This window comes from Cupressus sempervirens, chromosome 4 (assembly GCF_028749045.1).
Source record: "Cupressus sempervirens isolate cs-2001-9-10 chromosome 4, ASM2874904v1, whole genome shotgun sequence".
Classification (NCBI taxonomy): Eukaryota; Viridiplantae; Streptophyta; class Pinopsida; order Cupressales; family Cupressaceae; genus Cupressus; species Cupressus sempervirens.
The window spans coordinates 687,611,751-687,683,839 of record NC_143121.1 but is presented as its reverse complement, the minus strand read 5'-3'; the positions used below and the strand labels follow the sequence as shown (position 1 = coordinate 687,683,839).

Below are 72,089 nucleotides of genomic sequence, written 5' to 3'. Positions count from 1 at the left end.
GTGGGGGCCAAGGATGTATGAGTTCTTTTTGGAGAGGTTAATGAAAAGGCACCTCCTTGGACTTTGAGCTTCTCACAGATGCGTAAGCAACCACTTAGGGCTAAAAAGGTGCTTAAGAGGGAGATTAGATTAATAAATGGGTTTAGCAAGTTGGTCTTAGAAGGATGAGAGTGATCGGTGGTAGGTTAGATTTTAGGTGGGATTAGGATTAAATCAAATAGGTTTTAATTTAATCATAGGATTAGAGAGAAGTATCTAAATTAAATTTAAATACATTAGGAGATTCAACCTATTTCGTTAAATAAATTTAAATAAAATAAGTAGAAGAATATGAAAACTATAATCAATTAATAAATAATCAATTATAGTATCAAGAGAAATATTAATAAATTAATATAGTATTTTGGGATGATTTTAAGAATCTACATTTTTCCCCTCTTTGATGTAGTGTAGGGATGACATTACATCAAAGCAAAAGAAAAAAGGTTTCCCTAGACAAGAGAGGAGTCTTAGGATAAGTGTTGTAATGAAGAAAAGGGAGAAGGATATAGCCTCACAAAAATAGAGCATAAAGACAATTTTTGTTCAATTTTTATGAAAATGACCCAAGAAGAAAAGAACTAGAGGAAAAAAGAATAGATGGATAGTTTGCATGGCTTAGGGATAGAAAAGGTGAGGTAGGGAAAAGGAATGGGCATGGGTGCTCTTGGAAGAGTCATTTGTACACCTAGAGAGAAAAGAACCAGAGCAAAGGATGGACCCAATTGATAGATTACAACTTGGAGAGTACATTTGAGTGCACCGGAGACTGATTGACATGGGACCACCAATAAGTCGACTATCTTGACTTGTTGATTTTTTCTTTCTACAATAGTCATTTTTTGAGTGGGAAATGAGGAAAATAGGGGGTCAAGGAGGAGATTACAATATTCACTCCTTCATCTCTGAAGATGAAAAAGTAGAGAATCTATCTCTATAGAGATGATATGACTCATCTTATCATCTTTGTAGATGACAAGTCTCATCCTATCATCTTCGTAGATGATAGGTCTCATGTGTGTCTCTATTGTTTGTCATCTTCACAAATCCATATTGATGCGGATTAGTGTCTTTACCAATGTGGACTCATCATCGAACCCAAGAAATCAAAAATTTTAGGGTTGACAGGGCAAGATACCCCATGCTTAGGTAAAAGAACACTATTACTTATATAATGGTGAGCTAACTACTACATGTCTATGTTGTAGGAGCTGACGGTGATGTGTTGGTCACAAGAGGATTATCCAGTGACAATGGCCTTAGGTGATAGACTTCCATGGGCAGAGTGGGGACATGTGTAACTCTATGGGCTCGAGTATGCCCATGAGTGGCTAGACTTGAGGACACACTCAACACATCTATTAGCATTGGTGAAGCGATGACACATACCAACTTCAAGCTTCTATTTTCTAATAGGAGAGGTGAAGGTGACATTTCTAGATGTGTGGTTGATATTATGAGTTTTGATCCATAGGAGGTACCTAGATTACATTCTAGAGAGTGCAAATCCTTAACTATAGGAGTGCTTTAGGAAATGGAGGAATTGACTGCCCATTTAGCAGTCTTGTCTTGCATAGAGGGAGGCATTGGACTAGGGACTATCATGGCTAGCTCTTTACTTCACATGATTTATATGAAGAATGGTACTGAACCATGTTGGGCATGGATTTCCAATTGGATAGGCATGAGTGCTTAACACTCTGCTATGGAATGTTGGAGTAGTTTTTTGGTAGGGGAATACTATCCTAGCCCATCTCTACTATGACCTACATTTGTGCACCTTTAAGACACAGAAGACCATAGGCCCTAGATTAACACTACTAATGGTATGGCCATAGGAGCACATAGGCATGACACAACCTATTAATTGACATGAGAACACAACTTCTAGGAGAGCCATTATTATGTCGATATAGGCCACCCATCTAGTATACATCCACCAAGTCCATATGATTTTGGCAGAATTGTTTGGATGAAATTATCGTGTTTGACTAAACACCATATGCAGGGTATGATTATTAGGGGGCTATACTTCCTGTAAGCAAAGAGGATGATTTAGAGGATCTTCTCTACCTATAGTATGTACAGTCAAACTATTGGTTGATCGACTAGACACTACACATCGCGATGCAATACGTGTCCTCTAGGGTGTGGAGATAGTTTGCATAGATCTAAGATGTCATACCAGGTTGATTTTTATATCCATTGGTTTCCTGGGGGGTGGGTAGAGTGTCAGGATCGAGGACCACCATAAAATTAGTGAGATATTCATTGTGGGGCATGTTGCTAGTACCATGGGTCTATGGGCAAGATCATGGAGATGTAGGGATGACTCCTACATATACACAATGGCAGGAAACTAGTGTTGGAGGGGGAGATGGGGGAGATAAAGGGTACACACCATATTTAAAGGGGCCATAGGGATTATGAGTTTGTCAATGGGGTAGGTAGATACCAATAGTACCACCATTGGTGCAAGGACCATAGTAGGGTCGATAAGTAGCACCCATGCCCTAGAAACCATAGGGGCCATTACAAGTGCAATAGGACAATATGGATATAGTTAGAGTAGAATGGGATAGCCTCTAGAAAAAGGTTTCCCAATTACAAGGGGAGACAATGATAGAGAGGGCCAGGGCTGCTAGTACATAGATAGAGATTGCTAGACTGCACATAGAGCTACGAGATGAGTGGGTGAGGGCTTACAATACTTAGGAGGCCCTTGCGAGATTAAAGTTGAGTATAGACACTGACAATTTTGGTGATTTTTTTGTGTATGCATATTTAGAAGAGCTAGTAGAGCTAGATGCTCTTTGACAGGATGTAGCTACCTTCCATTCTGATAGAGAGTCACTATAGTAGTGAGTAGATGACTATCATAGATAGGGAGACATTACCATGTAGATGGTGTAGAGTAGGGATATGGTGATAGTGATGTAGGAGGCCATGTTTGCACATCGCTATGGGGCACAAGATCTGCAAGAGGGAGACTACTATCGAGCATTGTATTATGATGTCATGCTAGTAGACCATCGACATTCTAACTTTCAGGAGGCATCCAACTCTTGGTCCATAGGTGGCCGTTAGAGAGTAGAGAAATCAATTGGGCAGGTGATGCCTCCACAAAAAGGGGGTATAGGATGAGTAGGGGCCTCATAGTCAGGTAGATGATCCCTAGAGTGATAAGTTTTGACATGCAGTGATAGAAATGTATGTGCAAGTGCATCGAGTTTTTGATGATGTATCTTACATGGTGGACTATATGATTTTTGTATATGGATTTTTGATGGACACTTATTTATTGATATATATGATGACATGATTTGATGATCCTAAATGTGTATGTATGATGGTGTTTTATTAATGCTTATGTATGTGATGCATGATACTATGATATTGCTACTAACATTGATGTAGGATGTGTGTGATGTGATGTAGTTCTTTCTATGATGCATATATGATGTCTAACATGTGGATGATGCAAGTCATATATGATGGTAATGTATGAGATGTATGCATATTTTTTGTATTGTATATATTTGATCACTATATGGCTTGTGTGGATGAAATGGATGTATCATGATATGTATATTACTAATGTAGTGAATGTAATGATGATACCTAATGGATTAATGTAATGAATGAATAAGGTAACCTAAGGAATCTTAATAATGAATAAGATGCATAATATAGGTGTTATGAATGAAATATATAAAATGAATGTAGCCTAAAATTATTAATAAGAGAAAGAATGCAAATGAAATGATGCCAACACAATATAGAAATGTGACACATAAAAATGTGACATGAATGAGACCTAACAGATGGACTTGTGTCAAACTCTATCTCATAGGAATTAAGTAGCCATGCATAGGAGGGGTGTGGGATAAACATAACCCTTGTCCCAAATAGAGCGTAGTGAAGCCCTATACTACATGAAGTCTAACTATATGATATCGAGGGATTCAGTTGTGTTTATATGGGAGAACACACCCTAGTTTGATTTTACAAAAGGAGTTATGCATCAAACGATATAGTAGCATAGATGAAAAAGTTTCATTGCATGGACTAGAATCTCTACACAATAGAGACTTTTAGACAATGAATGTAGTTTTCATATTCATGATGGAACAAATGACATATATGCACTGGACAGGTCTAGGCACACCCAAATTCTTTTTAAGGATCTTGGTGGAAAGTGTGCTAACTGGGTACCCCTAGCGAGTAGTGCATAGTCATAACCCAAAATTTTACATAGATGTAATAAAGCATAAAAATAGATCATACTACAAATGACACGTGTATTTAGTTGGATTTGTTCAAGTGATACTAAGATATAGAAGATTGAGGTACCATTGAGAAGGCTTACTACTAACACAAAAAGATATTGCATGACCAAGTAGTCATTCAACCCATAATTTCTTCAATGAACATTATTTTGAGAGTGAAGTTTGTTGTGCTATTGTAGGAAGAAGTCATCCTATGAGGTTTTGTTTGTCAAAGTTTTTGTCTTGAGGGTTCGTTGGCAATAACTGTGGAAAGAACAAGTTTCTCAAATTGTTTAGTCTTAATGGAGATTTTTTGTAGGTTCTATTGTAGTCATTGTTGTGGGAAAAACCTTAGGATAATGGGAGCAGGGTGAACACTTGAAGGGAAAGTGCCTCATAGACTAGATGTCTTGTTAAAATGAGAGTGCACAAAGGGCTCACAGATAAGAGGTCTTTTATTAGATGTATAAAACGTGTGAACCAAATAAGACTCCTACACAAATATGAGATGAAATGGAGGAAACATGGAAAAGTAGGAGGAGTCTTATAGATAATGGATCTTATTTTTTACATATGGTGCTTGAGATAGGTTTTCACCACAACAATTTTTTTAGGAACTCTTTTCTATTTTTTAGTCTTTTCTTTAGGAAATTTTTTGCAAATATTTTTGGATTTTCTATTTTTTTTGGATTTTAGCAAAACTTAGAAACACTCTATAGGAATGGAAAAACTCAACAATAGAAAGGCTTCATGTGCTGAATATTTACAAAGTCAAGGAGCAAATATCCATCTGAAGTGACCAACTGATATGCCCCAAAACCATACTTGGTTGTGATGATAAATGGACCAATCCATTTGACTTGAAAATTTCTTTTCTTTTCTCAGTTTTGTAGATTTTTCATGTTATGCTGCAACACTAGGTCAGCAACCTCGAATTCCTTAGCTTAGAACTTTTTGTAAAACTTGAGTTGAGGGTGATGTTGATATACACAAAGGTGGTTTAAAGTAGTGAGGCCTCTGTTATCAAGGAGTTATAGCTCTTGCAAGTGAGCAACTTGGTATTCTTCTTTGGACATTAGATTCTTGAGAAAGATTCTAAGGGAAGGGAGCTCAATTTCAATGGATAATAAATCCTTAGAGCCATAAACAATGGAAAATAGAGTGGCTCATGTGGGAATATAGATGAAGGTGTGATAGGCCCAAAGGTTGGGAGCAATCTCGAGGTGTTAGTCATAGCTAGCTACATGAACAATTTTCTTAAGGATTTTCAAAATGGCTTTATTAGTGGCTTTAGCTTGACTAGTGTCTTGGGGTAAGTATTTCGTGGAGAAATGTTGGGTGATTTTGAATTTCCTACAAAATGTGGCTGCCTCCTAATTTTTGAAAGGAGTCCCATTATTAGTCATGATATCTTGGGGGATGCTAAAATGATAGATGATGTAGTTCAAGATCAACTTCAAAACATATTTTCCAATATTGTAGGTTAAAGGGATAGCCTTGACCCACTTTGTGAAGTACTCGATGGCAGAAAATAATAGACTTGTGGCCATTTGTAGAATTTGGATGTATTCAACTACCAAGATGGAAACCCTAATAGGAAAAGGGCCATGGTGTGATGGTAGCTTGAAGGTTTTGGGTGGAAGTGTGTATCAAATATCAATGTTGCTAACAAGAAACACATCATTTCACAAAATGATAGGCATCAACTTCCATAGTAGACATTTAATAACCCATTATGTGTAACTTTTTGGCTAATGCAAGTCCACTAGAATGGGCCCCACAAATTCCTTGGTGAATGTCTTCTAACATCACTCTAGCTTCATCTAAACTAAGACATTCGAGGAGGGTTCTGTCAAAGTATTTTTGGAAAACTGTGTCACCTACGATAGTATAGTAGGCAATGCGATGGATGAAGGTTTTACTTTGGTTTGTGGAAGAGTCTATGGGGATTGTTTTATGCTAAAGGCATGTGAAAATATCAATGTACCATGGAGACTCAAAACTAACAATCTCACACACTAGCTCTAATTTAGATTTCTCATAAGTAGGAAGAAAAAGATTCTCAACAAGAAATTCACACTTGGGAAGTTGTATTTAGGCATGACAATCATGGAGGCTATGGTAGCCATGGCATATGTTAGTTTGTTATTTTTCCTCAGTATCTACTAGAAGACTATCTTAGTGAAATTTTGTTTAAGTTATTTTACTATTTGGTGATAGGGTAACAACTTTTCATCCATTGTCTGATATTCATCTGCAACTTGTCTAATGAGTAATTGGGAGTCCCCAAAGACAAATTTGCTCTTGATATTCCATTGGATAGCTTGATGTAGCCCTATTACTAGTCCTTCATATTCAACTATGTTGTTTGTGCAAGGGAATTAAATTTTCTAAGACTTAGGAATAAGGTCTCCTTGTGGTGTAACAAACAAGATACATGCCCCTGATCCTTTCTGTGTGAAAGATCCATAAAAATAGAGCTTCCATTGTATACTAGGGGTAATAGTAATAATTGTTTCATCTAGAGAATTTTCTATGATAGGATGGTCTCCTTGAAGAGGAGCTTCTGCAAGTTGGTTGGCAATGGCTTGTCCTTTTATTGCCTTGTTGTCTACATAGACAATGTTAAATTCACTTAAAATCAAATCCCATTTTGTAGCACGACAAGTGAGAGAAGCTTTTGATTGAAAATATTTGAGAGGATCTATCTTGGCAATGTTTTGTGTAGTATGGTTAAGCATGTAATGACATAGTTTCTATGTGCAAAAAAATACAACCAAGTAAGCTCTCTCAATAGTGCTATTGTTGAAATCATAGCCAACTAGTGTTCAACTGAGATAGTAAATATCTTTCTCATTGCCATTATCATCTAACTATGCTAAAAGAGCACCTAGTGAAACTATAGTACCCGAAATATAAAGAAATAATGGTTGACTTGCAATTGGAAGAACTAGCATTAGTAGATTAGCCAAGTATACCTTGACTTGTTCAAATTCTTTCTTACATAGGAAATCCCATTGAAACTTGGTGTCTTTTCAAAGAAAGTGTTGGAGTGGATGGACTTTATCTGCTAACTATGACACAAATCATGTGATGGACTGTAACCACCCATGAAAGCTACGAAGTTGTTTCAATGTAGTAGGGGGAGGCATTTCCATGATGAATTTTACTTTTTTGGGTCTACCTCACTGCCTCTTCTTAATGCTATGTAACCTAACAACTTTCCAAATTGTACTCCGAAAAAAAATTTGTTCATAGTCATGATTGTACTTGTTATTAGTATTTTTATTGTTGCAAGGGAAGAACTATGCTTGATTGTGAGGTTTTTGGTATTTTTGATTTTCCTTTTTTATTCTGATTTGAGTGTCATGATTTGAATTGTTTTTGTTTTGATGACAATAGTTATTGTTGTTATTAAATCCACCTTGAATATTTTGCACACTCTTGATATCAGTGACAGCATCATGAGTTATGCCTTTGTTTTTGGACTAGAATTTTTGGCTTCTTAATGTTGTTCATTTCACTAGTTGATGATGGAGAGCTACAATGTTTAATGGAACCCTTTTCTAAGAGTGCATTTGTGATGTTCTTTCCTTTCTTGATTAATGTTGCAAAGTCCTTAGGACTAGCCATCTTCATTTGGAAGGACTTCTCTAGAATCAATTTTTTTATGAATATGTCTACAAGGTGTGAGTCTTCAATTTTGTAAGGCATGTGATTTGCAAGGTGTCACCATCTTTGTAGAAAATGAGCAAATGTTTCACCATTTCTTTGTTTTTTGTTGCAAAAATCACTCAAGGAGGCATGATGTTCAATATTGTATGAATATTTTGGTGAAAATTTTCTTGCCAAGTCATTGAAGGAGGTGATGGATCCTCTGGGTAAGTTCGTTAGCCATTCAAGTGCAGGGCCTCTAGGAATTCCTGTGAAAAGCGTCTTAAGGTAATCCTCACTACAGGAAACTTTGTGACATAAGATAGAAAAATCTTTGAGATGTCTGACATGACATGTTTCTTCCATGTATTTGTCAAATTTGGGAATCTCAAAGTTTGGTAGACCATAAGACAACCTATGTGTGAACAAAGGACCTTGCTAATTTTGCAAACCAAGTGTGATATAGGATAATGGTATCTTTCTCCTACCAAAGATGGAATAATAATCTTTAGGCAAGATAGGACACCAAATAGGACTCAATATTTGGAGATGGAGTTGTGATCCCAAATGAGTGAGTGCAAATATGATAAATGTTTTATTGTGGTTAAAGGTCTAGTGTTGTAATCTTGAAAGTCTTGCTACCTAGGATTCAATTTGAAAACTGTTAGCTCTTGATGTTTGATTTTTGGAATATATGATCATGCCTAAGATGTGCTTTGACTTAAGGATTAATTTTCAAATGATCATGTTGTCATAGAGAAAATTTTTGCAAATGGAAGACTAGAAACTTCAAAAAAGATTAGACAAGAATAGATTGATGTGCGGGGTAATATAGTCAATATGTGGATATCTAACCTTCTCTCTCTAGAAAAATAAATTTGGGGTTTACTTCTAGGAAGGTAGACCATTCTCAAAGTTTGGCATCGTACAAAATTATGTCATAATGATCTTTTCTATCCTCTTCCTTTTTGATGTCTTTAATGATGTATCAGAATTTTTTATAACTATTGTCAAACATGGTAGGAATAAAATAAACTCCAACTGTAAGATTGAGGACAAGAATTTTACAAAAATGTTATGAAGATAAAAAAGGAAAAACCCAATGAACCTCAAATGCTAGACCAAGTCCAATGACCTATGAAAATAAATTATATGTCAAGGGGACCTACTTACAATTACTTTTCTCATTGAAGGTTTAGCTCACCATTTCACTCATTTGGACCTATTTGATGTTTGTATTGGTTTTGGATTTTGGAACACTTAAGCATGTCGAACACATCAAAAATCTTATTAAGTCTTCAACTAGGATGTATAAAATCAACTAGAGGGTGTCCTTGATATACACAAGGCATGTGAGACCCAAATGTATAAATGAAAGAAAATAATGCAGCACAACTGGGACGAGATGGTAACCAAAATCTCCACCTTCACTTCCCAAATGTATAAAGTTCTTTGGGCCTTAACTAAGAGTGATAAGATTCTACTTCTAAAAGAGGTAACTTTGGATTCAACACCTGCTATTTATACTCTACCAAAATACGGGAGTTGAGGTCATCCCAAGGGGTGATAAAATCCCCAAGTATACCTCCTAAATAAAAAACAAGATAACTTATTTCTTGTGCACTCAACATCACTCAAAGGCATGAGAGGAGAGAATATGTAAGTTCCCTTGGGGTTTAAAAGACACTTTTTCTTTCCCAATTGAATCTTTAGGTTTTCTATCTACTCTTGAAGACACTTGTATTTAAGCATGCAATGTTATTTCCAACTTGATAGTGTCATCAACATAATAAATTGAGAGTTTGTTAACAAAAAATAAATTGATTGGCATCAACATAAGAAATTCTATGGGGATAGAGAAAGTTCCTTTAAGTCATTCAAGATTGAGTGTATTAATTTTAAGAACCATGTCAAAGTGTTTCATAGAAATATTCTTTGTCCCTTAGGCATTCAAGATTTTATGAGAATGTTTTAAACATAAATCAAAATATTTCATCACATTCTTCTTTAATCTTTAGGAATTCAAGAATACATTTTGTTATCTAACCATTCATTCCCACAAAAAACATATCAATTCCTTTAAGGCATTCAAGATTGTGTTTTAGTATTCATTCCAATGAAAAACTTTTCAATTCCTTTAAGGCATTCAAGATTGTATTTCAACATTTATTCCAATTAAAGATGTGTAAATTCTCTTAAGGAATTCAAGATTGTGTGAGTAATGTTACTTTTAAATGCATTAAAGAGATTTTTTGGATTTTACAAGGTTATTTGCAACACTCATTCACTGGACAAATGGTTAAGCAATACAAGTTCATTCTATTCCCTAATTCTAAACTCCTCCAAGGTTTTTCTCTATAATTAAATCTAATCACTAATCACTATATATCATGTATAGCAAGGTGAGTATCAAGACTCCTTCAAATAATAGTAAATCTACCAAATATTAGAGATGACATAATACAGTCACCAATGACAAAACATAAAAGAAAACAAAATGTTAGAGATGATGAAATGGAAATGGCAAAAGAAAACTGATAAAGTTATACTGGATACTTCCACTTGTAGAGCATAGACAAAAGGTGAGGCTCGAAGAGGACAAATCTCATAGATGCTAGAGACCAAATTGGTAAAGACATCTGTATGTAGGGACAACAAAACTTACAATTGTCAAAACATAGACTACAGAGTATAAACCTGTGGAAATCACAATGAACAGAGGTAGTAAAACTTATAACCACAAAAAATGTAGATGAAAAAACTCAAATCCATAGACATGTCAAAAAAATTAGACAATAAAACAATTTTTTTTTTTGTTTGCATAAGAGTTATTAAGTTTTTCAATGACACATGCACAAAACTACAAAGATGATGTTCCACAAAGATGATGATACATTTACACAAATGACATTGCATCTGAAAAAAGATGATAGCATGTGGTTTTTTTCATAACCACTGAGTTTTTTAATCAAATTTAACTTGGAAAAGGGACATGGGTCCCATTGAACACACCAAAATGTATACATGAAAATTCTTCTTGTTGGAAATGATTGAAAAGATCATGAATGAAGAATAATGGAACTCGTAAAGAATGTTTTCAATCATTGTTTTGTCATTTATGTCAAACTTGCCACTTGCAGGGATGAAAATTGCTTAAGTGATCCAAATACTATCAATTGGTTGATTGACAAGGAGGAGGCAATCAATAAGATGTAACTAAAGCACCTAGAGAATGGTTGAAGTTATAATGTTGTATTGAAGAATAAGGATCAGCTAAGCCATTGATAAAATGGTGTATTGATGACATACTCTAAGACATAGAGAATGGACACACTTAGACACATCAAAGATGTAAGGTTTAACTATGTCATTTGTAAAGCCTAACTAAGTTCATTTGAGAGAGCTGAGCTAGCTAGTTAGTGCTGAGAAGATTCTTAGTTGAAGTCAAGCAAGTTATACTTCAGTGTGTCCCGAGCAATCGTTCAGGTGTCGAGTAACACACAATCCTTTAGGTGCCGAGTAACACAAAATTTTTCAGGTGTTGAGCATCAGAAAAAGGTAATGGATGCTGAGTAAGTCTTCAAGTGCCAAGCAAAGTAGAAATGCTATAGGTGCCAAGCACCAGTAAAATAACAATAGAAGCCAAGTAACACAGAAGGAGTTGAGCATTAGTAAACCAATGATGTTGAGTTGCTGCATTATTTGTTAAGACAAAGATTCACCAGATCAATGATGATAAGTTTGTTACATCAAATTTTGGGAATTACTTGGATGATAAGGATGATGACTAGATGTCACAGAATTCTATGTAAACCATGCAAACCAATTCAAGGATAATGCTAATGGATTTGTCATGAAGTTTGTAGAAGAAACAATTTGGAGAAAAACCAATACCATTTTCTCAAGATCAAATTAAGATTTGAGCAGGAAATGAAGAACATAACTTTTTTCTAAGGAGTTACAGGTTAGAGATCAAGTGCGCATGTGTGAGAGGGAGTTGATCAAAAGTGTGGTCATATGAAGAAGCCAACAGAAGGCTAGTGTGAAGTGTCAAGAAGAGGACACAGTGAGGAGTAAGCATAGAGCATCAGGAACTCTGAGTTGATCAAGTGACCATGGAGTGCATTGGCATAACAAATGGAAGAACTCAAGGAGACAGTTCTTGAAGGTTGAATAAGCTGTTAGCACTGCAAGGGATAAAAGCCAAGCAAAGAAAAGAACTGAAGAGTGACCTAAAATTTGCATAGTTAGGGTTGCAATCTTTATCAAGTCAAAACCCTTCTAATACTTTCTTACCATTGTATTAGATATTGAAATCCTACATTTCTAGGTTAGCTTAATAGCTAGGTGGATAAGTCTCAGGAAAAGGATAGAAGATCCCCAGGAGAAGGATAGGAGATCCTCAAGAGAAGGATAGGAGATCCTCAAGAGAGGGATAAAAGATTCTTTTGAGAAGGTGAGTGTAAATCCCATGGACTTGGGTGGGCCTAACAGCTCTATGTAAATCCCTTATTCTAAGTTGAATGTTCTTAAGTCCTCTAACAAGACACACTCCTAATAGGGTGTAGAAATCCTTTAATAGGGTCACATCTTATAGTGTGTAAACCCTTTAACAGGGAAAACCATCAGAAGTTGTTGAAATCAATTGTACAATTATTTTGTGGGTATCATCCCCACCCCATTTTTACCTTCTTATTCCTAGAGGGTTTTTGGGTCATCAAAATCCTTTGTGTTATGTTGTGATGCATGTTTACTTTTCATGATTGTGTAATGTTTAATTGCATGCATGATAAGAAAGTAAAAATGATAGTATTTCTGATTCACTCCTGTATTATTAGAAAGTTTGAATTGGACATTATTGGACCTCGAATAACTAATTCACCCCCCTCTTAGTTATTCTAAAGAATTCTAACAATTGGTATCAGAGAAAACTACTGATTTGTTTCAAGGTACTAGCAGTAGGAAGATCAAGATGTCCAAGAGAGAAGTTCCCAAGCTAAACAAAGACAACTTTGTTGCATGGAAAAGTTTGATGAAGCTACACCTTGGATCAATAGGGGACTATGCATAGACCTCAATTATAGTTGATCATGTAGATCCTACAAGACCCCTCACTGCAGATGACATGAGCAAGAAGAAGGAGCACAATCAAGCGATGTTAAATATTGCTTCAACACTAAGCTATGCCGAGTATGATGACATCAAAGAATGCGGTACTACACATCAAATGTGGGAAACATTATCAAGAATCTATGGAGAATATGAAAATTTAAAGAGAGCCAAAAGAGAGAGCCTAAGAGGAAAGTTTGATGAAATGAAAATGGAAGAAGGAGAGAATGCTGCTCAATATGGCGCAAGGATGAAGGAAGTAGTAAGTGTCATAAGAAGCCTAGGAGGACAGTTAGCAGAAGAAATAGTATGTAGAAAATATTTGAGAACTTTACTTCATATCTATGTTATAAGGGTATCAGCCATCCAAGAGCTAAGGTGTATACCAAGCAATGCATTTTCATTTGAAGGAATAATTGGAAGACTCACTGCCTTTGAGCTATCCAACTTTGACAACTACAAGCTAGAAAACTTTGAATCTGCATTCAAAGCCAAAATGATAATAAAAGACAACAATGAAGTGCAAACAAAGAAAAAGAGTGGAAAAGGAAAATATGTATCTAGTGACAACAACACTGATGAAAATGATGTAGACCAATTTGAGGCATTACTAGCAAGAACATTTCATAGAGGAAGAGGAAAATTCAAAGGTAAGTTGCCAATCATTTGTTTCAATTGTAATGAACTTGGTTACATTTTAGCCAGATGCACACAAAATAAAAATTACAAGGATGGAGGCAACTTAAAGAACAAGAAAGAGGACAAGAAGGACTACAAAGGTAAAGGCAAAAGATGCAACAATGTTGAAGAAGACTCTGACAAGAATGATGATGAAGTAGTCTATGTAGCTATGAAAGATGAATGAGATGAAGATGAAGCAACTACCCTGGTAACCTGCATGAACAAGAATACCAAATGGATTATAGACAACAGATGCTCTCATCACATGACTAGAGATAAAAGTTCATTTCCTTTACTCAATATGAAGGAAATAGCATTATATTTGGTAATAATGCACCAGGTTAGATCAAAGGGAAAGGTAGTATCAAGCTTACTAAAAAGATATCATGTGTTAATGCATACTATGTTGAAGGCCTGAATTATAACTTTTTAAGTGTCTCACAGTTAGGCAACATAGGTTGTAAGGTTGAATTTGAAAATATAGTTGCAAAGATCTATGATTCTCAAGGAAGTCTAATAGGAAAAGGTGACTAGACTAGGAGTAATCTATTTTGCCTTGAAATGGAAGATGCTTCTTGTCTCATTGTTCAAACTGATGATGTATGGTTATGGCACAACAGGCTATGTCATGTAAATTTTGACAATATGATAAGCATCAGCAAAATGAAGAAAGTCAGAGGTCTACCAAAGTTGAAGAAGCCTGATAACACCATGTGCAAACAATGCCAACTAGGGAAGATGACCAAGTCAACTTTCAAAAGAAAGACTTATACTTCTAATGAAGTATTAGAGGTAGTTCATACTAACTTGTGTGGTCCTATTGAAATACAAAGCTACAAAGGTGATAGATACATAATGCTATTTGTAGATGACTATTCAAGGATGATGACAATCATGTTCTTGAAACAAAAATTAGATACATTCCAAATGTTCAAATGGTACTTGGCTAGAGTTGAGAAAGAGACTAGAAAAAGCCTAAAATGTCTTAGATCTAATAGAGGAGGTGAATTCACATCAAGAGAATTTAAAGAATTCTACAATGAAAGAGGAATCAAAAGGCAGACATCAACACCTAGGACTCCACCTTAGAATGGTATAGCAGAAAGAAGGAATAGATCAGTTATTGATTGTGCCAAGACCTTAATGATGGAGAAAAATGTTGTACTCAAGTACTGGAGAGAAGCTGCGAGTACTACAATCTACACACTCAATAGAGTTCAAGTCAAGAAAGGTACAAATGCTATGGGCATTCTCCTAATGTAAAAAATTTCAAAATATTTTGATGCAAATGCTATATATATAAAGAGTCTAGAAATGGAAAGTTTGATGCAAAAAGTGAGGAAGGCACATTTCTTGGTTATTCTACTAGAAGCAAAGCTTATAAGTGCTTGAATGTTAACACTAACAAAGTAGTAGAAAGCACAAATGTGAAATTCGATGAGCTTGTAGAAGTTCAAAGTATTGAGAACACCAAGAAAGCAGAAGAATACAAGACTTTTGTAAACTTTTATGAAGGTATACCTAATAATGGTGAAGTTGCAACTCAGAATAATAATCAGCAACAAAATCTAGTATTTGGCGAGTCACAGACAGTGAATGTCGAGCAGTAGACATATTCAGAAGCCAAGCTATAGAATACAGAGAATGTTCATTCAAATTTTTAAAATAACCAACATGAAGGAAATGAACAAATACCTGATGAAAATATGCATGAGGGTTCAGATTCTGAAAGAGACAACATGCAAAAAAGGAAAGAACCAGTATTGGCAAAGTATGTAAGAAGAAATTATACTGTAGATCAAATTATTGGAAACAAAGAGCCAGGACCAATGAAAAGGAATAGACTTAGAAGTGAAACATGTCTTCTTAGCAAAATGGAACAAAAAATAGTAAGTGAAGCCATAAGAGATGATGACTGGTACGGTGCTATGAAAGAAGAAATAGAACAAATTGAGAAGAACAAGACATGGACCTTAGTCTCAAGACCAACTGATAAGAATGTAATTGGAACCAAGTGGGTTTTTTGAAATAAGTTAGATGAGAATGGTGAAATCACAAGGAATATGGCAAGACTAGTTGGTAAAGGGTATGCATAAGAAGAAGGACTAGACTATGGAGAAACTTTTGCTCCAGTTGCCATAATGGAAGGAGTAAGGACCTTACTGGCATATGCAGCCTTCAAAGGATTTAAATTCTATCAAATGGATGTTAAGTCTACATTTCTAAATGATATACTTGAAGAGGAAGTCTACATAGAGAAACCAGAAGGATTTGTTGATGAAAATAACAAAAACAAGGTATGTAAATTGCATAAGGCTCTATATGGATTAAAGCAAGCCCCTAAAGCATGGTATGAGAGACTTCACAAGTATCTAGTGCAAATAGGATTTGAAAGAATAGATGATAACATCAATATGTACATCAAATCAGAAGAAGGTAAGGATATCCTTGTATCTAAAATCTTTGTGGATGATATAGTTTTTGGAGGAAAGGAAGCACTTTGCAAAAGTTTTGCTGACAAAATGAAACATGAGTTTGAGATGTCTATGTTTTGAGAAATCAAATTCTTTGTAGGATTACAAGTACATCAACTAAAATATGACATATTTGTAACACAATCAAAATACATCAAGGAGATACTCAAGAAGTTTGGATTAGAAGACTCCAAACCTGTCAACACACCAATGGCAATAGGACATAAGCTATCCAAAAATGATGAATTAGCTGAAGTCAATCAAACAATGTATAGATCCATGATTGGAAAACTACAATATGTTGTACATAGAAAACCAGACATAGCATTAGCAATTGGAATAGTGTCTAGATTCTTTGCTAATCCTAGAGAAAATCATCTCATGGCAGTAAAAAGGATAATGAGATATCTCAAAGGAAATGATGATTTTGGCCTATATTACAAAAAGAATGAGAAGTTTGAGCTTAATGCATACACAGATGCAGATTGGGGAGGCAATATTGATGATAGGAAAAGCACAAGCGGAGGAGCATTATTCTTAGGTAAAAGGCTAGTTACTTGGACTAGCAAGAAACAAACATGCACATCTCAGTCCACTGTAGAAGTAGAAAATGTGGCAGTAGCAGTCAATTGCACAAACATTGTGTGGCTCAAACATCTATTGAAAGGAATGAAAGAAGAGGTAACCAAATCTGTGATATTGTATTGTGATAATACAAGTGCTATAAACATATACAAGAATCTAGTAATGCATGAAAAAACTAAGCATATTGCAATCAAGTATCACTATGTCAGAGAATTGGTGGAAGACAAACAAGTGAAGATGGAGTACATTCACACAAAGGAACAAATTGTAGATATCTTCACCAAACCATTTCCCAAGGATGCTTATGAATATCTTAGAGGTAAGTTGGGGGTAATGCCTCTAACTCAAGCAGTCTAAAGCAACAAAGAAGCTACCTTGCATCAACAGGAACAAATCATTGAAATATCAGAATAATGATGTAGAGGATGACAATGAGAATAGAAACTCTAGATCAGTCACAAGTATGTTGATAGAAGGAGAAAACATTAGATGCAAATCTTATATTAAGCATGTTGAAGATGCTACGTATTTGGCATTTTTGTCAAAGAGGGAAATTTATGAGAAATTAATCAATAAATGGTAAAGATATGGAGATATATGAGATCAGTAGTAAGGATGCAGCTATCAAGAGGGAGAAACAAAAATATATATATATAATTTTGGTGGTAACTAAGTTGATCAGCTCAATCATTTGATCGGTTTGGTTTGCCATCAATACCAAAGAGGGAGATTATTGGAAATGATTGAAAAGATCATGAATGATGAATAATGGAACTAGTAAATAATGTTTTCAATCATTGTTTTGTCATTGATATCAAAATTTCAACTTACAGGGATGACAATTGCTTAAGTGATCCAAATACTATCAATTGGTTGATTGACAAGGAGGAGGCAATCAATAAGATGTAACGAGAGCACCTAGAGAAAGGTTGAAGTTATGATGTTGTATTGAAGTATAAGGATCAGCTAAGCCATTGGTAAAATAGTGTATTGATGACATACTCTAAGATATAGAGAATGGACACACTAAGACACATCAAAGATGTAAGGTTTAACTAAGCCATTTGTAAAGCATAACTAAGTTCATTTGAGAGAGCGGAGCTAGCTAGTTAGTGCTGAAAGTTCAACTTTAGCGTGTGCTAAGAAATCCTTTAGGTGCCGAGTAACACAGAATCCTTCGGGTATTGAGTAACACAAAATTGTTCAGATGCCAAGCATCAGAAAAAGGTAACGGATTTCGAGTAAGTCTTCAATTGCCGAGCAAAGAAAAAATGCTATAGGTACCGAGCGCCAGTAAAATAACAATAGAAGCCGAGTAACACAGAATGAGCTGAGCATCACTAAACTAATGATGCTAAGTTGCTACATTATTTGTTAAGTCAAAGATTCGCTAGATTAGTGATGATAAGTTTGTTACATCAAATTTTGTGAATTAGTTGGATGATAAGGATGATGAGTAGATGTCACAAAATTCTATGTAAACCATGCAAACCAATTCAAGGAAAATGCTAATGGATTTGTCATGAAGTTTCTAGAAGAAAAAATTTGGAGGGAAAACAATACCATTTTCTCAAGATCAAATTAAGATTTGAGCGAGAAATGAAGAACAAAACTTCTTTATAAGGAACTATAGGTCAGAGATCAAGTGCGCATGTGTGAGAGGGAGTTGATCAGAAGAGTGGTTGTATGAAGAAGCCAAGAGAAGGCTAGTGTGAAGTGTCAAGAAGAGGACACAGTGAGGAGTAACCATAGAGAATCAAGACTCTGAGTTGATCAAGTGACCATGGAGTGCATTGTCATAACGAGTGGAAGAACTCAAGGAGACAAATCTTGAAGGGTGAACAAGCTAGCATCACTGCAAGGGATAAAAGCCAAGCAAAGAAAAGAACTAAAGAGTGACCTAAAATTTGCACAGTTATAGTTGCAATCTTTATTAGGTAAAAACCCTTCTAATACTATCTTACCATTGTATTAGATATTGAAATCCTACATTTCTAGGTTAGCTTAATAGCTAGGTGGATAAGCCTCAAGAAAAGGATAGAAGATCCCTAGGAGAAGGATAAGAGATCCATAGGAGAAGGATAGGAGATCCTCAGGAGAAAGATAGGAGATCCTTAGAGAGGGATAAAAGATTCTCTTGAGAAGGTGACTATAAATCCCATGGAATTGGGTGGGCCTAATAGCTCTATGTAAATCCCTTAATAGGGTGACATTCTAAGTTGAATGTTCTTGAGTCCTCTAACAAGAAACACTCCTAACAGGGTGTAGAAATCCTTTAATAGGGTCATATCTTACAATGTGTAAAGCCTTTAACAGGGCAGGCCTTTAATAGGGGAAACCATCATAAGTGGTTGAAATTAATTGCATAGTTATTTTGTGGGTATCATCCCCACCCTAGTTTTACCTTCTTATTCCTGGAGGGTTTCTGGGTCATCAAAATCCTTTGTGTTATGTTGTGATGCATGTTTACTTTTTATGATTGTTTAATGTTTAATTGCATGCATGATAAGAAAGTAAAAAGGATAGTATTTCTGATTCACTCCTATATTATTAGAAAGTTTGAATTGGACATTATTGGACCTTGAATAACTGATTCACCCCCCTCTTAGTTATTCTAAATAATTCTAACACTTCTCTATTTGGAGCACACATAAACAAGAAAATGTTAGTTGCGCATGTATATCTAGATTCAAATAAATCAAAATACAACTAATCTACTTGGGTTTTAAAAATAATGAAATCAATGAAAGGATCTCATGCAATCTTGAAGTAGCTCAACAAGGGCTCCCAAATGAGACCTTTTTGGTATGCTCAAGATTAATGGATGCAGATGTGCTCTCCTCAAACACAACTATGATGAATCCCAAGATGATTGAAAGTGATAATGAGCATGAACCTATACTAAATGAGTGGAGAACATCTCAAGCAATGGCTATGCAAGAAACCATTCTTGAAAGGATTCAAGGATGTGAAGGTGGATGCAAAAAAAGTAGTTCTATTAATGCAATGCTAAATAAAAATGCAAAAAAATGCAAGAAATCAAACAACTACCAAAGGGTTAGTACTAAGATCTCTAAAATCACTAGAAAGCTCTAAGCATAAGCTAGCATGATAACAATGCAATGGACGAGATGATAAAATGCTTGAGACAAGGGATCTATTTATAGGATTGAGGTGGACATTGAAGAGGATTTGACATTTATGTGGCATCCACATAGGTGCCACAAGGGAGATAGATGGGCAAAAAGACAAGCCATGGAAAAGTCAAAAGGAGCCTTTATGATTTGGGTGGCTTAAGATTTTCTCAAACGTGTTTGCAATGTTGGGTAAAGGAGTGGGGGAAAATGATGTAAGAGTCCTTTTTGGAGAAGTTAATGAAAGGGGAGCTCCTTGGACTTTGAGTTTCTCACACATGTACGAGAAACCACTTAGGGCTAAAAAGGCACTTAAGAGGGAGCTTAGGATTAATAAAGTGGGTTTAGTAAGTGGGTAGGCTTATAAGGATGAGAGTGATGGGTGGTAGGCTAGGTTTTAGGTGAGATTAAGATTAAATCAAATATGATTTAATTTAATCACATTATTAGAGAATTTGATAAAGTGGAGGGAATTAAATAAATATAAATTTATTTAAAAGGAGATTTATGGAGTACTTTGTATTAGGGGGAAGTATCTAAATTAAATTTAAATAAATTGGGGGAGTGAACCTATTTAATTAAAATAAGTAGAATAATATGAAAAATATAATTAATTAATTAATAATCAATTATAGTGTCAAGGGAAATATTAATAAATTAATATAGTGTTTTGGGATGATTTTAAGCATCTATAGCTAGTAAAGCGGATATCGTGAATGGAAAACAACTAACCATCCAAGAGAGTTACTCAAAAGCTTCTAAATGAAGATCTTGTCTTGGAACATAATATGATTGGATGCTCCTCATAAGAAAGACATTCTGAGAAATCTAGTTCAAAACCATAAACCAAATATTACTATAGTCCAAGAAATTAAAATGACAAGAGAAAAGGTTGAAATAATCTTGTTGTTAAAAAATAGTAAAGTGTTGGGGTGTAGTTCCTAAGGAGTGTTTGGAGGAGTCACAATCTTTTTGAATGAGGCCATCGTTCAAGATGAGTTGATCTTGTCTGAAAATGACCTTCTATGGATTCATTTTTTGCATATTAGAAATAAATTCTCTTGGTTATTATCCAATGTCTATACCCTTGACTCCAATGTGGGAGGGCTAGTTTATGGGATACACTGTCTTCTCTCAAAACTTCTTTCATTCAAGATTTGTGCCTTATCATGGGTGATTTTAATACTACTCTATGTGATAGTGAAAATATTGGTCAGATTTCTTCCCAAATTCCCTCTAATGGAAGGTTGGATTTGATGATATTTTTTGACTCTTAGACCTTAGTGTATGTGCATCTTTAAGAATTGAGTTTTACTTGGTCCAATCATAGATCTAGGAATGATTTGATTCAAGTTTTACTGAATAGGGCCCTTATATTAGTTGATTGACATTATCTTTTATGCTTCTCTTTGGTTTCCCTTCCTAAAGTTGGTTCTAGCCACTTTTTGATTTCCATGGTTGTTGAACCCTCAACCATTAAGATAAATCCTCCCTTCATATTTGAAAAGAATGTGGTTGAATCATATGGATCTTAGTGTTAGAACTAAGGAACGGTGGAACATCAAGATTCAAGGGTCTGTAATGTTCAAGATTCCTAAGAAATTAAGTTTTATTAAAGGAAAGGTAAAATTTTGGAACAAAGAGGTCTTTAGGGACATTTTTCCAACAAAATGATATCAAATCTGAGATTGCAAGGATCCAAAAATCTATCCAAGATTCACAAGATTTCCTTAGAGTAAGGGACAAGAAAAAAATTACTTTAACTAAATACAATGATATCATAACTCAAGAGGAACAGCTCTAGAGGTAGAGATATAGTGACCATTGGCTTAAATCAAGAGATAGGAACTCAAGATTTTTCCACATCACTACTTCAAAAAAAAAAGCATCTAACCAAACATCAAAAATTAGTTGGCCTCTAGAGTTAAGTCTTCTGATAAAGAAATCTCTCAAGAATTCATTCATTTTTTTTCTTCTCTTCTTTCGAAAGATAATTCTTTGGTCTTGGAAAACCAATAAAATTATCAGAGAATATTGCTTCCATTCTAAATGAGGAGCAAAACAAGTCTCTTGTGGCTATTTTATCAGTTGGTGAAATCAAGGATGTTGTTTTCTTCCTACAAGGGGACAAATCTCTTGGTCTTGATGGGTTCTTGTTGTTCCTTTTCTAGGTTTTTTTTTTCAAAATTATTGTGAAGGACCTCTGTAATGGGGTCAAGGAATTCTTTGGTTCTAGAATCCCACTAGTACAAAAACAATAATATATTACTAAATAAAGTACTAAAATTTGTAGATATATGACTAATTTTGATCACATGACCAATGGTGGTTTATTTTTTGTCATTAACCTCAAAACCAAATTTATGACTAAAATATTTAATCATTGATTTGGTCATTTGTTGATGTGTCCTAGTAGTTTATTTGGTAGTTTATTTGGTAGTGTTGTTAGTATATTTGGTAGTTGATCTAGTAGTAGATCTGGTAGTATACTTGGTAGTATATTTAGCAGTTTATTTGATGGTACATTTGATAATTTATTTGGTAGTACATTTGGTAGTTTATTTGGTATTGTTAGTAATATATCTAGTAGTTCATTTGGTAGTTAATTTGGTAGTTGATTTTATAATATATTTAGTAGTCTATTTAGTATTTGATTTGGTAGTTTATTTGGTAATTTATTTGATAGTATATTTGGCAGTATATTTGGTAGTAATTTAATAATCAATATAATCATATTAGGGCATGATGGAATCAAACCTCCATCCTCCTACTTGTAACTTAGGTGCTCTTCCATTGAGCTAGTGCCCTTTAATTAATAAACATATCATGTATCATATGTCACCCCTCCAATTTTCCAATGGAGACAAATAATATGCAAGTGAAAAACATAAGAGACATTGTAGCTTAAAGATAAAGTACAAACATAATTTATTTGAGAGAAAACTATTAACCTAAAAAAACCAAAGTAGTTTTCTTCAAAGAATACTATCTCAACAAGAGAAGCAATGTACCAAAGTTCAAGTCACTAGTGTAAGGCTTTTAGAGTTGAAGTAAAATATTGAAGAACATGGAAGAATAACATAGAGGTAAAAACACATTCTTAATGCAATTAAAAAATAAAATTTAATAATTATGAAACACATAAGAGATGATTAGAAAAGGACAAATAAATGTTGCTATTATAATCAACATGTACATCCATGAGAAGGAATACCAATAATTAAGCAACCATAATGTGTGATCTTTATTGGAAATTACTTATTACAAGACACAACTCCTTGAATGAATATCTCCCTCCATAAGGTCACCATTTTCCAATTATAATGAGGCATAAGAAGATATTAAGAGGGGTGTGTGAAGGGAATTAGATCATACATGAAGATATTGTAGACTTCAAATTGTAAACACTACTAGTTTTATTTAAGATTTAAAGCTTGGGTGAAGTTGCTACTTTGGATCAATTTACATTATTTTTTTACTATTTTATCATTATTTCCTTCATTTGAATTTTGAATCAGAATCAAACATATCACCATCCATTTCTATAAAAAATGAGCAAAATAAGTTGTAGTTAAATTTTTCTTAATTGTTATTAATTAGACAGTTAAGGTTTATGCGAATTATTTGGTAATTTTCTCATGGTCTAATCTTCTTGTGTGTGCGCTAGTAATGCATGTGTCATTAATTATGTTTCTTTCTTTTAATCCTGATTTATTCACAACAATACACTTCTAGAATAATAAAAATGCATTAAAGCAACTAACTCATTAAAATGTATTCTTTAAATTTGAAATTTTTTACAATATATACAAATTAAAGAAAAACAATGTTATCAAATCATGACTATTAGTTCCTATCTTGTGGAGTACAAAGTAATGAAACCAAATATAGGGGAGATATTGACTGAAATTATTGCCTCAACCATACATACCATATCACATTCTTTGAGTTTAGAAAAAGATAGCCAGCCCTTCATCCTTTAACATACCCCAAATAGTTTTCAAAAGAAAACTACTATGATGTGGTGCAGATCCATCTTGTGAGGCCTCGCCTTGACCCATCATAGCATAGTGATACATTACTATTATTTTGATATTCGCGACTTGAGATGTCGAGACATTATCTGATGCTATAAACATACTATACTATTTCATGTTGTGTAATGTTACTTTCAAATATATTTGATGTTTGTCATTTAATGTTTCATTTATATGTATGTTGATGAAATCAGTAAATGTAGGATTGAGACTTTGATTTAAGAGATTTTAAATGGTTAAGAATTAAGCAAGATAAAGAAACCCTTATTGATCTATGTTTCATTTTTTGTGGATTTTTGATACGTATACATATATGTACATGTGATTTTACAAGACTACTAATGTGTGCAATGAGTGTACAAATATTATAGCTGATCAACCCTATGGAGGAACAAAACTGATCTTTGTGTGCTAATTTTGGAAACCTTGTTGTTCGTAATTGACGTATTGTATTGTGAGATGTATGTATGAATATTTTTATGTTCAATGAATGTTAGTGTTCATAATTATGTTCTGTTAGTGTCGCTTGACACTCGTAAATTTTTTATGTTCTTCAGTGTGCTGTTTAGGGTTAGTTGTTTAAACTTTGGACCCAAGTTGGTTTAGTTGGTGTTAGTTTACTATTGGGTTCTTAATCAAGGTTAGTCTTCCCTTAATTTGGATTAGTGCTTAATCTACAATGATAGAGTAGTTAGATGGTCCTATTTTATTCCTAAATTTTGTTTAGCTCTAAACCTTTTTCCTAAGGCTTAAAACATGAAATAATTATACCCTAAGGGTATGGGTATGGGTTAGGGGTCTTTTCCAACACATAAGCCCCTTTTATTGACTTTTGAGGTCACTCAAAAGGTCTCCTTTTGCCTTTGTGCGAAAATTGACCATGGTTATCTTGAGTTACCTCACCTCATCTCCAGTTAGTGTTTAACCATAGTGTGGGTAGAGTTAGGAGTTTCTAGAATTGCAAGTGGGTGGGAGAAGTTATTGATCCCTTTGGTGGTTTAGTTTGAAGCTTATTTAGAGGCCCATCTTGGACTAGTGGAGGTTGTTACCCAATCTCTACATTTAGAGAGGAGTTTTGAAGATTCAAGGAAGAAAAGGGAAACTCTACTCAAACTTTTTCATTGCCATTACCTCTTTGTGAAGGTAAGAATTTCTCATCTCTCTTGTACAGATTTTCTTGTTTGTTTCATGCTTATGCTACCTTGTTGTTTTATGAATTTTTTAATGTTTGTGGGTATGTTGGGAAGATTTGAAAACCATGTTATTTTGGATGATTTCCTTTCTTGTTTATGTTTGCAATTTTGAGATTTTTCTTGCATGGGTGTTTTGGTATTACTCACCCTTGGAGAGGGCAGAAGTGACAAATTTTGGGAAAGGTCTGTTTAGCTGGACTCCAACCAGTGTAGAGTCTCTTCTTAGGATGAGAAGAGGGAGAGAGGGTAGGGTGTTATGGGCCCCTACCCGTCAACACAAACCTCTTATGAGTATGGCATGTTTAAAAAGGAAGAACGAAAGTTCTTGGTTAATAGCCTTGATTGGGCATCTAATTTGGTGTTGTGATTAACTTCTCCTATTAGAAGAATCTACCTTTTGCTAGTGTTGATTCATTGTGAGTTATATTGTGAGAACCTTGTATGAATATTCATGTTTGAATTGTTCTTGGTCATGCATTTGGTCACCTGATCAAATTCTGTTTCCTCCTTGGCTCTAGAAATGTGTTGCAGAAAACATTATAAATCTCTTGGTGAGGGTCATGAAGAAAATCCAATTAAATTTTTGAAATTTGGGATTGATATCCTATTGTAAATTGTATTTTAAACTTGTTGTAAATGGCAACGAAGCCGGGTTTTCTTCCTGGTTCTTTCCCAGTTGAGCCTTTGAATTAGGTTTGCCAATAAAATTTGTGTTTGGAGTATAATTGGTTATCATGTGATTTTTTTTGTGATTTAAATTTTGATGGATGAATCTCAAAAATAGGATGGAATTGATGATGTTCAATTTAGTAAAATTTCAAGTTTTCCTTTATGTTGAAAATGAAAATTGTGATCATTGATGTAGATTCAGGTTGCATGATTATTTGAATCAAACAATGCTTGCATTATTGATTTAAAATGGATAATCCATACTCTTGGTATATTAAGTTGTAATAAGTCCTTATAGATTTTCTTTGAAAAGGAAAATTTAATTTCCCCTTGATTATTAAGCAACTAAAAAAAAACTTTATACTTAGAAAAAAAAATTAGACCAAAAACATATATATATTTTGCATTGCCTTGTAATTCTATACTTAAGAAAATTTTCAAAAAATACACACTCAGGAGCAAAATTGCTAACTGGAAATTGTATGGGAGACCTTTTTAATTTGAAAGGGAACAATAGAGAATATTCCTTTAATTATCCTTTTCATTTAAATTTTGTAATAAAACAAAATAGAGTTAAGACATAATATACATTATAAAATTTCAAAGGAAATTCAAAAAATATATATATATTATAACATCTCATCCTAATTATCTCCTCACCAATAAAAATTTATGAGTTTATTGCTTACCCATTGGCCTTGGACGTCAATTTAGATTTGATTTAGAAAGGTAGTTATGTCCTATCTTAAATCAAGGTTGTCTTGATGGGAGGGTGACATCACCCTGCCACCCTGTCCCATCCCCATCTTCCTCCTTATCTAGCACTCAGTTTGGATGGTAAAACATTTATGTTGGGGGGAAAGTTTTCTTGTTGTCATAAGTTTGAAATTGGTTGTCATCTCCTTTCTTATTTCTTTTCCCTTGTCTCTGCTCACGTGCCCACTGGCTGGGATGCATTTTCCTCCATCTTGGGCTACGTGGGAAGGAGTGTGAATGCTGCCATGTCAGTGACATGACATAAGTTGAGGTCTTTGGTACAAGTTTTGGGTTATGTAGTAAATTTTGCAAAAATAAATCTATTTTAAAACTTCATCTCCTCCATAATAGCAGCGTACCTTTTTTGATGTAAAGGCTTGGAATTGCGTGGGGCCTAGGGAGATGTGTTGGGGGTCAAATCAACTTGACTAGTGGCCAAGTGGGATGGTTAGGATTAGGGTAGAGTAGAGTGTAGGTTAGTAATAGTTAGGTTAGATTATGATGTTAGTTTGTTTGTTTGATAGATTTATTATTAATAGTTTTATTTATTTAGTTGTTTTAGTAGTTAGTTTTATTTAGTTTAAATTGTAAATTATTAAGTTATTTGTTTAAATTTTATATATATTTCTTTAGTAATATTAGTTTAATTTCATGTTTTAATTAGATAGTTTTAATTTTATTTAAATTGTAAAGTCAAGTTCTATTTAAAGATTAGACACTCATTTTGTATATGGTTAGATCAATTTTAGATTTAGTTAGTTAGTTTAAGTTAAATTAGTTAGTTATTAGTAAATTAAATTTATGACTAGTGTATATTTCACATTAATAACCTTTAATTTAAGTTTGGGATTAATGTTTTGTTTTTAATTGTTATAATTGTTTTAGTTCATTCTAAGTAGATAAAGTATGAAAGGTTAATTGGCTATTTGATATAGGTTTAAACTTAGGTTTATTTGATTGGATTTTACAATTAATCTACACCCAATTTCATTTAGATTTTTATTAAAATAATTTTCACATGATTGTTTAAGCAATGTAATAACGAATCAGATAAACATTGATATCAATCTAATAATGAAGAAGTTCAAAATCCTGACGATGTATTCCTCCACAAGAGCTTTAAACTTGAGATGATGTAGAGAACCTTTACTTAAACTATAATCAATCATTTCAAAACTTAGAACAATTTAATTATTATATTTTAAAAAAAAAAATTGTGTGTTTTTTCCCTCGTAGTTTGGGCATGACATTTTGGTATTAGAGCTCATGTTTCAACACTAGGAACCTTAAACCATTGTGCTTCCTAAACTTAACTCAAACTTTTAATTATGTAGATGCCTCATGTTAATCGTAGCCAGTGAGGCAGAGGTCATAGGGCTAGGGGTGGTAGAGCGGGACAGGAGGATGGACCACCACCACCACCTCCACCTCCACCACCACCGAACTTGAACCAGGACATTATAGATGCACTTCAAACTTTGATCGGTGTAGTTCAGCAAATTCCAGTAGTGGAAGCAGAGGGACCTGGAGGAGGCGGGTCTAGAGTCAGAGAGAGGACTAGGAGTCCCCCACCGAGGCAGTTAAAGGGTCAGGGGGAACATGAGGAAGAGTCCATACACCAGAGAGGAACCCCATTTGATAGACCTCTTAGACATGTAGGAGATGATATCAGGGAATTGATTTGACTTGGGCCACCACTATTTATTGGTTCCACTGAGGGAACAATAGCAGAGGCATGGTTATAGAGCCTATAGTGGTGCTTTGGGTTATGCCCTTATGAGAGTAATCTAAAAGCACACCTAGCAGTTCATCTGTTGAGAGGGGATGTCTCCAACTGGTGGCATCAAGAGGAGATCATAGGTGGAGTGAGGATGGACACCCTCACATGGGAATCTTTCCTAGAAAGATTTTGAGAGAGGTACTTGTCAGAGCATTTCTGATGGAAACAGATAGAGGAGTTCCATTCTCTTTATCAGAGAGGCCTTACAATGGCTCAATGTGAGAGCAGGTTTCTCGAGCTCTTTCCTTATGTGGAATACATGAAGGACAAGAAAATATGGGTGCATTGCTTTATTATGGGTCTAAATTTCTCACTACAGGGCCTAGTTTAGATGGCCTTCCCTACCACCTTTAGATAGGCAGTGGAGATAGCACTAGTTGTTGAGGATACTCGAGGTAGGCAGGAGTCATAGGATCGGTCTTAGAACTGAAACTCTTCCCAGGAGAAACCCCCTTGGAAAGGGAATCAAAACTATACAAAAGGGTCCTCTAAGGGCCAACAGTCTCAGCAGCCAAAACCCCAGCAGTAGCAGCAGAAACCTTATCAGGGTTATCAGGGCTCCAAGCCCAAGTAGTGGCAGTCATAGGGTCCTAGGTAGGATCTGTAAGTACAAGCCCCACAGTCACAGTTAGTGAAGACTCAACAGTCTTCTAGGGGTGGATACAATGGATCTAGTAGGTCAGGAGGCCCACAGCAGTTTGGGTCATAGGGTGCATGATCTTATACTCGTGGATCATGCTACACTTGTGGGGGCATGGGTCATATAGCTAGGGAGTGTCTGCAGGGATAGGCATCCAGTGGTTAGAGCAGGGCTTTTTTAGAGCCGATAGTTGGTGACATTGATAGATCCCATAGAGTTTTTGCAGTGGTTGACAACCGCTAGGCTAATTATCAGGCCACAGTTATCGAGGCTACAAGTATTATACAAGGTCGTATGGTTGCAATTTTATTTGATTCTGGGGCTACTAACTCTTTTATATCTCCATTTGTGGTGGAGTGTTGCAGGCTAGTGGTAGTTAGATAGGATGTTAGTTGGGAAGTAGAGTTAGCCTCAAGAGCTAGAGTGTCAGTTAGTTTCATGGTGCGGAGTTGTCAGATGTAGATTGGGGACATCTCCACTAGGACTGATCTGCGCATTACCCCTCTAGGTTCTTATGATGTTGTTCTTGGCATGGATTGGCTTTATGCCCATAGCGCTAAGATGGATTATCGACAGAAGAGGGAGGAATGTGTGGATGATGATGGTATCTCTAGGGAGATCTTTGGAGTGAAGAGGTTGGTGTCCCTTTGTATGATTTCTGCTATGCAGCTTAGACGGTACATGCGAAAGGGTTTTCAGTTGTTTGCTATCACTATTAGTGACAGAGAGGAAGATTTAGAGAGGGAGCCATCCCTTGATGATTTTCCAATCCTTCAGGAGTTTGCAGATGTGTTTCCTTCAGAGCTTCCTAGTATGCCTCCACCTCGAGTAGTGGATTTTCACATAGACCTAGTGCTAGGAGCCGAGCTAGTTTCGAGAGCACCATACAAGATGAATACTCATGAGCTTAGTGAGCTAAAGGCTTAGTTGGAGGAACTCTTAGAGAAGGGGCATATTTTACCTAGTGTGTCACCTTGGGGTGCACCGGTGATCTTCATCAAGAAGAAGGATGGATCGCTTAGGTTGTGTATTGATTATCGACAGTTGAACAAAGTGACCATCAAGAACTGTTATCCTCTTCCCAGAATCGATGATCTCTTTGATTAGTTGCAGGGTGCCCGAGTATTTTTAAAGATTGATATGAAGTCAGATTATCATCAGTTGAGGATTGTGGATAGTGATATCCCCAAAATAGCTTTTCATACTAGGTATGGTCACTATGAGTTTACCATGGTACCATTTGGCCTCATGAATGCTCTAGTTGTATTCATGAGCCTCATGAATGGAGTATTCCATACCTTTTTGGATAAGTTTGTGGTTTTCTTTCTTGATGATATTCTGATGTGGTTGTCTTTCTTGATGACATTCTGATTTATTCTCATGATGAGAGAGAACATGAAGAGCACTTGAGACAGGTATTGCAAAAGCTGAGAGAGAATCAGTTGTTTGGAAGCTTATCAAAGTGTGCATTCTTCAGACTCGAGATACATTATTTGGGTCACGTCATATCAGGTGATGGAGTCTTAGTAGACCCATCAAAGATTAGGGCCATCATGGATTGGGTAGCACCCACCAGTGTTACTGAAGTGAGGAGCTTTATGGGGCTAGCAAAATATTATCGATGTTTCATTTCAAGATTCTCTAGATTGGCACACCCCATCACATCTCTTCAGAAAAAGGGGAAGAAGTACAAGTGGATAGAGAAGTGTAATAGAGGTTTTCAAGAGCTCAAGAGAGCCCTCACGAGTGCACCGATTCTTGCAGTACCTGATCATGTTGCAGATTTTGTGGTGTGCACCAATTCATCTTTAGATGGTTTAGGGGCAGTCCTTATGTTGGAAGGACAACCTATTTCCTTTGAGTCTAGGAAGTTGAAGACTCATGAACTCAATTATCCTACTCACGACCTAGAACTAGCGACAGTGGTTCATGCCTTGGTGAGATGGTGACATTTCCTTCTGGGTCATAGATTTGAGCTTCATTCTGATCACTAGAGCTTGTAGTACATATTTTCCTAGCCAAACCTTAATGCTAGGCAAAGAAGGTGGATGGAGTTTCTGTGTGAGTATAATTTTGATGTACATTACATCAAGAGAAAGGAGAATTTGGTTGCAAATTTCTTAAGTAGAAGGCATCATGAGCTTTCATCTATGACTACTTGCACTGACTTGAGAGAGCGGATCTTACAACACTTACCAACTGATGAGCTTTATGCAGAAGTTAGTTAGTTAGTACATTCTCAAAGACCCTTGGAAGGGAAGTTCGTAGAGTATTCCTTGGAGTCCGATGGACTTTTGCATCATAGGGGACGTATGTATGTACCTTCAATTGGGGGTTTGCGCAAGCTCATTGTACTTGAGGCTCACAGAGCACCTTATGTAGTGCACCCCGGTGTTAAGAAGTTACATGCAGATTTCAGGCAGTTGTATAATTGGCCAGGCATGAGAGTGTAGATTGCTAGCATAGTTGCGAGATGCCTTGAGTGGCAGAGGGTGAAGGCGGAGCATCGTCATCCTAGTGGGCTTCTCCAGCCACATGAGATTGTAGTGTGGAAATGGGACACTATATCTATGGATTTTATTGTTGGTCTTCCTATGTCATCTCGTCGCCATGATGCCATTTTGGTGATAGTTGACACATTGACCAAGGTTTCCCATTTCTCACCCATGCGTACTACATTCACAGCACAAGACATAGCTCAAGTGTTCTTGTGGGACATTGTTAGACTTCATGGTGCTCCCCATAAGATCATCTATGATAGAGACTCATTGTTCACTTCTTCATTTTGGAGAGAGTTATAGTCAGCTTTGAGCACTAGGCTCAATTTTAGTACAGCATACCATCCTCAGACCGATGGCCAGACTGAGTGAGTAAATCAAGTTTTGGAGGACATGTTACATATGTATGTGATGGACCATCAGGTCAAATGGGAGGAATACCTACATCTTGTTGAGTTTTCCTATAACAATGGGCACCATTCTTCCATAGGTATGCCGCCTTATTAGTTTTTGTACGGGAGACCGTGCAGGACACCCTTGAGTTGGGATAGGATTGAGGATCGAGTATCTATTGGTCCCCAGTTAGTAAAGGAGATGGAGCAGTAGGTGACCCTAATTAGATAGCACCTAAGAGAGGCACAAGATAGGTAGAAGAAGTATGCTGATGTGAAGAGGACGGATTGAGAGTATCAGGTTGGTGATAGAGTGTTCTTGAGGGTGCGACCACACAAGAGTCCGATTCAATTTGGAAAGGGCTCTAAGTTGGCACCTCGGTTTGTTGGGCCGTTCAAGATCCTTGAGAGGATAGGACATGTTGCATACTATTTAGCTTTGCCACCTAGCCTGTCATGCATCCATGATGTGTTTCATATTTCAGTACTTTGAGGATACATTTATGATGAGACTCATATTATAGATTGGGATGCTTTACAGGTGGAGTCGGACGGATAGCTAGCATTGGAGCCTATCCGCATTATTGCTTGATAGACCCTAGCACTTTGAGGCTGAGAGCTAGACCAAGTCAGGGTCCAGTGGGATTGTTAGGATGAGGTCACGGCTTCATGGGAGGATGCCGCGCAGATGCGATCTCAGTACTCGTATCTTTTTTATGAACTCCAGGAGGAAGTTCATGCCTAGAAGGGGAGGATGTGATGCCTCATACCGACCCATCATAGCATAGTGATACATTACTATTATTTTGATATTCACGACTCGAGATGTCAAGACATTATCTGATGCTCAGAACATACTTTACTATTTCATGTTGTGTGATGTTACTTTCAGATATATTTGATGTTTTTCATTTAATGTTTCATGTATATGTATGTTGATGATATCAGCAAATGTAGGATTGAGACTTTGATTTAAGAGATTTTAAAAGGTTAAGAATTAACCAAGATGAAGAAACCCTTATTGATGTATCTTTCAATTTTTGTGGATTTCTGATACGTATACATATATGTACATGTGATTTTACATGACTACTAATGTGTGCAATGAGTGTGCAGATATTTTAGCCGAGAAACCCTACGGAGGAATAGAACTGATCTCTATATACTGATTTTGGAAACCTTGTTGTTCATAATTCATGTATTGTATTGTGAGATGTATGTATGAATCTTTCTATGTTCAGTGAATGTTAGTGTTTGTAATTATGTTCTGTTAGTGTCGCTTGACACTCATAAATTATTTATGTTCTTCAGTGTGTTGTTTAGGGTTATTTGTTTAACCTTTGGACCCAAGTTGGTTTAGTTGGTGTCAATTTTCTATTGGGTTCTTAATCAAGGTTAGTCTTCCCTTAACCCATATTAGTGCTTAATCTGGAATGATAGAGTAGTTAGATGGTCCTATTTTATTTCTAAATTTTTTTTAGCTCTAAACCTTTTTCCTAAGGCTTAAAACATGAAATAATTATACCCTAAGGGTATGGGTATGGGTTAGGGGTCTTTTCCAACCCCTAAGCCCCTTTTATTGACTTTTGAGGTCACTCAAAAAGTCTCTTTTTGCCTTTGTGCGAAAATTGACCATGGTTATCTTGAGCTACCTCACCTCATCTCCACTTAGTGTTTAACCGTAGTATGGGTAGAGTCAGGAGTTTCTAGAATTGCAAGTGGGTGGGAGAAGTTATTGATCCCTTCGGTGGTTGAGTTTGAAGCTTATTTAGAGGCCCTTCTTGGACTAGTGGAGCCTGTTACCCAATCTCTACATTTAGAGAGGAGTTTTGAAGATTCAAGGAAGAAAAGGGAAACTCTACTCAAACTTGTTCATTGCCATTACCTCTTTGTGAAGGTAGGAATTTCTCATCTTTCTTGTACAAATTTTCTTGTTTGATTCATGCTTATGCTACCTTGTTGTTTTATGAATGTTTGTATGTTTGTGGGTATGTTGGGAAGATTTGAAAGCCATGTTATTTTGGATGATTTACTTTCTTGTTTATGTTTGCAATTTTGAGATTTTTCTTGCATGGGTGTTTTGGTATTACTCACCCTTGGAGAGGGTAGAAGTGACCAATTTTGGGAAAGGTCTGTTTAGTTGGACTTCAACCAGTGTAGAGTCTCTTCTTAGGATGAGAAGAGGGAGAGAGGGTAGGGTGTTATGGGCCCCTACCCGTCAGCACAAACCTCATATGAGTATGGCATGTTTAAAAGGGAAGAATGAAAATTCTTGGTTAATAGCCTCGATTAGGCATCTGATTTGGTGTTGTGCTTGACTTCTCCTGTTGGAAGAATCCACCTTTCCCTAGTGTTGATTCATTGTGAGTCATATTGTGAGAACCTTGTATGAATATGCATGTTTGAATTGTTCTTGGTCATGCATTTGGTCACCTGATCAGATTCTATTTCCTCCTTGGCTCTAGAAATGTGTTGCAGGAAACATTATAAATCCCTTGGTGAGGGTCATGAAGAAAATCCAATTAAATTGTTGAAATTTGGGATTGATATCCTATTGTAAATTGTATTTTAAACTTGTTGTAAATGGCAACGAAGCCAGGTTTTCTTCCTGGTTCTTTCTCGACTGAGCCTTTGAATCAGGTTTGCCAATAAAATTGGTGTTTGGAGTATAATTGGTTATCGTGTAATTTTTTTTGTGATTTAAATTTAGATGGATGAATCTCAAAAATAGGATGGAATTGATGATGTTCAATTTGGTAAAATTTCAATTTTTCCTTTATGTTAAAAATGAAAATTATATCATGGATGTAGATTCAGGTTGCATGATTATTTGAATCAAACAATGCTTGCATTATTGATTTAAAATGGATAATCCATACTCTTGGTATATTAAGTTGTAATAAGTCCTTATAGATTTTCTTTGAAAAGGACAATTTAATTTCCCCTTGATTATTAAGCAACTAAAAAAAACTTTATACTTAGAAAAAAAAAATTACACCAACAAAAAAATATGTTTTTTGCATTGCCTTGTAATTCTATACTTAGAAAATTTTCAAAAAATACACACTCAGGAGCAAAATTGCCCACTTGAAATTGTATGGGAGACCTTTTCAATTTCAAAGGGAACAACAGAGAATATTCCTTTAATTATCCTTTGTATTTAAATTTTGTAATTAAACAAAATAGAGTTAAGACATAATATACATTATAAAATTTCAAAGAAAATTCAAAAAATATATATATATATATATATATTATAACATCTCATCCTAATTATCTCCTCACCAATAAAACTTTATGAGTTTATTGCTTACCCATTGGCCTTAGACATCAATTTAGATTTGATTTAAAAAGGTAGTTATGTCCTATCTTAAATTAAGGTTGTCTTGATGGGAGGGTGACATCACCCTGCCACCCTATCCCATCCCCATCTTCCTCCTTATCTAGCACTCAGTTTGGATGGTAAAACATTTATGTTGGGGGGAAAGTTTTCTTGTTCTCATAAGTTTGAAATTGGTTGTCATCACCTTTCTTATTTCTTTTCCCTTGTGTCTGCTCACGTGCCCACTGCTTGGGATGCATTTTCCTCCATCTTGGGTTGTGTGGGAAGGAGTGTGAATGCTGCCATGTTAGTGACATGACATAAGTTGAGGTCTTTCGTATAAGTTTTTGGTTATGTAGTAAAGTTTGCAAAAAGAAATCTGTTTTAAAACTTCATCTCCTCCATAATAGTAGCATTCCCTTTTTGATGTAAAGGCTTGGAATTGTGTGGGGCCTAGGGAGATGTGTTGGGGGTCAAATCAACTTGACTAGTGGCCAAGTGGGATGGTTAGGATTAGGGTAGAGTAGAGTGTAGGTTAGTAATAGTTAGGTTAGATTATGATGTTAGTTTGTTTGTTTGATAGATTTATTATTAATAGTTTTATTTAGTTAGTTGTTATAGCAGTTAGTTTTATTTAGTTTAAATTGTAAATTGTTAAGTTATTTGTTTAAATTATATATATATATTTCTTTAGTAATATTAGTTTAATTTCATGTTTTAATTAGATAGTTTTAATTTTATTTAAATTGTAAAGTTAAGTTCTATTTAAAGATTAGACACTCATTTTGTATATGGTTGGATCAATTTTAGATTTAGTTAGTTAGTTTAAGTTAAATTAGTTAGTTATTAGTAAATTAAATTTATGACTACTGTATATTTCACATTAATAACCTTTAATTTAAGTTTGGGATTAATGTTTTGGTTTTAATTGTTATAATTGTTTTAGTTCATTCTAAGTAAATAAAGTATGAAAGGTTAATTGGCTATTTGATATAGGTTTAAACTCAAGTTTATTTGATTGGATTTTACGATTAATCTAAACCCAATTTCATTTAGATTTTTATTAAAATAATTTTCACATGATTGTTTAAGCAATGTAATAACGAATCAAATAAGCATTGATATCAATCTAATAATGAAGATCTTCAAAATCCCGACAATGTATTCCTCTAGAAGAGCTTTAAACTTAAGATGATGTAGAGAACCTTTACTTAAACTGTAATCAATCATTTCAAAACTTAGAGCAATGAAATTATTATATTAAAAAAAAAATATTTGTGTGTTTTTTCCCTCGTAGTTTTGACATGACACGTCCTTAGTGCTATGCAAAAGAGAAATACCTCTCAATTATCTTTTCTTGTGATACTTTGTCCACCAATTATTTGTATAACTTGCCGAAGTGTGTTATAAAAAAAAGTGATCACATCCTCATTTTGCACAAAAAATATGCATCAAATTTGGAAGTTTAAGAATTTGAACATTAAATAGATAATGATAAAGAAACTCTTATGAATCATAATGGGGAGAAAAAAATCACAAATCTGTGGATCTGATTTAGTGCCTGCATCCGACGAACCCGAATCTAAATCAACAACATAGATTAGAAACCATAGGATACATGACCAATCTAATAAAACTTGACCAATATGAAAAAAATCATTATCCTTCCCTGCAATGGCTTTTCTATTTTATACAATTTATAATAGCCAAATTGTTGAGTATGATGTTGTAGTTGCTTACAACCTAACAATGACAACATCATATCTCATCAATCCACATTTTATCTACCACACAGAATAATTAAAATTTTCTTCATACACTTAATCTGAATTCTAAGACCAAATTTATAGAAACAGCTTTAGTACTTTAGTAGTCACATGTTTTAATCACCGCATATATTTGAAGTTTGTGAATGGAAAATGGTCATTCTTGCAATCACTTTCAAGAAAATACACTCTGTCAAATGCATAAAAACTTGATTTTGACCCAATCAAACTTTACAAAGTTTCAATTTTTAACCAAAATTCTTTTATTAGATGAAAAACATAAAATCAATTGCTACACCATATTTCAATTTTCTCCATATAAAGGAGAGTTAAAGGCTTTTTTCTTATATCCATTAGAAATAAACATAGAAAAGAAAGGGTCAAGCTCCTTGTTGTGATAAAACAATAGTAAAGAGAGGTTTTTGGACTAATGAGGAGGATTGAATACTCATTGATTATATTCACAAAATTGGCCATGATAATTGGTGTGCACTCCCTCATAAAGTAGGTTATAATCCATATTCCTCAATTGATTTTCTAAAACAACAGATTTTTTCATTACATGGTTTAATTCTTTGTATTTGAAGAAGCTAATAGTGGTTCTTACATGGCTGTAGGACTTTTGAGATGCGAGAAAAGTTGTTAGTTAAGGTGGACTAATTATCTCAATCCAAACATTAAACTAGGAAGTTTCAGTGTGGAAGAGGTGGAAGCCATTGTTGAACTTCACAAGCTTTTTGGCAACACGTTTGTTTAATATCCGGTTTCTACTAACTTTAATGTTGTTTAAAATATAATTTTTATAAAAAGTAAATGAAATATTGATTCAACAGAGTACAAAAACTAAATGTTATGTTTAGAAAAGCAAGAAAGTATTAAATATATTTTTTCCATCCAATCTGATGTTATGTGATGATCCAGGTGGTCTGCCATTGCCTCACACCTACCAAGAAGAAACGATAATGAGATAAACAATGTGTGGAATACCTAGTTGAAGAAAAGGCTTCCCCAAGAAAGAACTATGATAGACCATAATCAAATCTCACTTAATGAAACAAATACATCAATGGAGAAGTAATATTTTCTTGTACATAATCAACAAGAAGTTTCAGTTGATTATCCCACCACTTTAGTAATAACTTTGTTACAACTCCTCATACTTGGTCTCTCCCTATTTACAAAATTGAAGAAGACTATCTCTTCCCTTGTGGGGCAATCATGTGCAACACCAATTCTCTTAGTATCGTCATCATGTTTTGAATGCCTACCTTTTTTCTTATCCTTTTTGTCCTTGCAATAATTCTTCTTCTTATGCTTCTTTTCTATCAAGTCATTCATTTGGACTTCATCCCCTTTCTTTCCTTTTTTTTCTGTTTCTTCTCCTTCCTATGTTTTTGTTTAATCTTCTACATGGTACACATACATTGTCAACAATTTAGATTCAGGAAAAGAGATACAATATATTATATTCTTACAAAATAAATTCATAGATCAAATTAGAGGCACCTAGAGTGGAGATATAACTATAAAATAACATGTAGGAAAATGCATAAAGGGTGCCACACTAACATTACAATCTAACTCGATATAAAATGAGAACGAATGCCATTTGAGGGGGAAGTTGTCCTTGGAATTACCACAGGACTAGTGCCTGGCAAACTTCCATTCTCCAATTGATTTATAGGTTCTTCATTAATTTCACATACTTTTCTAATCTTTCTCTCTTGAACCTATTCCACAAATGAATAACAATAAACCCACAAGATAACAATGTTTGACCAACCTCTACTAATTTATCTTGATTAAAGCTAGTTGTCTGGAATTTGATTCCAATTATAAAAAATCAATCAAGATCAACATTAGTTATTCAGAAACATATGAGATTAAAATTGAATAGATCTATTTTCAACTGAATTTGTGCATTCGAGATCACCACAAAAAGCCTCTGTTATGAGTAAAGTTCACTCCAACATCATATTATTATTGAGCTTTCTACAAAGATCCATTGACCTATTTTGGTTATTCATGTACATAAATATAATTTATTTTTCTAAAATAAAAAAATAGTATGGAAACACTCTAATATAATTAAGTATTGAGTACCTTCCATATCTTGATGGTTTTTTCATTTGTCAAAACAAGAAATAGAGCACCATTGATAGTTGGGCATGACCCGATCTTATTTATTTTCCTTCTATTTCCAAACTTTTCAAATAGTCAAACTATCACAAACACACAAACCGCTAGCTAAAATTTGCAAAGAGATCACATAGACATTTGTAATTATTATTGATATATTCATAATACTAACAAACCAAAAAATATTCAATATTTACCTCAGGTTCATGGCTCTAAGATTCAGTCTTATATCTATATTCAGGATGCTTAGGCATTGGGTAATCTAGCCCTTCAAGCTCACTCTGAGATTGCAGCTACAAGACATTCAATTATAGAACTATAATTGTAGTCCTTCAAAAATATTTTTGCCATCATTTACTAGTTAATCAAAAAGTTGGGGAAACAACTAAGCAATTTATTTTCAGAAACAAATAAACTTCTAAAACCAAAATACTATATTCAAATCCCTTTTTGCAATGAAAAATTGTAACCATCAAAGTGATAAGAAAAGCTTAATTATAGGTCTTCCCTCATTTCTCTATCAATCTTACATCTTTTCCATCTATCCTTTCAAAAAGTACAACATGCCCACCATGATCTCCAACTACCAAATTCTCACCACTCTGATCGAACTCAATTGTTGAGATAATATCAACTCTTAAAACATTTATATAAAATCCACCCTATCGGAAACATCATAATCCCATGAAATAACAAGAAAATATATGGATTAAATGGATCAATTCCAACTTTATCTATTATGCATCACAATGTGTCAACCCCTTTAGAATTTCCTCATTCATTAAAGGACTCCTTGCCTCATTATCTTTTTCCACAAGTGCAAAACAATGTTTGGATTTTAGTAGTACTAGTTTAACAAAAAATCATATTGGCATTCAAAATAAGATGGACCCCTTGTCTTAGAAAATAAATCCCCAAGATGGTACAAGAAATTGCAGTATTGGTGTCTAAATTTCAAAGGAATTCTGATAGTAGCACATATAACAATAAAAAATTCAACTTGTTGCAACTGCAAAACCCTCCATGTAGTCAGTGGGTTCTTGAGATCATGATAAAGCTATCCTTCAATTTGGGAAGACTAGAAAAGATATTTTCACCATGGATTATAGGTACCCGTTATCTGTCTTCCAAGCTTTTTACATTTTCCTTAGTAGCCTTGACACAAAATTGGCCTGTCAATAACACAACAATAGTTAAGTAGCTTGCCAAAAGAACTAGTCACATTGTTGATTGGGAAAATTGCTACACTAATTAAGATATACCTTGATTATGATATATTTACATGACTAAGAGGTTATTTATGTGAAGTCTAGATCTTGATATGGTTAGGGAGAAACTTATTTGGTTGAGCATGGATTAGAAAGAAGGCCTAGGCTACCTATCTATCTAGTTATTACGTCTATAAAACTAGCCAGATTTTTCATGAATTATCTCATTTTTTACATAAGATATATTTCCTAGAATGAAGGAATTTGCTTGATTTTTAGCCACAATCCAACTGCACCCAAGTTTCTTTTTTGCATTCCCATGTATGACCATTTCCTATACCTCTTTAAAAACATTCCACCTACTAGTTTTCATGTAAACTATTAACAACATTATATAAGGAGTAACCATATTAGGTTTAGATTAAAGCTTTAATGTGTTGCATGTTGTGCCATTTCCAAATTTCTATGAATTTTGTAGGGTCAAAGAAAAGCTCCCCATAAAGTAACACCAGGTTCTATTGGAATTTTGTTGATGAATTTGTGTGCCCACATGACCAAGGAAGTTGCTCATGGATCCATAGTGCACAATTCTAGGTTTGATGTGATAATCCTTACTCATGTAAATAAAATACTACAACCACTTATCAAATAGGCGTGCATGGCAGCATACAACAAGAGTGCGGATGAAGGTGACACGATTCACATTATGCCTAGAATGATGAATTTATTTAAAGAGTGGTAGACACTCCTTACCATTTATATGCATGGAATATCCAATAATTATTGTATTCCATGACACAAGATCTCATTTAAGCATTCTGTCAAACACATTGCATGTAATCTTTATGCATCCACATTTTTCATACATGGCTAAAATAATGTTTCCCACAAAATCATTGACTCTAGGTCCCTATTTAATAAAATCTTTGTGAATATTCTCACCTTTTTTTAGACTAGACAAGTTGATACATAGGAAAATGACACTAATTTTCATACCTGTTTGATTCATGGAGTAAAAGATCTTCAGAACCTATTCGCTACAACCATGATAAAAAAAACCCTAGATATCATTGGTGTCCCATATTTTGCATTTCATTGAGGCACTTACTCAAAGTGTTTCAATGGCTCATCTATAAGACCATTCTATGCATTACAAAATCTATGAAACCATGACACTCTATCAAACCAAATCTTGGCTAAGCATTTTGTCAAATGCATTTCGTGCATCCTCTAAACTCTCACATTTTGCATACATATCAATAAGGGCATTCCTTATGAATACATCAAATTGAAATCCGCTAATAATATTTTCTTGGTGTAGTTCCTTCCTACTTTAAGATCTCCCAAGTTCACACAGGCTGGGAGAGCGCTAGCAAAGGTAATTTGATCAATTTTGAATCATTTCACAAAATAATTAAACCCACAACTTGTATAAGCAATAATCATCACATTTCATGACACTAAATTTTCTTTTATCATTTCATTCAATGTCCAACAAGTGTAATTACAAAAAATAACAATAATTAATCTAGGCTTCAGTCATTTCCCGATCAAAAAACTTAAAGTAAATTCTTAAATTTTATTTTATGATTATATATAAATTAAATTGGAAATTAAATTAAACTAAAAAATAATTAGTAATTGAAACATAAAAATAAAAATTATGAATAATTGTAAGTATGTTTAAATTATTTAATAGTTTTGAATGCTATTGTAATAATATATTAAGCATACTTGTATAGAGATGAGCTTATGTGTATGTAATAGATTTGTAACCAAATTCATGGAGAACATTAAGAAATTATCTCATTTCTTTGAGAAATCCAAATCCCTAAGTCTCTATGGCACTCCCCTAGCAATGAAACCTTGTAAAAACCAAATGCAAGAAATGTGACTGATGTTTCAATTTTAGGGTTTTTATTAGGCTAAGATGTTTGATAAGTAAATAAATGCATTTTATTTTTTATTTTTTACTTGGGAGAATAAGGCTCTATAAAATAATTTGAATAATATTTATGATAATTTTTAATTAAAATAATAATTTTATTTATTAAATTAAATAAAATAAATACTTTATTTAATTTTATTATTATTTCATTCAATAGCCATGTTATGATAGTACAAATATTTTAGCATAACTTAATATAAGGTTTGTGAAGGCTATGTTGGGCACCTTAATTTCAATACCATGCTCCTAAATAAAAAATTTAAAATAATATCTCAATAACTTCCCTCCAATGATGCTCACTTTCCATGACCATCACAAAATTCTTAACTAAAAATTAATCAACAATACCCCATGTGTATGATGTCATAAAATTATCAAAGATATACTAATAATAGGTTACTATATGATCTTAGAGGTTACAAATTTCCTTATACAAATGTCTCATACCCTATTTAAGAATCCCAATATAAAATAAATATTTTAATATATCTGTAACCCTACTTAATAAACTTTCAATATCAAATCATGTAATGAAGAATAGTGTAGTGACAATCTAATCAATAATTAAACAAATCATAATTTAGTTGATGATCAACATCATAATGTTTTTTCTAAAAGTAGCAATCAATGATCATTTTAATAAGTTCCTTTTGTTACTTCACTATCCTTAAAATGACGTTGAAAGAGGGTAGGAGAAGTTGAGGAAATTGATATGATTGTGTTGCAACATATACATCATTATCCTAAAATTATCTAATGTTAGTGTAAAAAAAAAAAAAATCATTCATTTAGCCATCTTTGTCTCAATGACTAATTATTTAAAGTCATTTATTTGCCCATTTATTTAGTCATTTTAATTCATTTGACCTTATGGCTATACCTGATGACCAAATTAGTCATTCATTTAATCATTTATACTTTTGAATTGCAAAAGATTAGTAGAATTTGATCACTTTTAGTTACATGATTAAAATGTTTAGTCACGTGGTCATTTATTTTCCCAAATTCTACTAGTGTCCTCAAGGAAATCAGTTCTACTTCTATTTCTTTGATTTCAAAAAAACAAATTGGTGCCTCTTTCTTCAATGACTTTAGACCTATTATCTTATCCAACTCTATCTATAAAGGGTTCTCTAAAGTGATGATTTTGCATCTTCTTCTTTTTTATCTCACTAGTATCTAAGAAGAAAAATGGTTTTGTGTTAGGTCATCAAATCATGGATTCCATTATCAAAGTGCATAAGGTTATCCATTATACTGAATGTTCTAGAATTCCTAGTTTCCTTCTTAAACAATATTTTTCTAAGGCGTATGAGTGTGTGGACTAGGATTTTCTGCTCAAAATTCTAAATCCTTTTGGGCTCTATGATCATTTTCTCTAGCTTATTTTGACCTCTTTGGTAGTAGTTCTTGTGCATGGTTCTTCTTTGAGCTTTTTTAATCCTTTTAGAGGATAAAGATAGGTAGATCCCATTTCTCTAATTCTTGTCACTTTAATGGCTGAATCTCTTAGCCATCTCTAGAAATCTATTGTTGCTTTAGGTTTGCTATAGGGATTGAAACCTTCCTTTGAGGATATAATCTTCTTTGATGAATAGTTTGTAGATAATACTAAACTATAATGGGAGAGGCTTCTCTAAAGGAGGTTCTAGAGTTAAAAAAATATTCTTCACTCTTATACCTTGAGTACTGGACAATTGATTAACTGGGAGAAAAGCTCAATTTTTTTCATTAATGCTCTTGTCAAAACAAAAAGGAAAATGGGCATAATTTTGGATTTCCAGATTAGTACTTTGCTAGAAACATACCTTGGTATGCCTCTTGGTACAAATCCCCCTAAATCTTTTTGGGCCTCTTTGGTTGACAAATTCCATAAGAAGCTCTTTGGTTGGAAAGGATCACTTCTAAGTCAAGTTTGTAAACTTCAACTAGTCAACTCTACTCTTCAAATAATTGAGTATGCTTTGAGTTTTTTTAAAATTTTACGTGAGTTCCAATATTCCATTGAAATAATCCGAAAATAAATTCTATGGTTGGGGGTGGAAGAAAAGAAACGTCTTATCCTTGACACCTAGGACAAGGTTTGTAAACCTAAAAAGAGTGGTGGTCTTGGTTTCAAATCTTTGAAATCTATGAGCTTAGCCTTTATGGACAAATAAGTTTGGAGGATTATGATGAGAAGAAAGATTGAGATAGTATAATGATGAGTAAATATTTAAAATACCTCACCTCTTTTGGGAATTTCCTTTCTACTGGGGATATGATGTTGGGTTTAGGTTATGTCTTCTAGAAGGGCACACTAGTAGAAATTTGACAAATAAATTACCATGTAGCGAAAAATTTTAGTCACAATACTAAAAAATTTAGTCACATGACTAAAAGTGATCAAATTCTAGCAATATTTTTCTATTTATAAGTATAAGTGACTAAATAAATGACTAATTTGGTCATCAGGTAAAATAATAAGGTTAGACAAAGATAAGTGTCTCAATAATTGATCAAATAAATGACTAAAATTTTGGTCACTAGTAATTAGTCACCCAAACAAATGACTAATTGAATGATCGATCATTTTTAAAATATGTATACATTCTTTAACATTTTTGTAGCCTTTATTATCTATAAACTCTTGAAGAAAATAAAAACTCTCCATGTACTCAAAAGACAACTTGAGGTCTATCTCTGCATATAAATAGATTAATTATCAATTAAGTATTTTGTAATCTCAACATATAATTTTCTATTAATCACATTAACATTATGTAATAATCATTTTTATGAAATATAACATTATTTATTATAATTACATTTAATATATTTTAGCATACAAAAAATAGAGAGAACCATAATTTAATAAAGCTTAAACATTGAAATAAAATGATTTAATTAAAAAAAAAAATTATGGTTCAAATTATGAAGCTCTCACATATTTTACTATGGGAACCAAAATATCTGACAAAGTATCTTAGCCTAGTAGAATTTGGCAAAATAAATGACTACATATATGTTAAATTAAATCAATTATTATAGATAATTTATTTTATAAATTGAATTATAATATTTGATAATAATAAAAAATGATTTTAAATGGCCCAAACCTAGATTAATTATTTTTATTTATTGTAATTAATTATTTTTGTGTTAAGAAAATTCAAGCCCAAGACCTCCCACATGCTCTTGCCTGATATTTGATAAATATAATGTTTCTATTGAATACTATTATAACATATAAAATCTATTTACTATTTTTGGCACATGAGTTGTTCAACAAAATGTATAATTAAAAAGATGAACAACTAACATTATTTATTGATTTATTTAAGTTAATATGAAATTAAAGTTTCTAATAACCACACTTTATAAATACAAATTACAAATTTAGTTTTACTCAAACTTTCTTATAACCATATTTTGTAATTGTAAACAAATCTTTTGAATATAAATCTTAGAATCTGTAAAGTTTCTAATTGTGTATCATTATTTCTATTATAAATCTTTAATATATATTATGTTTCTAATTGTGAGTAAGTATTTCTATTATAAATTTAAAAAATCTACTAAATTTTTTATACTAATATTGAATTATTTTATTTATTCAAAAATTTCATGTTGATTTACTTACTAAAACTTATATTTTATATTTTCTTAATAAATATAAATTTAAACATGAAGTTTCCTTTTCATTTTAAATATCAACTTAAAAAATAACTTATTAGAGATCCTTTAAAGTTTCATTTGTATTATTATTAATTAATTTAATTTTATCTTAAATTAAATTTTAATAACCATTGTTTCTAATTCTAAAATAAATAATTACATTCTAATTACATTGTATTCTTTCCCATTAAAATACCACAAAAATCACAATGGGGAAACTTCAAATAAGACTCAAACCCTAAAATGACTTTACTCTCTCATTTTTAATTTCTAATTAGCTTGTTGGACACCGACTATTTCTAGGGTTCGAATGAGAAATTGAAAACAAGTCATTTCTCTTGGGTGCGGCCTTCTAGATTTGCGATTATGAGTGCAATTCTTCATAGAGTTTTGAAGCTTTGTTTTAAGCCTTCAGGAATATATCAGAATCATCTTTTCCCTACATAGGTAAGATTCTTTTTGTTGACCTTTGGTATTTTTCGTTTTCTATATCTTAAACCTCTGTAATGTCTCATTAGAGATGTTATAAGGATTTATATTCATTTTCTATCTATGAATACATGCAAGTGACATTCCACTTTATTGTCACCCATGGAACGATCAAATAAAACAGAGAAATGTTCTTTATATCTCCATGGGGACATGATTGAGAGTTTTTAAATATTTTTGTCTCTCTTGACATACATTCAAGGATATCTTTCTATAACGGGGTTCAAACCTTAATGTTTGCAGGTTGCATGGATGGTAACTAGGGCTACTTTTTTTTTCTTAATTACCATGGTGAGTATTTATTTATTTTCTTTGTTCTAACCTTTTGATATATATATTTTTTTGGATATCAATCCTAAACCCTTGAGTGGTTTTGTGCTTTTAAAGAATAAAAATTTGTTATTCAGAGTATTTAAAATCCTTAGATGATTTTCAAAAAATTCTAAAAAATCACATAGATGTAAAGACAACACATTAATTTCTCAAATTTGATTCTGGATGTAGATATTTGAATCTTGGATGAGGCTTTACTTTTTCTTTACTTTATTCCTCTCTACAACATTTTTAATTTCTAAAATTTCTATCCCAACATGGTTGTGGTCTCCTACTACGAACAAAGGTTTTCTAATGTGGATCTTTTAATTCTAGGTATCCTCAATATCTTTATTTAGTGACATTGTCTTTCTTCCATATATCTACACTTGTGTGGATTAAGATCTTCATGCTATGCCTTAATGGACATATTATGTATAGTTGAATTTGATTATTGTATGTGTCTATTATTTTTATTAGTTCAATATTCAATGCTATTCTTTATGAGATAAATGTGTTCTTATTCTATCTTTTGAATTAATTATATATTTTAAATTAAAAAAATTAATAGCACTTGTCCATAGCTGATTATCATGACTAATTTTTAAACTAATATGATTTAAGTATTCCTATAGCCTTTTGAATTTTTCCTCTGAAATTATTATTTTCTATAAATTCTATACTTTCCTATGTTTCGATAACACTTTATCAAACTCATGGTACAATATGTCTTTATACGTCTATTTTTTATAGTTATAACACGAAAAATTGACATATTTATTTATCCTCTATGATTAATTGTTGTCTCTCTTTCTTGTTAATGAAGTATTCTATCATTTATCCATGTAAATTTTGTTTATTTTGTATAATTCTTATCAGTTCCATTAACTCTGATAACTAGTTATTTTTTCACTTGTATTTTATCTACTAGAAAAGAAAGAAGAAATATGATCTTGACCATATGTATGATCATCTATAAAAGTGAATTGTAAGTTTAGTAGATGTTTCTTAAGGGGTTGGAGATTTTTTTGTAGTGTGATTCACTATATGGTTCTTCTAGGTTGGCACTAGTAGATGGGTAACCTTCATTGGGAAGTATGTTTTGACTAAAGCATTTTTTTCTAAAGAAGGGGGGAGACATGAAAAGGAAGGGCTTTGTAAAAGGTCCAATCTTCTTTTACAATTAAGTCATCTACAATTGAGTAATTTTTTTTGTTTATATATATAGACACACACACACACACACACACACACACACACACACACACACACACACACACACAGATATATCCTATAATCTATAGCCCTCTTCTTGTTCTGTTCACTCCCTTCAATTCTAGCTATTGATCCCCATCCATTCTATCAACATCTTAAACAACAGTTTGCCAAAAAGTAGGGTATAAATTATTTTGATCTACAAGTTGGAATTTGGTAGCATAGGAATATAACTGCACCCTAAACAAGTTGGGCTTGGGAAGGGCACTCGGATGGGTTAGAGGTTGTTTCTCTTGCTACATCCACATTATTTAAAGATCCTATGGCTGCTCAAGTATTAGATCTTTTTCTTTGGGTTTCTTGCAAAACAAATGAAGAAGGGGAAAAAGGGCCACAAAGTTGTGCAAATTCTTTTATGAAGCATACAATTAATATGAATGTTGTAACTCATCTTGCAGTAGTTCAATACCTAATTTTTTCCAAGCTTTTAGGGGCTATGAATTTTCCAATGTTGAGCTTAATGTGATTGTGAAAAAGTTGTGTCAATTAAAGAATAAAGAAGAGTGTCTTAATCCTTTTTGGTTTTCTAAAATTTTCTTAGAGTCAAAAGTTGCCGGAGTAATTTTATTGCAGGAAATATTTGAAAGTTTTGGTATTGATTGGATGATAGTTTCATCTTATGCATTGCATGAAGAAGTGATTGATGAAATTATAGAGATAACATGTATTGAGTATGTTTATGCTCCTAACATTGGGAGGAGCTCAATTATCATTCTTGAATGGAAATTCAATAACAAGAAAAAGATAAAATCTGACATGAATTCTGTACAATTAGCAAAGGTCATCATCTCAATTTGGGAAATTTGGTGACTTGGATTTTTTTTCCTTCATGCTTATGTATCATAAAATTCTAGCTTCCAAAGCAGACTAGACTATACATTATGGATTAGACAATAAATTATGGACTAGTAGTTCTCCTTTTATTCTCTCAAAACTGGAAATGGAAGCTCACTTGAATTTTTTTGGATACAACACTTAGATTTTTATCAAAGTGATAAAAATATCTCTAATTTTTTAATCTTTTAGCTCTACAATATTTAACAAGAGCTTATGGAAGGATTACAAAGAAAAAGAAAGATGGTCAAGACAACTTTTGTTTGGCAGGTTTACCAATAGATGGGAATAATATTGAATTGATCGAATCTGTTATTCTTTTGCATGGCAATGGCTTGCATATCAATAATAAAGGCTATCATAAACATTCATATTATCTCATCAAGAACTATTTAGACCTTCATGGCTATAGTACTTTCAAGATAGAGACTATTGCTTTGCTTGAGAGATATCACAAAAATAAGTTTCCAAGTCATAAGCATAATTACTTTGCAAAGCTTCCACCCGAGGGACAAAAGAAAGTTAAAGAACTTATAACTACCATTTCCATTTTTGTTGCATTAGATCATAGTAACTTAAGTGCAATTTAGGAGGTCAATGTCATGTATGACAATAGTGCATATACACTTATAAGTGTTTGTTGAATGATATTCAATTTTGTTCATTTTAGGGTTGCCATATTTTTGAAGATATGATGGTCCAATTCTATTTGAGACTATCATGGTGAACCTCAATTTTCCTTTTTAAAAATAGGATATTTATATGATTTAAATTCCTTTAATTTTATAAGAAAATGTTGTGTAGCCAGCGGTTTTGAATCTCAATCACTAGCCTAGTAGAAGTTTCTATAAACTTTAATTATGTTAAAAAAGCTAAATATATTTTCCACAAGCATCTACAACCTTCATATTTTTAATTTATTATGAAAAATGATGAATTTACATAATGATGACTTCAAAAAAATTTATTTATAGCATTCCTTGTACATAGAAAAGCGTAGACAATAAATTATATTATATTATGTCAGTAGTACACATTTATGTCAACAGAGGCTCTACAAACACTTCACTCCCTTGAGAGTTATTAGGATACTTCATGTTCAATACAAACTAAAATTTAATGGTTAACAATGCATATAGAATACTAAGTTTTTGGTTATTTTTATCCCTTCATTGAGAAAACTACACGCAGAATGCCATCTATTACAGAGTTGTAGACATATTAATATTGATAATTACATAGAACTTATACATAGTGCATGTTAATTGTGACATTAACATAGGATCCAATTCCTTTTCAGACCACTTTTATCCACTAAAATAATTCCAATCTTCCATTAGTTACTCTACAGTATCAAAATTCATCAAGCTACCAAAACAGTAAAGAATGACCAGTGTGAGTCACCGATAATTAGTATGTTTATCAGAGTCAAAGTTATATCAAAATGTTTTACACAAGGTGGTTTGTAAATTAGATGAACACTCCTAGGGTAAAACATAAGAAGGCATGTAGATTCGACCCCTCTTAGGCTCAGAATATTCTTATCTATAAGATTGTAGTAGAAAGAAGATCTACTAGATCACAACCTTCTTGTTCCTTTACTATTTGATTTACTTGAAGATTTTTCTATTGTTAATTGTTTAACTCAACCACCCTTGATAGGAGGCATAAGTTTTTTTGTTTCTATTTGTTTTCCTTTCTTGAAACTTAACATCGGGTTCTATATAAAATGTTATCCAAGAACACCACAAAAACTTCCTCTAGAGAGGGAGATTTTTCAAAATCCCTTGAAAGAAGCCTTGATAGAAAATCCTTGATAAGTCTATAAACTAATTTATACTTTTCAGTTTGGAAATCTAGCTATACATGTTTTACAGCGTCAAATATTGCTTCAATAAATTCTCCTTGAAATGATAACAAACAAATCAAGAGGGCATGTAGAAGGTTACGAACACCCCACACAATAACCTTTTCTAAAGATGTGTCAGCCAATACTTGAAGAGAAAAATATGTAGGGATACCCACTATATGTGATAAATGTTTACAATTTTCTACATGCTCACTAACCAAAATCAACTAATTTCAAGAATTTATCACTAGTTAAAGAATGTTCTTTGGTTTTATATCCCTATGAATAATTCCCATTTCATGGAAGTATTTAATCACAACAATCAATTATTTGAATAATTTTTTTTTCTTAATGCTCTAAGTAGAATCCATTCGTAGACATTAAGTCAAGTAAGCACCCTCTAAAATGCAGCGTGACAATATTTGGATGTTCAAAAAGGTCTTACATAATTTCCACTTCCAAGTGGACATTTTCCTCCTCATTTTTGGGCAATGTCTTGCATGCCAGCTCTTCTCTAGTGGACTTGTTCTTGCATAATCTGACAACACCGAATTACCTTTTCCCAACTCTTGACCCATATAATAATCATAATCAATCCTTTTCTTCCCACCAAGATGAGTATCAACACAACATACTTTTCTCTTTAACAACTGAATATCTTTTCCACAAGCATTTGTAAGCGCAGTTACAACATTCATATTAATTGTATGCTTCAACTTTTAGGAACTAGTAACTTGAATTTTTGAAGATTATTTTGTAGACCCAAAATGACTAAGGTAAGTCACTATCTACATTGAAGTTGAAACTATAAATGTAGTCTGGTAGACGCTTATTGCTTGAGCTTAGTATGCTTAACTGATTCTATTAGATAGAAAATGCTTGAGGATGCAATAACAAACTGGAAGTTATGAAAAAAAGGAGAAACATTGATAAGGCCATCTACACCATTTTTTCAATGGGTACACTAGATATTGATTGATTTGCCAGCATTATGGTTTATCTTACTACTGCAAACTCATAACAAATAATTCATCAATAGGAATTTTTTTATAAAACATTTATATTAGCTAGAGTTAAGCCCAATGCTACTACATATCATAGAAATACTTTTGATCTTTGAGATGACTATAAATAGTTTGTTTCACAACAAAAATGTTATGTAATATTTACAGCCAACTTAAATATACCTTAATATTGCATCATGCTCTTGTGAATCCTGCCACTTATCTATGTCCTATTTTCAAATGACATCCAAATTTAAATGACATATAAACTCCTTGCACATAATTCTTGTTCATTGTTTGAGTTGAGAGTAAAAATATTAGAAATTAAATCATAATAAGATATAATGCTTCCAAATTTTTAGAGTAATGTGTGTTTTATTAGACTTAATATATGTTTCAAAGGTGTTTTAAAGTAATCAAGTGCTTTATGTAGGCTGTGAGGCTAGGTTCTTTGGCAAAATTTAGTCAAATTTCAAGAGATGTAGATTTGACTCCAGTCTAGCATATGCAGCTTTTTTCTGGTCATGATGCTATAGGACAATGAAGCAATTTTGACCTCAGTGCTATGGTGATAATTTACATGGCTCAATTGGAAATTCTAGAGGAGCATGCGATCACATTTATAATCTCTCGATGCTTGATGCAAAACATGACAAGCTTCCTCAATTCAAAGATTTAGAGCACTTAAGGAGTTATGTACTTGTAAGATTTCCTTTGCATTCAAAAAAAATCTTAAATGTATTATTCATATGCATGATATTGAAGGTGGATGTGATTATATTTTAGGTCTTTTATTTAATTATGTTGTTTCATCATCTATGAAATGTGTAGAGACGTGCTATTATAAAATTTCCAAGCTTTCCTCAAGTTTAATTGCCTATATTTGAAAATCTCACCTTTTGGGAGCACTTGGACACGTATACTCTCTTTTTTACTTTTTACTACCAATAGGTAGGGTACAATTCTATAAAATTAATACTCAATACTTCTAAATCAACACAAGCTTTTTATATTAAATGTTATTTATCTAGTAAAGACACATCTTGGCTTGAAAACATGACAGAATACATATCAGCAGTACTACAAGAGAATTGAAGAAAGAATCATGAAGGTACCATAGGAAATCTAATACATGGTTCTAGAGACATGAGGAATCGAAAGTCATAGTAGAGGAATATGGACAGGGCACATATGTGTAATTTGATTTCAACATACTACAAGATGACTACCAACATGGCTAGTATGATATTTTTCAAGTTTTGTGCTTTGTCATAATTTCTTAATGAATTATTTTGGATAAATATGTAGGTTCTTGTTGCTACCATGAACAAAAAATTTAGTGTGCTTCTTTTTAAGATTTTATTTACTGGAAAATAGACCATTAGGCATGATTCCATAAACACTAAGCTAGTTGGTCAAATAAGAATCTCATTGAAAATGTCTTCTCTTGCTTCTATGTTATCTTTTTAGCATCTACATTAAGATACCCTTATATTTATGTCTAATTCAAGTGCTAAAAAACCATGTTGTATTAGCTACAAATTATCTTTTTTTTAAAAAAAAATTTATTTGATTCTACAAGGTCATTATTTCTAAATACTCCTAGTGCATTTTACATCAGGTGTAATGAACTCTTTTAGCACCCACCTGAGCATAAGGAAGAGGAAATATTTGATCCTTTGGCACCTCCATATGTTCAAAAGTGAGTATTTCAATTGATTGTTTTTTGTAGTTTTTAATAGATGTGATATTTTTTAATGGGGTTTGATGTTTTTATTTAATGCAAAGGTCTATTTTCTTGACATAAATTGCATAATCATGTATATATTTTTCTGAGAAGTTAACACAAGAAACAATAATTTTGTGTGGCCAAAGTGCTCCAAATTATATTTTATAAGAGTCTATCACTACAATAATTTAGAGAAGTGTAATTGACATAAAATATAATTTTAAAATTCTTCAACATAAGAATTTAAAATTGTTGAATTGTTATTGATAAAGATTTAGATTATTTTTTTTCATAATAATTAAATTTTGTGTTCTTTGAGAAGATTATATCATGTTACACTAATCGTGATCATGGTAGATTTAATGTTGGTAAGACAACTTTGTCAATTTTTTGCATTATTCTTTAAAGGGTACTAGCTCAATGGAAGAGCGCCTACTTTGTAAGTAGGAGGATGGTGGTTCAATTCCATCATGCCATAATATGACTAAATTAATGATTTAATAAATTACCAAATATACTACCATGTATACTACCCAAAAAATTACCAAATCAACTACCGAATATACTACCAAATCAACTATCAAATATACTACCAAATGTAGTACCAAATATACTACCATATATTCTACCCAAAAAATTACAAATATTATGAAATAAACTACCATATAAACTACCAAGTAACAATAATAAATGACTAAATCAATTACCTAATTAATGATTAAAATAGTTTAGTCATAAATTTAGTTGGGAGATAAATGTCTAGCAATAAACTACCATTGGTCACGTGATCAAAATTAGTCACATATCTACAATTTTTAGTAGTTTATTTAGTAATATATTTTTTATTTTGTACTAGTGGCATCCAATAGGATAAAGAAACTACCTTCTTAAATTTTAGATGGAAACTAGGAGATGGCCTTACTATTGAATTTTTGAAAAGCTATTGGTTGATGGAAAAAAACCTTGTCTTTAGTTGTGTGAACCAAGATGGAGTGCAAAAATGGGGGTATAAGTGGACACCTTTTCTGTTTTTCTGAAATCAGGTAAATCTGATCTTGGAAGACTTGTTAGATGGTCATGCACTCAAAATGATAAAATTTATAAAACACAAAAGGGTGAACCCACAATACTGGGTACCACTTTTGGGGGATGAAGGAAATTGGGAAATGATGAAAATTTTGCATGTAGAATTTTACATATGTTCGCCCGAACGTGCTAACTATCTTCGCGTGAACATATTAACAAGAGTTTAAATAAGGTATGTTCACGTGAACATACCTTGTTAATATGTTCACGCAAACATGTTAGTAACGGTGATTTTGTGATTGAAATTCCACTTTTCCATTTGGGATCTTGATAAATTTGCCCTTTTTGCATGTTCGTGTGAACACAAATCATTTTAAATGTTTGCTTGTAACATGTTAAATAAAAATTTTGGCTATCAGATTTTTTTCTCATATGTTCGTGCAAACATGTGTTCTCACGAACATGCCCAATATGTTCGCACAAATGCCATGTTCGCACGAACGCATAAAATTAGGAAAATTTTAACCCTTTTTCCTTTTTTTTTTTTTTGGCTCTTTTGACTCCCATAATTGCAGGAGAATGATCTCATATTGTAAAATTAAAAATGTCAAAATGTGCTGCTTGGAGCAACCTTTCCAATGACTATAATTGTAATACATATTTTAGTCATTAAGACTTTCAAATATGAGTTTAACTCATTATAGGTTCATTACTGATTGAACATCAACTGACTTTGAAACCTCAGGAAAATTAGTAAATCAGGTCAAAAAAATTTGAAAAATGGAACTAGCTTATTGAGATACCTTTCTATTCAAAAAATAAAATAAAATAGGTTTATGATAAATTGACTTCAAATTATCTGTGTCAAACGGAACGTATGTCTGAATTACAATTTGTGTCACTTCAAAAACTTCATAAACTATACTATATTCAACCAAAATAAATCAAACCAAATGCATCCTCTGGATATTGATATTAGGAATCTAATGCCAAAAGAATTACTTCATTATCATTTCTATAAAAAAAAGTTATGTGTGTCAAATGGACTGTCACTCTTTAAAAATATTGAATTTTATTATGTACCACTTTTCAAAGGAGATAAAAAAAATTGATATAAATAAATTTTTTTTTAATTAAAAAATATGGTTACAAAGTAGGAACAAAGTACTCAAAATCACTAGTTTATGTCATCTTGAAATTTATAGTTTTGGAGATATAGTCACTTCAATGTGATGTTTGTTGTAAAAATATTGATTTCAGTGTCAAAATTGGTCAAAAAGTGGAACCCATTATTGTGGGATCACCCAAAAACTATATTACTCTAAATTTAGTTTCTAAACTACTAAGGTTTTTTTAAAATGGATAAGATTAAGAGGGTCAAACCCCACACACATAAGAAAATATTCGTATTTATTTATGAAAAAATGTAGTATTGTTGTTTCTATGTGCTCAACAAAACATACAGTTATATTTAGTATTTTAAAAAACCCTTTGGTGGGATGAGAGGTAAGACTGAGATATAAAAGTAGTTTATTTTTTCATCATTTCTAACAAGTAGTTTTTATGTTTGGCCTACACTCAGAATGCCAACCAACCCTTGAATTCAAAACAATATCTACCATTTCCTTGTGCAAGTTTTTATGTTTGGCAATTTGAGCTCTGTCATATTCTTTGGTGATTTTCTCAAGTGTTTGATATTTTTACATGTTCCTTGTTGTTTCTAGAGATTGAATTTTAATAGTTTATGTAATTTCTTAATGTTTTCCAAGAATCAATAGATGAATATTGTATGGGACCTATGGCTATCACTATTTAATTTTATAAGATGCTCAGTGGAAAATAAGGTTTTTTTTGGTCAGTGGAATACAAGGTTTCTTATTAGTGTTGGTGTTGATCATGTTGATATATATTAATAATGTATGTGTGGATTATCTTTCATGATTTTTTTTATTATATTGAAATTTGTAAAATATAAAGTTTTTTAAATTTTTGCTATCTAAATGATTAGTCCATGTCTTATCTATAAGGAAAGGATTTAATATTTTTAGTTGTGGTCCACCAAATACTTTTTATATCTAAAAATCACCTTATCTTTAAAGTTTAAAAAAGTTTTATTTCGAAATTAATTTTTATATATTAATTCCTTAATTTCTATTGGCTCATTCCCATTTTTCTAGGGGTAAAATTGAATTTTTGAAATGAAAATTCCCAAGAAATTAAATTCTAGAACTTTCTTCTAGATTAGGAGGAGAGAGGCAAAGAGAACAAGCAAGTTTCTAGAACTTTCTTCCTGTGCCACCCATCAATGCTATGGTCATCTATTTTTTACATACATAAGGTTCAACACATGAGGATAGTTTCATGAATCTTCTTGAGGAGCATCTCTGCAACATGAAGCTAGGCTTCCATGATATGATGCGCAATGGAAAAACTATTATCCTCCACCCACTTCCATGATGGCAATAGGATTTCCTCACTGGATCTACACCCAACAAGAAAAGCACCAAATCACTGCCAAATCTCCTAAGCAACACCCATCCCTATAACACTTATGCTCACTGCTACTTGTATCATGGATGCCTTGTTATCCCATCATAAATCACCAAAATCAATTCAATCTGTGTGTTTGTTAAGGAATCCAACTTTAGAATTCACTCATCTTAATTAATATAAACCTTACTATCATAAAGAGTTAACAAAATAAACTAAAAACTCATTTTTGAACCCTAGAGAATGGGCTTAATAAGTGGCTCATTTCTCCAACCAAGCCATTGCCTTACATTCCACATCTTTCAAAGCTCATGTAGATGCACATATTGCTCATAAGCTTCAAACTCCCATCTCGTTGGCTCTATAGGAGCATCAATCTAGGAATTCGTAAAGTTCCCAAAAATCATCATCCTTTGAGGAACATTTGTGCCCATAGCTTCTCTGAAACTCTTGACCATTCATTCACCCTCTATAACATCAAATTCACCACCTCACAAATATTTTCCAATTCAATAGCTCCACACAAGTGCCAAGTTCAAATCCAAGCCACAACTCAAATACTTCTCATAATTGTTTCCAAATTCACAAGCTCACACAAGCACAAATCAAAGCACCATATATTTGTCTACAAATCACTAGTTCAATAGCTCACAAGATCAAATTCTAGATGAAAACAAACAACCTCACAACTCTTCAAAATTATTGGAGATGTAATAAACATTACCACTTATGCTGGTGACAAAAACAATATCAAAATTAATGACCATTTAAAAATTTAATATATATTGCAAATAATAGTGTGGAAGAAATCAATTTATGTCAAACATACATACATACATACATACATATATATATATATATATATATATACATATGTATATACATATATGTATATACATATATATATATACATATACATATATATATATTATATATATATATATGTATATATATATGTGTATATATGTATATGTATATATATATATATATGTATATGTGTATATATATACATATATATATCTATATATACATATATATATACATATATAAATATACATATATATGTAGATATATACACAAATACATATATATATATGTATATATGTATATATGTATATGTACATATATATATATATGTATATATATATATATGTATACATATATACATATATACATATACATATATATATACATATACATATATATACATACATATATATACATACATATATATACATACATATATATATATACATATATATATACATACATATATATATACATACATATATACATATATATAGATACATATATATACATATATATACATATATATATATATGTATATATGTATGTATGTATATATATGTATGTATGTATATGCATATATATATATATATAATGCTTTATTAACTAATCAATGTTTTAGATAAAATTTAGTTTATGATTTATTATTTTTAAAGAATATTATTTCTTACTAGATTTACTATAGGTATTGAATACAATTTGATTAATAAATCTTCCTAATCATAAACATTATTTATATTTATAATATTTTCAAATTAGAATTTAATATTTTTCTTCCATAATAGTTAAAAATTATAGTTTAATATATTTATATTTAAAAATATTAATACAAAATTTACTTATATATTGTTCTATATAATTGTAAGTAAATTTATTTATTCAACTATTATGAATACAATTATAATATTAAAAGTAATTTGATTGTTGATGAATTGACCATACTAGTAGAGGAATGAATCAAGTAGTTAGATTTATGAAGGGATCAATGTACCAATAATTGGATAGCCAGTTATAAAATTTGTGAAGTGCAATGAAGATTTATTATGTTTTAAATTATGGAATTGATATGGAAACATTATTTGAGTCATATCATTTTATGTTTTGAATTGCATCACCTAGAATGAAGTGCAATAGTAGATTTGGTGACCAGAACTAGTGTTGGAAGATAGATTAGAGTAACCAACAAAGTTCATTATGTTAAATCGACAATCTGGGAGGGTCAAAGTTAAACAAAGGATTAATTACTTAGTAAATTGTATTGGGACAAAATTATGATAATTAAATCAATGAATTAGCATTTTCTTGAGAAGATTAAATTTCTTTAGATCTAACTAATGGTAATATTTTTAGCGTATTTTCCATTTCCTTAAGAAAACTATAGAAGGAGATGAAAGATTGAATTACAATGATGTTTGTTGTTTTATGGTGAATTGTGGTGTTAGTGTAGAAGTGCAAATTTATGTTTAAAGAAATTAGGTGTAGAGAAATTAAATAGAAGAGCATAAGATCTATCAAGCAGTAGAGTTCTATTACTAGGCCAATTTCACTTGTTGCTTCTAACAAATTTTCAAGGAAAATACCTTAACTAAGTCACTCCTAATAGGGTGAGAAGAGTCCTAACATTTTTGAAGATTAAATCCTCTAACAAGATGACTCTCAAAAGGAATTTGAAATCCCTTAATCAAGTAGATCCTAATAGGTCTTTGTAACATATCATAGCCAAGTTAATATACACTTAACTAAGTATGCCCTTAACCAAGTGGATGTTATTTCTCCTACTAGAGAAAATGTATCATTACAGTAATGAGATTTGTGGGTAGTAATTTCCACTATGGTTTTTCCCTTTGATTAGGGTATTCACATGAACGATATTGGTGTTATCTTGCCTCATGTGTGAATGTTTGATTTACTTTACTTTTATGCATTAGTTTTCATTAAATGTTGGCTATTTTAGAATATTTGTGTTTCTGGTTTTAGATGTTTAGTTGCACTAATTCACCCTCCCCCACCACCCACTCCCCCACCACCGCTGACCCCACCCCCCCCCAACACACACACACACACACACACTCCCCCTTTCATAGTGCCTTGTAGCATTGAAATTGCATGAAAGGATAATTGATGTAATTTAGCTTCCCCTTTTTAACTACCTAGTGGCATGGCTCTAAAGATAGTTGTAAACATCAATTGTTGTCTTTCTACTTTTGTTTTTAATGTTAATTGTGTATTTGTGCATTTTTAGACATTAGGATTTGTATATGGTTATTGCCAATGCATCATGAGTGGAATTTTCCTATTGTGACCTGGTGATATGAGTACTATTAGTTTACATTTTGGACCATCTTTATTTCATGGTGACCTACTATATAACTAAATTCATGTCATTACATATGCTTTAATTTGTCCTATTATGTGTGTAGGAATCTCTTGTGGTATAGAGCCAAAATTATAAACATAGTTTAAAAAAATTGTCAACATCTTCATCTATGAGTCCTCTTTGTGTCAATATGTTGGTTTTGAACACAATTAGTTAGGCATTTGCATAGTAGTGATTCTAGAAGGATTATTTTTTACATTATATTATTGAAAAATAATGATAATAAAAATATATATATAATTTAAAAGTAAAATGTAATAAAAATATATAACTTAATACAAGAAAAATATTAGACATTAGAATATATTTAATTGTCATTTACATTATGGGTAGGAATAACTTTAAGAAACCTCTCCTGAAAAAAATGTAAAATGCTAGCAAATCCAACATTATATGGATGGAAAAATTTTCATCTTGAGGGCAATATTTTTTGTTCAATGTAGGGAAATAAAATTTTGTATGTTGGAAAATTTTTATCTTGCCCAAAATAAGTTTGTAATGTGAGAGGTTAATTAATTATTTTTTAAGAGTCGAAATAATAACGGTCCTAGATAATATTTTGTGGTGGCTACATAAATTTATAAATTTTTGGCTAATTTGAAAGAAAATTTTCCAAGTGTAGTGGCTAGAAACCTTTAATACTTTTTGGTTACCAAGTGTAATTATTATAGAGTGATGAATCACAATTTTCTCAAATGCACTATTAAAATGTTAGTAATAGTCTTTGACTTGTTATGGCATAGGGCCAGGCTAGTGTCATGTAGTCCAAATTATATAATAATTATTATAAATTGTTCTAGTTAATAGCTATAATGATTTTAATTAATAACTTAACTATAATTTAGTTAAATAATATAAAATAAGTAAAAAAATAGTTTGTTAAAGATAAAAGTTATGATGCATCATGCGATTTAAATTTTATTTATAACTTATATAAAAATATTCATATAAATATTATAGATTATAATTATCAAGAAATTATAATTATATATTATCAATTTTTCATGTTTAATTTTATTCTAGTCTATGTTTAAATTATTTAAATTTTAAATCCTATTATACCCTCAAACGAAAGTCTTGCCTAAAAAGTTTAGACGTGGCATTTCAACAAAAGTTTTGAAAGTAGTGAAATTTAGTATATTAATTTAAGTCTATTTTCATTTGGAAACTAACATCATAATTTATTAAGAAATAATTTGTATGTACTATGTTTTAACTTCTGTAAGTTTTAACTAAATATGTGCACTATGTGATTTAAATGCTATTTTTTTATTAAGAAAAGCAGCAAGAGGGTGTTGACGCATGATTCAAATACTAATTTTTTATTGGGAAAAGAAGCAAGAGGGTGATGACACATGATTTAAATACTAGTTAATATAGTAATTCCAAGAAATAATTTAATGAATTATGTGACAATTTGACAATTTAATATTTGTTATGCGAAAGGCTTAAGGAATTGATCTAGACCTTCAAATGAGAGATAGATCATTGACTGTGACTCTATTTTGGGCTTGATTTTAAAATTTATAAATTAAAGTCTAGTTCTTCCCAAAATTAGGAAACGTGTACCAAATTCACTCAAGAATCAATGTACATGACAATGTGATAGATGTAATCTTTCTTCTCTTTGTCTATTGATTAAAAGAAAATTTTATGACCCTAGATGAATTTTAGGTTGATTTGGGGAATATTTTCCCTTGTGCCTAGATTCATCTAGAATCATGACACATTTTAGCTCATTGAAAATTAATTGATTATTAATTAAGTGTCACAGTGTCACTTAACTTTGTAAATTGTATGTTAATAGTGTTAATAACTTATCTTGAAAGGAATTGAATTGATCTAGCCATATTTTGGGCCTAATAATTAATTTTAAAAGATTTAACATAATGTTTATTTCTTTCCCAAATGAGGACATGTGATAAAATTAACAGTTGTACATGTACTCTCAGTCTTTGTTATTCTGCATCATAGATTGAAAGAAAGATCAATGACCTGATCTAATTTTTGGGCCTAATTTGGGAAATGTTATTGTTGTTTCCTAGAGTCATGTAGAATCATGACATGTGTAACATGTCATTACACATGTCATGATTCCTAATGATTCTAGCCAACATCGATAACATTCCCCAAATCAAACCAAAAATAATATCAGGTTGTTTATTTTTAAGTTCTCTTTTTATTGTTTTTAAAAAAATAAAAATTTAGTTGCACCAATGTATTACATGATTAATTATTATGTACATTATTGTTACTATTAGCAATGTTAGTAACACGGTATTTTTAAGTTACATGCATTATATAGACTATAGTACATTAAATCATTAATAATTATTAATTTCTTACATTGTAATTTTTATCATTTTTCTTTCAATATATTTACACTAAAGTTTTTGAGAGTTGACTTTAAAAGGATCTTCCCTACTTCTATAGAAAAAATGGTAAAATAACTTTTTCATAAAGTTTAGAGATCTAGTGACTGGGAATTGGCAAACCATAGAATAAACAACCATTGCAATTTCTCTATAATGGCCTTAATTTTCATGTAAAATTATGAGAAATTAATGGAAGTAGACGAAGCTATGAAGTCTACTTCTAGAGACTTGATGAAGATGAATCACAACATACTCCACATGCCAAATACTAAATTACCAAATCCACCTCACTCAAAAGGAATATTATGTGGAAGATTACATTAAAGAGTTGTAGAACATCATGACCTCTAATTTAGGAAACATAAAAAATAAATTTAAAATCACTTACCTTTCAGGAAAACTATGAGTCACAATTGGTAGTGGTCATTGCACAATACACTTAGCACTCTGAAACTTCAATGAATTGACAAAATATTGCAATAAGAAATGCTTGAACATAATAGAGAAAATTGTGGAAAATAAAAGTATCATATGAATGTATATATACCAAACTATGTTGGAAAATTGTGTAGGATTCTCAACCGAGAATGTAAAACATAGGCAACACTATGCTTCCTATGTAAACCCAAAATATAAAATAGTTGGCTAAACGGTGCTAGTTGGAGACACACACTAATAAAATGGTAGGGAATAAATAGCCCCAGGGAAAATATTTTGTTATGCTAAGGGAAAAATTACATTGTCTAGTAAGAAAACAATAGGTAAAGGTTGACAGAAACTTTAAAAATAACTGTATCCTAACTACCTATATTACATTGGCAATTGGACTGGGATTTTGGATAGATTACATGTAAAATAATTGACGACTGGCTCAAACTATGGGCCAAAATTATGTAAAATTTTGGTGACATTGTTGACCAACGATATATGTGTTATTCACCAAATGACGATTAGCCAAGGCAACAAAATCACCTATTGGCAAAGATTTGCCACTAAAAAAATTGTTGATTATGGGATTACAAATTTCTATATATTGTATATTCTTTATTTTATAAATTAATAACATGCACCTAAAAATAGACAAGAAATATATCAGTAACTTTAAAAATATGATTTTTCTATTTATTTTTGTGCCTAAATATATTTGATATATTGGCAAATATTTGTACTTTTTCACTTGACTTTATACACAACACTTATCTTTATATTTATATGCAAATAGTTCCCATTATTTTTATCGAAACTATTATCAAATCCTAATCCAATAACTATTATTTAAAAAAAAAATAGCAATGTGGGTTATCTAGTGCAAGGCATGTTTGTATTAACAAGAACACGTTCATATAAATGTCTCCACCCATATAAATATGAGATAAAAATAAACTTACTTCAACCTTTTATTTAAGGCTAACAATGCACGAGCATTCAAATCCTTCAATCTAAGGAAGACTATGCACAAGCGTTCAAATTTTTTTTTAATGTAAATTGACATCAACATGTATAAATTATACAAAAGGAGAAGATAATACATGCAATAAGTGAAATTAAAAAGTATTTCATTATAACATTATTTCTATATCTATTGCACATTCATTGTTTTGTAAGTAGATCGCGTAGGCATCATTCTAGATTATATATATTCATGTTTTAAGTATGTAATGTTGAAGTATTTTTTAATACTACCAACTTGACAAGGACAAAGTTTAAGAATGTGAAGTGTAGTAACCTATTCGAAATTAATGTGGGTTAAAGTTTTTAGCACCATCGACCCTCGAGAATCCAAGATCTGATAAAGATCGATTCAAAATTGCAAGCTCGGCATCTCTGCATACATTAAAAAGAACCAATCCAATTTGCTGTAAAATACAGAACCAAAAGTTCTGTTATTTTCCTACCTCCTTTAATTAAAAAAACATTAAGAACCGAATCCAGATAGAGCTCGTAAGTTGGGCTCTAACTCACGTCCCCTTAGGCTACAACAATGTCATCACACATGGGTAGGTCCTATACAAGTCAGGCCCCCGCATTCCACTACAAATTGCTGGTACTGCTGATATTGGACCAGCTCATTTGTCTTCATCCAGTTCGGTCAACCAGTTTGATTATCTGATCCAGATCTTGTGGAGTAGATTTGACAAATATTGTTTTATTAGGATTTAATCATTTTATTCGAACCACACATCTGACGATTTCAAGCTCAATTAATAATCTGCCCCACAAGCGCTTCTTATATGTGAGTAATACAGACTCAAAGCCTGCATTTTTCATCTTCCTCACACGGGATCATTGGCGACATCAGATTAGATATAGGGTCGTTTTTAGCAGATAAATCTAGCTCTGTCCCCAAGCCAATGGTAGAGATAAGTAGAAAGCATCTGATGTTGATCGCAAAGACATCAGAGGGAAAGATCAAACCAGTCTGTGTGAGCATGAAAGTCCTCTCATCATGCCCGAGCCAGTACACTCGCGTGGGCTAGAGCCTCTGATCTGGTATTCCTCTAGTTCAAGCTCTAGGGTCCATAAGCAAAGCTTACCCCTCACATAGATACCATTATTTTTCACTTAAGAATTCTATATGTTGATTTAATCTTGTTTTATTCCTCCCTATCTCCTGAATGATATATTAATGAATATATTAATGGGGATTCTAATTATAAGTTTGGCAACTGAACTGGAAAAAGGAGATATATATGTGTTACTATTAGCATTCTAATTTATTGCTTTGGTATATACAAGAAATATAATTTCTTCATGAGTGTTGATGTTGATCATAGTTGGAAGTACAAAGTGTTGAAAGGATAAAATGAATTTATACATGTGTATAGTAAACATTCTTTCACAAAAGAATGCAATGAAATATACTAATATTGAATTGTCAAAACAAAGAATTGGTTTGGGCAGATATGTTAAAATTTGGTGGCAGCATGGGCATTGGCAGTTGGAATGAAAGAAGATCTTTTTTTATTTATGGAGGTCATCCACAAATAAGTTTTAGGAACCCAATACAAGCTCACACGTGCCTGAAACCTCTTCGGCTAAGAGCAAAAGACTAAGGAGCATCCATACTGCCAAATTTTCCTGAGGCCTGATCCTGGCCTCATCCCTTATGATGTCTTTGAGCCTTGCACTCAGACTGCCAAATTTTTCTAACGCCTGATCCCGACCTCATCCCTTATGATGTCTTTGAGCCTTGCACTCAGCAATACTTAATCCTTGGTGGGATCTTTGTGAGTCATTCAACTTCACTAGTAGACCAAGGGCACATTGACAGAATGACAAAGTTGTGTCACCTTTTAGGCTAACTTATCAAAATGACTAAATTTGAGTATTTCTATATGATCTTGATAAAATTATTCTAGCTAAGTTATATATGGTCTCACACTTTTCCAATAGGAAATGTCTATTAAATGCATGTTTTGTACTAGTTAGTATCCAATTACTAAAAAAATATAATTATTTCAGAAAACTGACATTTGATAACTCCTACTATTTACTATGATATGTTTTTTATAACATATAAACACCATTTTATAGAGCTCAAAGTCAAGAATATTCTCATCTAGAGTTCATAGTGTTTTAAATAGATATAGTATATTGTAATTAAAAAATTGTACAAGTATGTATTTTAACACTTGAGAAGATGTTGATTTTGAGAAAGAAACAATATTAAATAAAATAAAATAAAATAAAAAATTATATGATGTTCTAGAGGAGAGAGTCCTCTTCCAGAATCTATAACTTTTCTTCTAATTGGAATAGATTTATTTTAAAAATGTGGTGGGAAATGAAAACTATCAATTTGAATAAGTTGAAATTTGAATCATTATAAAAGAGAAAATATAGGTCTAAAGCCCATTTTTATTTTTGATTGTTATAGTTACCTATATTATCAATAACATAATCTAAGATCAAATGGAAATACATTTATTTTCATATAGTTTTGTGGTGGGAACTAGACCCCTAATTTCCAACATTTTTCAGGAACTAAAAATTTATCTTTAAAAAATAGAAAAATATATAATTTATTATTTCAAATAATTATTAAAAATTATAATCCTAAAATTTATCCCTTTCTACACATTTCATTAGTTTACTTCATTTTAAAATTCTAATAATAATACAAGTTTTATCTCATTGAATGTAAACAACTACACTTTTGTTAGCCTTTTCCTTTGTAAAAGGGTGACAGTTTGTGCTTTTACCCTCCTATGATTAATTGAGATGGTTAATAGCATTGCATAATGTTGTGTAATGTACACTTCTATATTGTTTTGAAACATAGTAGTATTGCATTGAAATTTTATTAGAATTTATCTCTTTACCAGGAAGAAGCCAATATGCACCTGTAGAAATTGAATCTTTTTGTACTCATACAAGTTGTTTCTTACCTCTTTATATTGTTTGTGTGATTACTATGGAAGTAGCTATCAACTTGAAAAGAATGATATTGAACCATATTTTTCTTTTTCAAATACAAGCAATTTACCAAAATCTTGAACTAGATCTCTCAAAACTCTAGGATGCAGGGAATAATTACATACAAATAAATTAATACAAATGATTTCTCCCTTATGGTTTTTTCTAGTTTTATTTTTTGACATCAATTGTAGCTTGTTGGCCTCTTTAAGTTTAATTCCAAGTGGGTGGGTTAACGACTTGAAATCAATTAAGATGGTTAATTTTTCACATTCAAATGTAGAACATTATTATTATTAGAAGGCCTATAGTCCAACTATTGGTTATTTAAACCACTTTCTTGCAAGAATATGCAAAAATATTGCATGCGAAGCCATTTTGACAAATCACTTGTTGGTAGAATCTCATAAGCAACTTGGGAACAATGAAACTAGAACCCAGCTTCAATACTAATAAATCTTAGCCTATTGATACCTATTAAGATATGTAATGCTCCATTCAAGAACCCAAGATAAATAAACCTACATGTTACAATGTTTACTAAACAATTTTTTAAAAGTTTAATCAACACAAGATCTAATAATGTTGAAGCAATATACACAAGTACACATCAAGTAGACATAACCAGTTATAAATATAATTTTCCATACTTCAAGGGTTCCTTCACATTGAGTCACATTTAAGAAGTTTATATAATTAGTTTATATCTTCAGTACATGTTTATGAATCATAAACAGATGACAGATACATCATCTCATAAGAAAATGCATAAATACAACTAATACAATGACAACACATCAAATGAATAGCATCCACTACACCTATTGTAGGGTATGTGAGAATAGATACAAGTACATTAATATACAATACAATATCTCATATGATCTCAAAATACATGATACATAGATGCATCAAATGAATATAAGTCTCCAAGATAAGAATAATAATGATAAAGTGTACAACTACACCAATGAGCATCCAACATCTACAAATATGAGGGGGACCCAAATGGTAAGGAAACTCTACCTCTTGATTGCATCATCACCTAATCAAGCTCTCACTCCCACTATGTAGGAGAGATAATGTATGATCGCAACATAGATAATCAAATCATACAACAATCCTAGGCAAGGAATCATGAAAGCCAAAAATACCTCAAGGGTAACATAAACTACTCAATAAGAAGAGATAAATAAAATCGAAAAAACACTCATACCAATACAAACATCTGAAACGGGGATGGGTAGATTCAAGAGGAATGAGTCTAACTTAAACCTACAAATGTCCCTTGCTTAGAGTTACACACAGAAGCAACATACAAATTAAATCAACAACAAAGAATAAGAGACCAAATTCCACGTGACCATATGGATGTAATCAACTTTCATAGCAAAAATCCAAACCTGTTCGATAGTGATGCCTTATGGGTTGTGGTCATATGCAAAGAATTATGAAATCAAATCCAAGTTAGCATCTTTCCTTCTTCTGTATGACCTTCTCATGATCTATCTTATATTATTTTCTACATCAACCCAAGCTCCTTATATAGCTAGCTAAGCCACAAGTCAACTAGTTAGGCATTTAATTACATTATAGGTCCACCTTGGAAGAGTAAACTAAAAATATAGAAAATATGAACAAAAATCAATACCAAGTTATATTTAGGTCCACACATGACCCAAGCACATGTCCCTAACTTAAAAAAATTCCATTTCACAATACATAACTATGTAAGATGAAAATCTCCAAATGTTTCATGAAAACTAAGTGAAAATTGATACCTAAGGAAAATGATGATATCTCCCAACTCCCAATGAATTAGCACTCACACTCTTAACTAAAGGTATTAATTTATCTTATCTTTAATCAATTAATAGTGCAAAGGCCTATTCATTAAGGATAATTTTCTATGCATCACAAAAGTCATGCATAGAAATTAGATGTGAAAAATGGTGAAAATTTGATATGCAATGAAAATGAACATATCTCCCAAGTCATGATAAATTAGTACTTGTTCCTATAACTAAATATATTACTCTAGTTCCTCTTTAATCACTAAAATTCACAATCACTCAATCATTAAGAATAATTAGGTACATGACTTTCAAGTAGCACAAATAAATAGAAAGTATCACTCCAGCAACAAGGCTACTTCACAAGCAATAGACTAGTAAATAAAGTATTTTTGGTTGATCCAAGACTTCTCCAAGATCGAAGATGCTCCTACATCAGAAACTTGAGGTTAATAAAAAACTAATGTCCACATCAGGGACTACTCATATTCTGACCTTAATCATAAAGATGCAACTCAGCTTGTGTAATCCAAGAACCATCTTCAATTGGCTTATCTTTCCACTGAACTAGGTATTCTATGTAGTCTTTTCCTTTGGTACTCTTTTTTTTTCTTCTATTTAAGATCCTCTCAATGTTGTCTTTCTTCTTCTTAGGATAATCTAGATTATCTTCCATCTCATCATCAGGTTCATAGTACTCAAAGATATCTGCAATCTTGAATATAGGTAAAATATCCATATCCTCTAGTAATTCCACTTCATAAGCGTTTCCACTGTCAAACTTCTTTAGAATCTTACAAGGTCCAAATTTCTTCATTTTCAGCTTACTATAGGTACTAATTGGAAATCTATTCTTCTTCAAATGAATCATCACCTCATCTCCAACATCAAAATGTTTATGTGTCTTCCTCTTATCTTCTTGTTATTTATATTTCTGATTCTATCCTCCAAATTTATCTTTATTTCATCATGAAAATATCTCATAAAACTATAAAAGCCTTAGATTCAACATTTCTTCTTGTCACAGTAAGTAAATCTCTTAGCTTTGTAGTTCCCATAGGCTGAAATCTAGTAAAAATCTCAAATGGTGTCCTCTTAGTCCTTCTATTCACAAAATTATTATATGCAAACTCTTCTTGTGCCAAAACTAAATCCCAATTAGAAGGTTTGTCTTCAATCAAACATCTGAATAAGTTACCCAAACTTCTATTCACAATTTCAATTTTCCCATCTATCTGAGGGTGAAATCTAAAACAAAACTTCAACTTTGTATTCATCTTCTTCCAAAGTTTCTTCAAAAAATAACCAGTAAATTTAGTATCTCTGTTTGAAATAGTAGATTTAGGAAAACCATGCAATCTTACCACTTCCTTGAAGAATAATTTAGCTACATGTAAAGAATTAGATGTTTTCTTACAAGATATGAAATGAGCCATCTTTGAAAATGTGTCAACCACAACAAAGATAGAATCATAACCCCATTTAGTTTTAGGTAATACAAGAACAAAGTGCATACTAATATCTTCTCAAAGCTTATCACATACATGTAAAGGTGAATACAATTCTTAATTCTAACTAGTTCCTTTTACTATTTGACAAATTTTGCAACTTTTAACCATTATATGTACATCTTTATAAATCTTTTGCCAAAAGTATCTCTCTAAAACCAATTTCACCATCTTGTCAATCCCAAAATGTCCATCAAATCCACAACTATGTTTCTCCTTCACTATATATCTTCTCTCATAGATCCTCTAGGTATACATAACAGAATTTCTTTAAACAAAAAGTCTTCCCAAATGAAATAATCAACCCACTAATCACTTAATATTTTTTCTTTACAAGCTTTCCAAGGTTCTATAAAATAAAGATCAATCTCATATAAATGCTTCAAATCATAAAAACTAAGTACCTCAACTCTCATCTCAATTTGAAAATTTATTCCTCAGCTTAAAGCATCAACAAGTTTGTTCAATTTTCCACTTTTATCCTTTAATGAATTTTTTTTTTTGCAAAAACTCAACCCACTTCATATGTCCTTGATTTAACTTATGCTGACTTCCCAAATACTGCAAAGCTTTATGGTCAGTATACAACACAAAACCTTTAGGCATCAAATAATGTATCTATTTCTTCAAATCTTGAACAATAGCATAGAATTTCTAAACATTAATTGAATATTTTCTCTTTGCATCATTCAACTTCTCACTAAAGAAAGCTATAGGTCTTCCTTCTTGACTCAAAACAACTCCAATTACACTTCCACTAGCATCACATTCAACTTGAAAAACTTCACTAAAATTACACAAAGTAAGTGTAGGAAACTTTGCAATCTTTTGTTTCAATGTTTCAAAACTTCTTTGTGCTCCATGTGTCCATTTGAACTCCTTTATATCTACTCTTATAGTTTTAGTCATAGCATTTCAAATAGAACTAAAATTTCAGATAAACTTTCTATAAAAAATTTCCAGTCCATGAAATGATCTTACCTCTTTAAGATTCTTTGGTGTAGACGAATCAAGAATAACTCTCACCTTTTTAGGGTCCATCATTAGTCCATTAGCTAAAATTAAAAATCAAGTTACACAATTTCTTCCTTCATGAATGAACATTTCTTCAAATTAATCAATAAATTTTCTTCCTTCAATTTCTACAATACTTTTCTGATATGCTCAAGATGTTCTTCCTTACTCTTACTAAATATCAAAATGTTGTCAACATATATGATCAAAAATTTACCCAAAAAATTATTAAAAACCTCATTCATCAATCTCATAAAAGTACTAGGTGCATTAGTCAAACTAGATGGCATAACCAACCATTCATACAATCCTTCATTAGTCTTAAAAGCAATTTTCCATTCATCTCCTTCTCTGTTTTGAATCTGACGATAGCCACTTTTCAAATAAAGCTTTGTAAAATACTTTGCTCCACTCAAACTATCTATTATGTCATCCATCCTTGAAATGAGAATTTGTACTTCACTATTTTCTTGTTTATAGCTCTGGAATCAGTGCATATTCTCTTTTCTCCATTATTTTTAGGTGCTAATATAGTAGGTACTACACAAGAACTCAAACTTTCTCTAATCAGGCCTTTCTCCAAAAATTATTGCACTTGTCTATTCAATTGAATACTTTCATCAGGTGTCAACATGTGTGGTGCTTTAATAGGAAACTAGCTTTGAGTATCAAATCCATATAATGACTTATACTTCTCATAGGAGGAAAACCATCAAGTACATTATCATAAATCATGTCATGAAATTCAGTCAACAAAGGTTCAATGTCAGGTGCATGTTCCAATTCATCTTGTTTCTTATTGATTCTAGGAATCAAAGAATAAAAAACACTATGAATATTTA

General features: G+C 32.3%; 1 protein-coding gene across 1 annotated transcript; it reads left to right on the top strand.

Moving 5' to 3' along the window:
- The first annotated feature begins 41,002 nt into the window (after nt 1-41,002).
- LOC149563136 (uncharacterized) lies at nt 41,003-49,449 on the top strand. Its single transcript, XM_089828074.1, has 3 exons — nt 41,003-41,033; nt 48,567-48,689; nt 49,130-49,449. The coding sequence occupies exons 1-3, from the start codon at nt 41,003-41,005 to the stop codon at nt 49,447-49,449; spliced, it is 474 nt and encodes a 157-aa protein (XP_089684200.1).
- Nucleotides 49,450-72,089: the final 22,640 nt, after the last annotated feature.

Coding starts and splice junctions, on each gene's coding strand:
- LOC149563136 (XM_089828074.1), top strand. CDS start 41,003: ATGGCAGCATACAACAAGAGTGCGGATGAAG. Junction 41,034..48,566: donor CAACAAGAGTGCGGATGAAG/GTGACACGATTC, acceptor AAATTTTCTTAG/AGTCAAAAGTTGCCGGAGTA. Junction 48,690..49,129: donor TGAAATTATAGAGATAACAT/GTATTGAGTATG, acceptor TTTGTTTGGCAG/GTTTACCAATAGATGGGAAT.